Raw genomic sequence first — 57,848 nt, forward strand, 5'->3', positions numbered from 1 at the left:
GAATTCATACTGCAGGGGATGGAGACATGGGGAGGGCCTTCACCCATAGGTAGTTTGTGCTGATTAAGTGCTACTGGTTAAAGATGAGAAAAGGTTCCACTTTCTTTTACAGGCTCATACCTCAAGACCATTCCACAAGCCTCACAGCAAGGAAAACAGGAAGTTCATTATGTTTCTCATTCTTCTCATCTCCACTGAAACTAGAAGTGCAAAAGAGAGAGACAGAGAGAAGGGGGTGAACCAAAATCAGAATTTTGACAACTTGCCCTGCCAGTAGAAACTGGCCTGCTCCATCATGAATCCTGTCATTTGCACTCACCAGCCGAAAGAGGTTAACATGAGGTGATACAGATAGGCTTGATAACGGTTGAGCATTCAGACTCTGATCTTAAGAGTCCTGCCAAGGAAAAGATGAATAGTTTCAGAGCCACATGAAGGCAATGCAGACTGTCTGAAAATCGTTGGGAGATGGTGGGGTTAGCAGCAGAATCCAATGCCATCCTTTGTTGTGCTTTCTAAGAGAGCTTCTTTAAAATTCAGAGAATCTTGGAATGAGTGGCAGCTCCAGGAACATTGCCACATGTCCCTTAGATCAGAGACTGGTTGACACTAAGTCCATGGATCTATTGAGGAAAGATCTTCAGGAGCTAGATGCCCTGATGGCTAGGTATCTGAATTTCAGGCCTTTTGATTCTAACTTAAGAATGAGGCAAGGTGACAAAATCAAATGATGATGGCCACAGTGGGTAGCTCAGAGAGAAAGGCTGCAGAATGCCTCACACAAAGGTGATTTAGTGAGACTGTAGCTTCCTTGAACATGGTCTCCTTTCTGCATATTGACTCATGGTTATACAGAAAATGGATACCTTTCACTTTAGGCTGCAGAGAATTTGAGCAGCCTTGAATTGTTGGCTCGATAATGGAAAGAGTGCTGATTCCAAATACACAGAGGATGGGACTTTAAGATGTCATTCTGCTGGGTCACCAAGGAAGAGTCATTGCTTTGATGTTTGCATTTAGTCTCCTCTGCCAGACTAAAAGCCCAGATTATCTGTCATTTGAGGTGCCCTCTGACAAGTGCAAAATTATTGTTGGAGATGCTGTCTTTCAGACTACACAACACTTCAGCCAACATCATTAAAAACAGATGACCTGGTCATTTATCTCATTATTGTTTGTGGGAGTTTGCTATGCAAATTGGCTGCTACATCTCCTACAATGTGACAGTGACAACATGTCAAAAAATATGTCATTGGTTGTAAAGCACTTTAGGGTGCCCTAAAGTCATAAAAGGTGCTATATAAATGTTAGTATTTCTTATGGGGATCATTTTGACTTTGGGCAATAGTGTGGACTTGCCAGCAGCCTCTCCTTATCCACATATTTTAATTTCCAGGTCTATCGACTTCAATGAGATACATAATGAGTGGCAGAATCAATGTCACTCGTTTTCCACTATCACTCAAGGAGAAAATTACACTGAATATTCTTAAGATGTATGTTGTAACAGTGCAAATGTGTTAGCCAGATGTTAATGAAAGATTACCTGTGAAGTATGCAAGAATCTAACTACGGATGAGAAATCAGAACAGCCCAAAGAGAGATTGAACTGTTTCAATAAAGCAGGAGATAACTTTCCATATTTAGCGCTCCTTGCATGCTGCGTACTGGAGTTTCCACATTGTATGGAATGCTAAAGATAGAAATTTACTCCTGGTTAACCTGCTGTTTGGTCAATGGGTCATATTGTCTTCACAGGGACTGTTTCAGTGGACAGAACATTGTGGGAAGTGGCAGCCCAAATTCCTGGTCTGAAACTCTGTGCTGGAAGTACAAATTCATAAATTCACCCTGCATTTTGCTGGTATTGCAGCTATAGAGATAACACAAGCATACCAATATTACTTTGTAATGACATAGAATTACATAGGATACACAGCACAGAGACAGGCCATTTGGTCCAAGAGTCCATGCCAGTGTTTAGCCTCCACTCCACCAATGTCCCATCTTTTCTCATCTAAATCTACCATCATAACCTTCTATTCCCTTCTCTCTCATTTGCTTGTCAAGCTTCCCCTTAAATGCATCAATACTGGGCTAGACCTTAAGGTCTTCAAAAGTGTTGTGAGTTAAATAGCAAAGTTGTGTTGCACTGAGATTAGCTGCTGGCTGTGACAACTTAGTTAATGGAGTTGGTTTATGTAGGAAAGCTCCCGAGTCACTTTAGGCATCGTAGTACACACTGCTAGTCAGAACCTGTCAATCCTCATCCAACAGCTTTGGAAATCCTTTTTTTTTGCTGTAACTTTCTCTCTCCTGGAGGTGCTGACTTAATAGAAGGTGATTTTAACCTATTCTGCCCATTGGGAAACTGATGGGATTGGGTGCATTGTTGATTATACTCTGCATAGATCTTGTGGAGTTGATGGTACCTGGAGGTTGCACCATATCTGGACGAGACAAGCTGGATGGACCAGTTGGCCTTTTCAACAACAACTTGCTTTTAATAGCGCCTTTATCAGAGCAAAACGTCCAAGATGCTGTATGAAACAAAATTATTAGGGCAGGTGACCAAAAAGCTTAGTCAAAGAGGTAAGTTTTAAGGAAAGTTGTCGTTTTTGGGTATGTTGCAGGTAACATCTAATATTGTCGTCAAAAAGAAACGTCAACCTGGAAAATAGAAAGGGAGTGGGAGCAAGTCAATTACTCCCGGGAACCGTTGTCCAATTATATACATTGAAACTGACAAGGGGCTGGTTCAGATTCCGCGGGAAATTCACACGTGGGCGACGTCAACGTGCAGCCGCTAAGTTTCAATGGCATAAGGGAGGAGGGGGAATAAAATGCCAATAAATATTTAATTGAAAATATAATATTGGATGGAAGAAGTGTTCAGCTGGGTGATTTAAAGTGTGCGGGGCAGGGACTGAGTCGGAGGTACTCGGTGTGTGTGTGTTGGGAGGAGGAAGAGTGAGGAAGTTGGGTGTGTGCTTTTTTTTTTGTTTGATGGAGAGTCGCATCGCCCGGGAGATGAAGGCAGGGCTCCGGCTGGTTTGAAACGCACACACGTCGGGTTTAGACGTGCGCGGGTTGGGGAATGTGGCGAGAAAAGATGAAAGAGGCCGGCGGGCGGCGCCTGGTGCCGGGGAGGAGCGGGATGGAAGAGAGCGGCTCGGGAGAAGCGATCAGCTCCCTCTCCTCTGGATAAGCTGTGGACAATGGGATGCGCTGCTACAATGGCACCGGCGATTTCTTCCGCTGCACCAATTTTACGCCCATTCGAGGAATTTTGCTGCCCCTAGGATTTTTAAACGCATATTTTTAGCAGCGACCAATAATCGACTCTTAATTCTTCTATTTTTTTGTTTTGCATACGATTTAGTGCAAACACCAGATGTAAATGATGTTTAAGTATCACATCCGCATGGTTTTCAATGACCTAAAAGTGCTGGTTTTGATGAGATCTTTCGCGATGCAAAGGAGCGAGCAGGATTTAGAGACGGGCCAGAGGAGGGAGAGAGAGGAAGGAGGAGGAGGAGGGCGGCTGGCCGGATCGGGATGCGGTTGGCCTCCGTTCCCCAATTGCTCGTCCCGGACCGACGAGGATTGTTACGGGGCGGACGGTGCCGGAGCTGGAGACGGACAGGAGGAGAAGGAGAGGAATGTGCCTCTTCAGACCGGAATAGACTCGGTGTCTCTCAGCAGCACTGAGAGCCCTTTGTGCAGGATCTGTTTCCAGGGACCAGACCAGGTACAGTGAGCATAAATGCTGAGATAGTACATTCTGCTCACATATCCCCTATGAAGCACGATTTTCATCATCAGGTTTTGCATCGAAGGTTTAAGAGTTGTTAAAGGAATAATGAAATAACAGGGTTTGTACATTTCTGGGAATACACATTTACTATAGACATGTATTGAAATATTATTATCTCGAGGAAAGAAGATTAAAAAGGGTGATCTAATTGAGGTGTCTAAAATGATGAAAGGATTTGATAGTTTTTCTCCATCTACCCTTTTTCCTCTGGTGGGGGGAACTTCAGAATAAATTAGAGCCAGGCCGTTCAGGGGGGATGTCAGGAAGCACTTACTCACAAAAAGGGTGGGTAGTGGCGATCTGGAACACTGTTCCCCACCCTCCCCAAAGAAAAAAAACAATCTGTTAAGGCTGAGCGAGAGTCAATTGAAAATGCCAAAACTGAGATTGATAGATTTCTGTTGGGTAAGGATATTGAGGGATGTGCAACCAACGTGGGTAAATGGACTGAAGATACAGATCAGTCATAATCTCGATGAATGGTGGAGCAGCTACACAGGGCTGAATGGCCTCCTTTTCCTAGGTTGTCATTTACAAGAAGATAGTTTTCATTGCTTTTCTTGGCTGAGTATATCAAAAGGGCTGTAGCTTGAATTCACTGGTAATAGCAATCGAACATTGGGACTGCTTTGTAATCAGAAGATGCTGCACATGTACAGCAGGTCGATCAGTATCTGAGGGGGAAAGGTTAATGGTGCCTTTATCAGAGCTGACATGGTCAGAGTGGAGAGGTCCCTTTACAGGACTGATCAAAATGAGTTTGGGAGGAGTCGGATGGTGTGGGAGGGGGAAAAGTTGACTGAAGGTTGAAGAGGCCAGCAGGAAAATGGGGCTGAGATAGATGAGGCCTAACGTTGTTGGGAGTTGATGATGTTGGGTGTGCCCAAGAGGAAGGTTAGATCTTGTTCCTGAAATTGAGACCTACTCTGATTCCAAAACGAGTTTTGTCTCTTGGTTCGATGAAATTAGGTAAGATATACTGACTGTTTCTCCCTGGTGATTTTTTTTTAACAACAATTTATATCCTAATAATCCTTCAGTTTGGAAGTGATCACTCATGAGATTCATGCACAGCACCAACACATAAAAGATGAAAAACTGATTTAAACAGCCCCCCAAATTCCATGGTGCTATTAAGGAGAATTGGTGGCTATGTGGCTATATGGAGAATTGACCGATGGTTCTAAACTTTGCTCTCTGTTTACGAGGTTGCGTAACCATTTGAGAAAATCATTGCTTTGTAACATTGTCCATTTATATCCCACAGGGAGAAATGTTAACCTAATTTTCCAAGCAGAAAATCCATAGGATTGGGTGGAATGTGGGTTTCTGACCCTGTCCATTGTGATCTGATTCCGTCAGATTCCTGACAGGTGGATTAGATTAAAATTGCCCTGATTTGACCAAGAATGTGAGCTACTTGCCTCTTGGGTTACGGATATAAACTGAGATGTTCAGTGATGTTCCGTCACTTTAGCTGTGATTGTTACAATGTGCTTAGCGACGCCTGTAACCCGATGACCAGTGGTTTTCTAATGCAAGGGGAACATTTCCTCTTGGTTGCTATGCCTTAGTGACATTGTGAACATGGTGGGCAGATTTCCCATGTGTGCTATTTCTTGTGAAATCGAAAGTGCATTTTAAATGGCCAGGAGAAATCTGCCCCCATCGTGCTGAGCTGCAGTCAGTATTGGAGTGAACGGAACCTTCTTTGATGAATCTCATTTTATGGAGCAGTGCAAATTCAACAATGGCAAATATTAATTTCTGATGCTGTCACTAGGGGATGTAGTGAAGCACCGGTGAGAGTTTTGTGTCTCTTTGTCCTGTATTATGTTGTGTCTCGGACTTGTGGTTGAAGATTGCATTGTAGTGAGATAATGGTTCATGCAAGATGGGGGAGGGTTTAGACCATAATAATCTCTATTCTGCCACATGTGCACATAGGGGTATAATAGAGTGTCATCTGTAGCTCAGTGGTATTATTCTCACCTCTGAGTCCCAAGAAGATTGTGGATTTAAACCCCAGTCTAGAGACTTGATAAAATAATCCAGGCAGACTGACACTCCCAGTACTTGAGGGACTACTGCACTATCAGAGGTGCTGTCTTTCAAATGAGATATTAAACCATGGCCCCCATCTGCCCTGTCAAGTCGTTGGGTAGATGTAAAAGATCTCAATGTGCTATTTGAAAGAAATGCGGGGGAGTTCTCTTTGGTGCCCTAACCAATATTTATCCCTCAACTGATATTTAGAAACCGATTTTCTAGTCACTGTCGCTGGGTCAAAAACCTGGATCTCCCTCTCTAACAACACTGTGGGTGTACCTACACCATATGGACTGCAGTGGTTCAAGAAGGCGGCTCACCACCACCTTCTCAAGGGCAAGTAGGGATGGGCAATAAATGCTGGCCCAGCCAGTGATGCCCGCATCCCCTGAATGAATAAAAAAGATCACATTACTGTTTGTGGGAGCTTGTTGTGCCCAAATTAGCTGCTGTGTTTCCGACATGGCAGGAGTGATTACTCTTTGAAAGTACTTCGTTGGCTGTAAAGTGCCTTGGGATATCCTGAAGTTGTAAAAGGTGCTATAGAAATGCAAGTCTTTTTTTACAGAAGCCAATGGTGGAGCACCAAAATGTATTTTACCCTATATGTTCCACCATTTTATAAGAAGTGGGATGGAGTAACTGAAATCCAAATTAGGACAATATTAGGTTCTTTTCTAATGGATCTGAAATAGACCAGTCTTGGGTTTGTAGGCAAATGCCATATATGTCTAACTTTAGCTATGTTGGATAGCTAGAAAATGAATGCACCTCTTAAGATTAAATTGTCTTGGCTGAGAACAAGATTATATATTATTTTCAGGGTTTAGAGAGGTTTGCTTCTGATTTCTTGCCACTTGTAGTGAACTTCAATAACATTGTGCTTAAAGCACTGTACCTATCAGAATCATACATCACAGGAGGAGGACATTAGGCCCATCTTGCCTGTGCCACTCTTTGAAAGAGCTGTTCAATTTGTTCCAATTGCTTGCTTCTTTCCCCACCATTTGCGCCCGCCAATAGCCCTGAAAATCTTTCCTTTTAAGAGCACAAGTCTGGTGGCAGTTGCAACACTCAATATAGCCACTGGACCCACCCACTTTATATCCTACAGTTGCTCTGTATTGTATAGCATGGTTGTTTGCAACAGTTTTATCTGCACACAACTGATTGCAGATCCTGCTGGTTTTGTGTTCCCCACACCATAAAGCAGTGTTCTCTTTCCTCTTTTGATAATTGAGGGCAGGGCTGTCATTTAAATAAGTTTTGGTGAATTTTTCACTGCCACATTGGGTGTTGTTCGTGTTGGAAACCCTACTGAGCCAGGGCAATAATTCCATGCTTCACACCAGCCATTTTGTGGCCCCTGAGTGAATTTGCCAGTGAGTGTCACATTAATTTTGTGCTTTAAGTCCATGCCCCACAGGAACTGAACACAAACTACACAACAGGCTCTTACATAGGACCTGCAGATAGCAGGCAGAGGGGATTTTCATCTCATCAGTCTGGGCTGGTTTTAAAACACAAATTCCAGAGTGAAAGAGATCTGTGTAAATTGCTTACACCATCTGATCATCATGCAGATACTTCTAAAAGAGTTTACAAAAGGGAATTGGGGTTGATTTTTATAAGTCTGTTGAGGGAAAGCTAGATAAGTGCATGCAGGAGAAAGGAATGGAAGGTTATACTGATGGGGCCAGATGAAGTAGGGTTGGGAAGAAGCTTGTGGAGCATAAACACCAGGACAGGCTAGTTGGCACTCTGTGTCTCCTGAGTCTAGGACTTCAACCTCTTGTAGAATTGGAAAGCCTCTTCTATACAGATTTTTTGTATTTATCCTTCCCTGATTGCCAGTGCTGGCTGATAGAGATGCAATCTGACTCTGAATCCAGCCAAACCAGGACACACGGTGCCTTGTTGAAAGAAAGTAAGAACTTGCATTTATGTAAAAAACAAAAAAACTGCGGATGCTGGAAATCCAAAACAAAAACAGAATTACCTGTAAAAACTCAGCTGCAGGCAGCATCGGCAGAGAAGAAAAGAGTTGATGTTTTGAGTCCTCATGACCCTTCAACTGAACTGAGTAATATTAGGAGAGGGGTGAAATATAAGCTGGTTTAATGTGGGGGTGGGGGGGTGGTGGGGTGTGATTGTAGGGACAAGCAAGCAGTGATAGGAGCAGATAATCAAAAGATGTCACAGACAAAAGAACAAAGAGGTGTTGAAGGCGGTGATATTATCTAAACGAATGTGCTAATTAAGAATGAATGGCAGGACACACAAGGTACAGCTCTAGAGGGGGTGGGGTGGAAAGACTAACAGGGCATAAAAGGTATAGATTTAAAAATAATGGAAATAGGTGGGAAAAGAAAAAAAAATCTATATAAATTATTGGAAAAAACAAAAGGAAGGGGGAAGAAACGGAAAGGGGGTGGGGATGAAGGAGGGAGTTCAAGATCTAAAGTTGTTGAATTCAATATTCAGTCTGGAAGGCTGTAAAGTGCCTAGTCGGAAGATGAGGTGCTGTTCCTCCAGTTTGCGTTGGGCTTCACTGCCATTTTAACACTCCACCCTGCTCTCTTGCCTACATGTCTGTCCTTGGCCTGCTGCATTGTTCCAGTGAAGCTCAATGCAAACTGGACGAACAGCACCTCATCTTCCGACTAGGCACTTTACGGCCTTTCGGACTGAATATTGAATTCAACAACTTTAGATCTTGAACTCCCTCCTCCATCCCCACCCCCTTTCCGTTTCTTCCCTCTTCCTTTTGTTTTTTCCAATAATTTATATAGATTTTTTTTTCTTTTCCCACCTATTTCCATTATTTTTAAATCTATACCTTTTATGCCCTGTTAGTCTTTCCACCCCACCCCCACTAGAGCTGTACCTTGAGTGTCCTGCTATCCATTCTTAATTAGCACATTCGTTTAGATAATATCACCACCTTCAACACCTCTTTGTTCTTTTGTCTGTGACATCTTTTGATTATCTGCTCCTATCACTGCTTGCTTGTCCCTACAACCACCCCCCCCACTTCTCTCCCCCCACCACCCCCCACCTTAAACCAGCTTATATTTCACCCCTCCTAATATTACTCAGTTCTGTTGAAGGGTCATGAGGTCTCGAAACGTCAACTATTTTCTTCTCCGCCGATGCTGCCAGACCTGCTGAGTTTTTCCCGGTAATTCTGTTTTTGTTTTTGACTTGCATTTATGTGGTGCCTTTCATGACCTCAGGACATCCCAAAGCGTGTGACAGCTAAGTATAGTTTTCAAAGTATAGTCACTGTTTTAGTGTAAAAACCACAGCAGCCAATTTGGGTACACAAATAGCAATGAGGTAAATGTTTTAGTTGTGTTGTTTGTGGGGTAAATATTGGCCAGGGTACAAGGGAGAATGTCCATGCTCTTCTTTGAATAGTGCCAAAGGATCTTTTACAACCACCGGACAACAGAAAGGGCCTCGGTTTAATGTCTCACCTGAAAGACAACACATCTGAAGGTGCAGCCCTCCTTCAAGACTGTATTGGAGTGTCAGTCTAAATTTTTGTCTCTGGAGTGGGACTTGTACTCTCAACTTTCTGACTCGAATATGAAAATCGTGTATGTATGTGTTTGTGTTGGGTGCAGACAAAAATCGGGCTTGTCTGTGATGCCATCTACAGTCAAATAGCCCAGGGCATATGTACTTCGATCATTGAAGGTGGCAGGACAGGTGGAGAGAGCAGTTAATAAAGCATAAAATCCTGGGCTTTATTAATAGGGCATAGAGTACAAGAGCAGGGAGGTTACACTGAATTTGTATAAGACCCTCGTTAGACCTCAGCTGGAATATTGTGTACAGTTCTGGGCACCATTTTCTAGGAAGGATTGGAGAGAGTACAGAAGAGGTTTACAAGAATGGTTCCAGGGATGAAAAGCTTCAGCTATGAGGATAGATTGGAGAAGTTGGGACTGTTTTCCTTGGAGAGGAGAAGGCTAAGAGGAGACTTGATAGAAGTTTTCAAAATCATGATGGAGCTGGACAGAGTAGATCAGGAGAAACTATTCCCGCTTGTAAAAGGATCAAGAACGAGAGGGCACAGATTCAAAGTGATTTGCAGAAGAAGCAAATGTGATGTGAGAAAAAACTTTTTCACACAGCGAGTGGCTCCGGTCTGGACTGCACTGCCTGGAAGTGTGGTGGAGGCAGGTTCAATCGAGGCATTCAAGAGGGCATTAGGTGATTATTTGAATAGAAACACTGTGCAGGGACATGGGGGAAAAGGCAGGGCAATGGCACGAGGTCATAATGCTCATTTGGAGAGCTGGTGCAGACACAAGCCAAATGGCCACCTTCTGTGCTGTTAAGATTCTGTGATGTAGGGCAAAGCTTTCAACTTTGGAAGGGGTGGAAAACAGGTGGTAGTGGATTGTCCACCAGTTACCCTCTCCCTGCGACTGATGTTATTTTTGATTGAAACCAATAGACAGAATTGGGTTGTGTTCGTAATGGCCACTTGGTCCACAACCACCCACTTTATGTCCCTGCCCAAGTTGAAAGTTTTTCCCGCTCTCTTGAGGCTCATACAGGCAAAATGGCTACTGGGTGAGGTACCAGAAGGCAATGGTGAAAATATCTCTAACATGCCAATGCTTTTAGCAAGTGGAGGAGAGGGCAGAAAGCGAAATGATGACTGCAATTTGTAGACATAACAGTGTCACTCATTCTGCCGCTTGTCTTTTAACAGAAATGTCAAAAGCTGGAGATTGGTTAGTGACAAAGCTATGAATGACAATGCTATAAATGTTATGTAAACTGTGTAATAGTTGTTGCGCGCACATGTAAATTTGTGAGTTTTATATAATGTAAAGTTGGCTGTGTAACTTGTACCTTCCTTCATGCTTTCTAAATACACTAGTTGGCTTTTTTTTTAACTGTTCTACATCCATCTCTTCTAATCCCTTTTTTCAGCTTTTTTAGTCCCCTTTCGTATTTTCTACCTTTTCCCCTCATTTTCTTTTCCCTGTCGATTCTTCTGGCTCTACTGGCTTTTTCTTATCTCCAGTTAGCGGTGCAGCTGTTCCTAAAACAGACGAGAAAGGAATCGGCTCCAAATGATAAGATGCTTTTGCATTCCTTGTCAAAGTGCGGGGGTGGTGGGTGAGAGTTAAGCTGCCTTGAATGCTGTATTTATGTTACTGAACTGCTTAAAGGAATGGGATTGGAATATTGCCCAAGGGGTTTCTGTGCTGCGGAATTGACTGTTGCATATTGGGTGGGGGGTCAGTTTCACAATGCTGGACAAACTTGACTGCACCCATGCAAAAGCTTTCAAATGCATGTGTTTTTCACAACAACAACTTGCATTCTTGCAGCACCTTTACCAAGGTGCTTCACAGGAGCATTAGCGAACAGAATTTGACAGTCACATGAGGTTTTTTTTATTCATTTAGGGATGTGAGCATCGCTGGCTAGGCCAGCATTTATTGCCCATCCCTAGTTGCCCCTTGAGAAAGTAGTGGTGAGCTGCCTTCTTGAACTGCTGCAATCCACGTGGTGTAGGTACACCCACAGTTCTGTTAGGGAGGGAGTTCCAGGATTTTGACCCAGCGACAGTGAAGGAACAGCCGATATATTTCCAAGTCAGGATGGTGAGTGGCTTGGAGGGTGGTGGTATTCCCATGTGTCTGCTGCCCTTGTCCTACTAGATGGTTGTGGGTTTGGGAGATGCTGTCTAAGGAGCCTTGGTGAGTTCCTGCAGAGTATCTTGTAGATGGTACACACACTGCTGCCACTGTGCGTTGGTGGTGGAGGGAGTGAATGTTTGTGGATGGGCTGCCAATCAAGTGGGCTGCTTTGTCCTGGATGGTGTTGAGCTTCTTGAGCGTTGTTGGAGCTGCACTCATCCAGGCAAGTGGGGAGTATTCCATCACTTTCCTGGCTTGTGCCTTGTAGATGGTGGACTGGCTTTGAGGAGTCAGGAGGTGAGTTACTCGCCACAGGATTCCTAGCCTCTGACCTGCTCTTGTAGCCACAGTATTTATATGGCAGGTCCAGTTCAGTTTCTGGTCAATGTTAACCCCCAGGATGTTGGGATAGGTAATCAAAAGCTTGGTCAAAGAATAAGGTTTTAAGGAACGTCTCAAACATAGAGTTAGAGGTAGAGAGGTTTAGGGAGGAATTCCTGTGCTTGGGGTCACCAATGGTGCGGCGATTAAAATCCAGGATGGCCAAGAGGCTGGAATTGGAGGAACACAGATATTTTAGAGTGCAGTAGAGCTGGAGGAGCTGAGAGAGATAGGGAGGGTGAGTACCATGGAGGGATGAGAATTTTAAAATCAAGACATTGCCAGATTTAAAGTCATGTGTAATGTATCTGGCAGTTAGACCTTCAACAATGGCTTTGATGCGAGCAAGAAACAGGCGTCATGAACCAGAATGGGTGGGTGAAGTCCATGGACTGTCAGAATAGATTATAGCCTGTACTTCAGGCAGCAAGGGTTATATTGCTATGTTTTTAGAATTACATAGAAATTATAGCACAGAAATAGGCTTTTTTTAATTCATTCATGGGATGTGGGTGTCATTGGCTAGGCAGGCATTTATTGCCCATCCCAAATTGCCCTTGTTCAGAGGGCATTTTTAAGAGTCAACCATATTGCTGTGGGTCAGGAGTCACGTGTAGGCCAGACCAGGTAAGGATAGCAGATTTCCTTCCCAAAGGCCATTTGGCCCAGTTTCATCTCTCCCTTACCAGCAGAACCTTTATAATTCAAAACGGGTGCTTGTTGGGTGAGAATGTGGATTGGCTGGTTGGTGGTGGGGGGGGGTGCAAATGAGTGTGTTGATAACTGAATCTTCCACAAAGATTTAAGGAACATAACCTTAAATGGCTTTGGGGTGATGTCAGGAAGTGCTTCTTAACACAAAGAGGAATGGAAACCTGGAACACTTTTCCCCCACCATCCCCACCAAAAAAATCTGGAGATTGGTTGAAAATTTCAAAACTGTGAGCAGTAGATTTTGTTAAGCGAGGATATTAAACCAAAATGGGACTAAAATACATGTCAGCCACAATTTGATGAACATGGTGGAGCAGGCTTGAGGGGCTGAATGGCCTCCTCCTGTTCTTGTGTAACAGGCTCGAGGAGGGGTGCTGAATAGCCTCCTCCTCTTCCTGTGTAACAGGCTTGAGGAGGGGGCTGACTGGCCTCCTCTTGTGTAACAGGCTCGTGGAGGGGCTGAATGCCCTCCTCTTCCTGTATAACAGGCTCAAGGAGGGGCTGAATGGCTTCCTCCTGTTCTTGTGTAATCCATCGTCATCCAGGTTGAGTCTTTTCTTTTCGAACCTGCTTTTGACTAACACAAGCCGAACACACAACTTATCTATATTTCTGCAGTCTTTAAGAATGGTTTAATTGCACCTAACAAATGAATTAATGAAAATACAGTTACGTAGGTGAAAATTTATAAAATGACTGAATTAAGAAAGGATTGAATTTTTCCCAGATACCACCAGTAATAATCAGAAAATCAAAAGGAATTGTCTGTTATCCCTCTTGGTGTATAATTACAGACAATTTACCAGTGATTGCGATTGCTAGCAGTTTGAAATGCGATCAAACATTTGCTGAGGGAAATTCAACTATTGTTTTTTGGATGAGACGTTAAACTGAGGCCTCCATCTGTTCTCTTAGGTGGACAGAAAATATCCAGCGCCACTACTTCAAAGAGGAGCGAGCCATTCTCCTGGTGTCATGGCCAATATTCATCTTTCTGTCAGCATCGATCAAGACCAGATTGGGGTGTAGAACTGATGGCAGACTTCAAGCACGCTCCTGAACCAGGAGATCCAATGCTTGATGAGGGTTGCTGAATGGCCTCCTCCTGTTCCTGTGTAACAGGCTTGAGGAGGGGCTGAATGGCCTCTTCCTCTTCCTGTGTAACAGCCTCAGGACTGATTGTAATAATTTATGTGAGCTGCCCGTGGTTCCAGGGGCAGCTTGTCTGTGTGGTCTGATCCAATATAAGGCCACTTGCCTCATCAGTGGCAGTTTCCTCTCACTTGAGTGTCTTTTTGAGGGCTTGGAGTATCTGGGATCAGAATTGGGCAGGGGTGGGGATTGGGTAGGATCTGACAATTTTACATTGGTTGTTTGCACCACTCTGGTAGGGTTACCAACTGTGATTAAGTGTATTCCTGGAGGTTTCATCACATAACTTGCCCCACACTCCAGCCATTAGTCAGCCAACACACCCATCCATGCCTTCCTATGCCACTTGGAAAGCAAAAAGACATATTACCCAATTGGATGATGTTGCCAAACAGCCCTTTTTTCCCATTTTCAATATTTTTATGTATTTTATGGTAAAGAGAAATGTTCAAAGAAAATGACCAAAAATGCCCAATTTTAAAAAAATGTTCCTTTGTTATTTCTCCAGGATTGCACAGAGCTGTGTCCTGGAGATTGATTTTCAATTCCTGCAGACTCCAGGCCAATCCTGGAGGGTTAGCAACCCTACAGTTTGGGTAAAATTTGGCTTCCCACTGAGTGAAGTGGAGGTTGGTGTGAAAGGCGAGGGGAAAAAAAGGTGCTGAAGGCTGCATTGGTGAGCAGTCAAGAGGTCCAGCTTCAAAGGTCTTTGCTGAGTGTTAGTTGGCCTTGTTACCAGGCCAGGGAGTCTATAAATTGAGCTTCTTGTCTTGTCTATTACCCAATCCAGGAGGCCTCTGTAGGCCCAACTTTCACTAATCCAGAAACCTGGATGGTGGCGACCTGCCAATGCCAGGTCACTTGGCGTCAGAGAGGTGGGAACAGCAGGAAGTCTAGTGTGGGAAGACCATCTTGTCCACCCTGCCTCTTTGTTGTCATGGGCTTTCTAATGGCACAGATGCTCCAGGCCCATGTGGGAATTCACCTAGGCTGCTTCATGGGACAGAGACCTGATGTTTCTGAGTCCAATCTGACTTTTGTCCCCCCGACCCCCTTCAACGTTTTCCGTTGTCTTTTTCTTTATTCTTTCATGGGGTGTAGACGCCGCTGGCAAGGCCAGCATTTGTTGCCCATCATTTATTGACCTTGAACCAAGTGTCTTGCTGGGCCATTTCAGAGGGCAGTTAAGAGTCAACTACATTGCCATGGGTCTGGAGTCATATATAGGACAGGCCAGACTGGGTAAGCCTCAACAAAAACAGAATTACCTGGAAAAGCTCAGCAGGTCTGACAGCATCGGCGGAGAAGAGCACAGTTGATGTTTCGAGTCCTCATGACCCTTCAACAGAACTCAAGTTCTGTTGAAGGGTCATGAGGACTCGAAACAAAAGAGTTGACGATGCTACCAGACCTGCTGAGTTTTTCCAGGTAATTTTGTTTTTGTTTTGGATTTCCAGCATCTGCAGTTTTTTGTTTTTATCTGGGTAAGCCTCAGCTTATTTGCTGATGAAAATCATCCAAGTTTTTGTTCCCTCCACAATTAGTCTATTTCAACACACTCCTGGCTGGCCTCCCACTTTCTACCTTCTGTGAACTTGATCTCATGAAAACTGTGCTGCCTGTATCCAGAGCCCAGGAGAGGGTGTACAAAGGGCGCCAAACATCAGAGCGTGGGCTCATTGCTCTTAATGGAATTTCTTCTTGTCCCCCAGCCTGAGCAGCCAGAGCTGCAGACCTGAAAGACCGACTTTAAAAAAAATAGGATCCATCAGCCTGAGAGTTCCGATTGTTTTAAAATACTAAAGCGGGTCTGTCAGGTCAAGTTTCACTGAGTTGCTGCGCTGCTGCTTCTGACCTTTGGGCAGCTTCGTGGTTCTGGTTTTTAAAAAACGTCTGCCAGAAAGCCATGAAGCTGGCCAAAGATCAGAAGCAGTGCAACAACTGAGAGTGTTCCTGCTTGGAAAAATGGTAAGTGAAATCTCTACTTTAGGGCCATTTGGGTGCTGGTTGGGGGAGATTGAAGGAAAGTTGGGGGAGTGGTTGGAGGGAGGGAGGGGTGGGGGGAGCTTGATGGTGCGGGGAGTTTGAAGGGAGCAGTGGGGGAGAGGTTGGAGGGAAGGGGGTGGGGAGAAGTTGGAGGGAGGGATGAGAGGGTGGTTGGAGGGAGGGGAGGGGTGGGAGCTGGGGAGAGGTTGGGAGGGGCGAGGGTGTGGGGAGAGGTTGAAGGAAGGGGTGTGGAGGTTGAGGGAAGGAGAGGTGTGGGGTTTGGGGGGAGGGTGGGGGACAGGCTGGTGGGAGGGGTGGGGATAGGTTGGGGGAAGGAGGGCTTTGGGGGCGAGGTTGGGAGGAGGGGTGGGGGAGAGATTAGACGGAGAAGTAGGAGGGTGGGGCCGAGGTTGTAAGGAGGGTGGGGGGATAGGTTGGAGGAGGGGGTGGGGGGAGGTTGGAGCAGTTTGGGCAGAGGGGCTGGTTGGAGGGAGGGATGGGGGGGGTTGGTTGGAGGGAGGGGTGGAAGTGGGGAGAGACTGGAGGGAGGGGTGGGACTGGGGAAAGGTTGGAGAGAGGGGGTGTGGGGTGGGGGGAGGCTGGAATAAGGGGTCTGGGGTGGGGGGATGTTGGAAGGAGGGGTGGGATGGTGGGGGCAGATGGAGGGGGGAGGGAGGGGTGGGATGGAGGGGGGAGGGAGGGGCAGGATGGTGGTTGGACAGAATGGCAGTTAGGGGTTGGGGGAGGTTAAAGGGAGTAGCGGTTAGAGGGGTGGGGGGGGTGGTTGGAGGGAGGGACGAGAGGTTGGTTTGAGGGAGGGGTGTGCGGGAGGTTGGAGGGGTGTGGGCTGGAGGATAGTGGGAGGGAGGGGTGGGGGGTGGCTGGAGGGAGGGATGGGTTTGGGGAGAGGTTGGATGGAGGGAGGGGTGTGGGGTGGGGATGGGTTGGAGGGAGGGGTTTGGAGAGGTTGGAAGGAGGGGTGTGCAGCTTGGGGGAAGGAGGGGTGTGGGTTTGGGGGGAGGTTGGAGGGGGAGTGGGAAGGAGGTTGGAGGGAGGGATGGGGCATGTGTTGGAGGGAGGAATGGGGCAGGGACAGAGGTAGAAGGAGGGAGGGGTGGGGGGAGGTAGAAGGAGGGAGGGGTGGGGGGGAGGTAGAAGGAGGGAGGGGTGTGGGCGAGGTAGAAGGAGGGAGGGGTGTGGGGGAGGTAGTAGGAGGTGGGGTGGGGGTTGTTTGGAGGAATGTGTGGAAATGGTTGGAGGGAGGTTTGGGGGTGGGGTGGTTGGAGGGAGGGGTGGGAGGGTTGAGGCTGGTGGGCGGGGTGGGGATAGGGTGGGGGAGAGAGAGGGGTGGGGGAGAAGTGGGAGGGGTGGGTGGGGTGAGGCTGGTGGGTGGTTGGGAGGAGGGGTGGGGGAGAGATTAGACGGCGAAGTAGGAGGGTGGGAGGGAGGTTGTAGGGAGGGCGGGGAGATAGTTTGGAGGGGTCTGGGCTGAGGGGGTGGGTGGAGGGAGAGATGGGAGGAGGTTGAAGGGAGGGGTGAGGATTGTGGAGAGGTCGGAGGGAGCGGGTGTGGGGCGGGGGGAGGTCGGAGGGAGCGGGTGTGGGGCGGGGGGAGGTCGGAGGGAGCGGGTGTGGGGCGGGGGGAGGTCGGAGGGAGCGGGTGTGGGGCGGGGGGAGGTCGGAGGGAGCGGGTGTGGGGCGGGGGGAGGTCGGAGGGAGCGGGTGTGGGGCGGGGGGAGGTCGGAGGGAGGGAGGGAGGGGGCCAGGGGGAGGTCGGAAGGAGGGGCGGGATGGCAGTCGGACGGAGGGGTGGGATGGCGGAGGGAGGGGTGTGGGGGAGGTTGGAGGGGTGGGGCAGGTTGGAGCGTGGGGTGTGGGGAGGTTGGAGCGTGGGGTGTGGGGAGGTTGGAAGGAGGGGTGTGGGAGGTTGGAGGGAGGGAGGTGGGGGAGGTTGGAGGGAGGGGTGGGGAATGGTTAGAGGAAGGAGTGGGGCAGGGATGGAGGGAGGGAGGGGTGTGGGAAGGTTGGAGGGTGGAGTGTGGGCTGGGGTAGTAGGAGGGAGGGGTGTGGGGAGGTTGGAGGGTGGGGTATGGGCTGGGGTAGTAGGAGGGAGGGGTGTGGGGAGGTTGGAGGGTGAGATGTGGGCTGGTGTAGTAGGAGGGAGGGGTGTGGGGAGGTTGGAGGGTGGGGTATGGGCTGGGGTAGTAGGAGGGAGGGGTGTGGGGAGGTTGGAGGGTGGGGTATGGGCTGGGGTAGTAGGAGGGAGGGGTGTGGGGAGGTTGGAGGGTGGGGTATGGGCTGGGGTAGTAGGAGGGAGGGGTGTGGGGAGGTTGGAGGGTGAGATGTGGGCTGGGGTAGTAGGAGGGAGGGGTGTGGGGAGGTTGGAGGGTGAGATGTGGGCTGGGGTAGTAGGAGGGAGGGGTGTGGGGAGGTTGGAGGGTGGGGTATGGGCTGGGGTAGTAGGAGGGAGGGGTGTGGGGAGGTTGGAGGGTGAGATGTGGGCTGGGGTAGTAGGAGGGAGGGGTGTGGGGAGGTTGGAGGGTGAGATGTGGGCTGGGGTAGTAGGAGGGAGGGGTGTGGGGAGTTTGGAGGGTGGGATGTGGGCTGGGGTAGTAGGAGGGAGGGGTGTGGGGAGTTTGGAGGGTGGGATGTGGGCTGGGGTAGTAGGAGGGAGGGGTGTGGGGAGTTTGGAGGGTGGGATGTGGGCTGGGGTAGTAGGAGGGAGGGGTGTGGGGAGTTTGGAGGGTGGGATGTGGGCTGGGGTAGTAGGAGGGAGGGGTGTGGGGAGTTTGGAGGGTGGGATGTGGGCTGGGGTAGTAGGAGGGAGGGGTGTGGGGAGTTTGGAGGGTGGGATGTGGGCTGGGGTAGTAGGATGGAGGAGTGGAGGTTGGTGGGAGGGATGGGGGGTGGCTGGAGGGAGGGTGGTTGGGGGGTGGGGTTGTTGGAGGTTAGGGAGAGTTTGGAGGGAGGGATGGGGAGAGGTTGGCGGAGGTGTGGGGGGGTGGGGAGGGGTTGGAGGGAGAGGTGTGGAGGTTGCGAGAAGGAGGGGTGTGGTGTTTGGGGGGAAGTTGGAGGGAGGGGTGGGGGAAAGGTTGGAGGGAGGGGGGTGGGTTGGGGAGGAGGTTGGAGGGAGGTGTGGGGGATAGGTTGGAGGGAGGAGTGGGGGCGTTTGGAGGGGTGTGGTTGGAGGGAGGGTTGATGGGGAGGTGGGAGGGAGGGGTGGGAGTGGGGATAGGTTGGAGGGAGGGATTTTGGGTGGGGGAGGTTGGAAGAAGGGGTGTGGGTTGGGGGGAGATTGGAAGGAGGGGTGTGGGGTGGGGGAGAGTTTGGAGGCAGGGGTGGGGGAGAAGTGGGACAGAGGAGTAGGAGGATGGGGCAGAGGTTGGAACGAGGGGTGGGGGAGAAGTGGGACGGAGGAGTAGGAGGATGGGGCAGAGGTTGGAACGAGGGTTGGGGGAGAAGTGGGACGGAGGAGTAGGAGGATGGGGCAGAGGTTGGAACGAGGGGTGGGGGAGAAGTGGGACGGAGGAGTAGGAGGATGGGGCAGAGGTTGGTGGGAGGGGTGGGGGAGAAGTGGGACGGAGGAGTAGGAGGATGGGGCAGAGGTTGAAACGAGGGGTGGGGGAGAAGTGGGACGGAGGAGTAGGAGGATGGGGCAGAGGTTGGAACGAGGGGTGGGGGAGAAGTGGGACGGAGGAGTAGGAGGATGGGGCAGAGGTTGGTGGGAGGGGTGGGGGAGAAGTGGGACGGAGGAGTAGGAGGATGGGGCAGAGGTTGGTGGGAGGGGTGGGGGAGAAGTGGGACGGAGGAGTAGGAGGAGGGGGCAGAGGTTGAAACGAGGGGTGGGGGAGAAGTGGGACGGAGGAGTAGGAGGATGGGGCAGAGGTTGGAACGAGGGGTGGGGGAGAAGTGGGACGGAGGAGTAGGAGGATGGGGCAGAGGTTGGTGGGAGGGGTGGGGGAGAAGTGGGACGGAGGAGTAGGAGGATGGGGCAGAGGTTGGAACGAGGGGTGGGGGAGAAGTGGGACGGAGGAGTAGGAGGATGGGGCAGAGGTTGGTGGGAGGGGTGGGGGAGAAGTGGGACGGAGGAGTAGGAGGATGGGGCAGAGGTTGGTGGGAGGGGTGGGGGAGAAGTGGGACAGAGGAGTAGGAGGATGGGGCAGAGGTTGGAACGAGGGGTGGGGGAGAAGTGGGACGGAGGAGTAGGAGGATGGGGCAGAGGTTGGAGGGACGGGTGGGGGCTGGACTGGAGGTTGGAGGATGGGTTGGGGAGGAGGTTGGAGGGAGGGATGGGATGGGGTATCACTTTTTTGTTGTTAGTGTTTCTTATGAATTAATTACATTTTTCCATTTCAGGCTATAAATTCGTTGTACAAACCAATTTGTATGACAGCTTCCGGGGGAACTGGATATCCAGTTGTTGAGTTAAGGCCACACTGAATTTATGTACTCAGTATCATTCTTCTCCAAATTGTTGATCTGAATTTTTCAATCGACATTTTCCTAAGCTGCTAATAATGTCTGATTGACAAATCCTGGGGATAGTGTCATTGGCGTAAAAGGGGCAGATGCCATTTATGGTATATTGTGGGTTGGTGCCAGAGAAGTCAGAATGGTAAAATTGTACTAGCTACAGAGTTGGATTGTTTTGTAAATGTAGTGATTTTATTTGGAACCACTTTCCTAACATCAGTTGATTTCTCTGTGATTAATTATCCTTAGAGAATCAGCATTCGGCCTCCAATTTCACCATTGCTACTGTCACTCAGCCTACTGTATGCAAATGTAATGAAAGAAAGACAATACCTACATTTATACAGCAACTTTCACAATATCTTATAACAGTCTACAGTGAAATAAAAACTTTTGAGTTGTAGTCACTGATATAATGTAGCAAATGGCAGAACAGGCTCAAGGGGCTGAATGGCTTACTCCAGCTATGTATGTTCATATTTCATTCTGAATGGATGAGATGAGCTGTGCTAGATGATCTTTGTCATCCATAATTATCTTGTGATCAGAGGATGGAATCATTGCTGTAGTCCTATTTATTTTGTTGCTAATGAAAGTTTACCGTGAGCAGGCTTTGTAGGATGAAATTGCCAGGACAGGAGTGTAATGTACTTATAGTGAATTAGTAGCCTGTTTTATCCTCAACATGATTCTCAAGAGTCTTTTCCATTGACTTCAGTCTTGTCCTTTTGTCTACTTACCTTTTATCCCACTCTATCTTGGTGCTTTTTATGAGTTTTTTTGAAGAATGAAATATTGTGATAAAGTTGTATTGCATTGGAGATATTGAAATTATATTGTAGTGGGAAGCAGCAATCAGCAGAGGCTTCAGGCTTGTTGATCACGAAAACACAGATACAATTCAGTCTTTGTCTCCTGGCTCTTAAAAGTTGTGTTGCACAGAGACACCTGAGGACTCCAATGCTTCTCACTGATTGAATGTTGTTCAATCATTCCACTTTGTTGCTCAGGAGTCATTTGATCTTATATAAAATAATTATATTGAATAGTACCATGCACTAAGGTAGGAGAAAATCCCCTATCACCCCTGTGCTTGCTGGCCCACATTGACTTCGGGTTAAGCAACAACTCGATTTTTTTTTTAAGTTTTCATCCTTGTTTTCAAATCCCACCATGGCCCTTGCCCCTCCCTATCTCCACAACCTCTTCCAGCCCTACAACCTTCCTAGATATCTGCACTCCTCCAATTCTGGCCTCTTGAGCATATTCAATTTTATTTGCTCTACCATTAGCGGCTATGCCTTCTGCCTGGGCCCTAAGCTCTGGAATTCCCTCTCTAGACCACTCCGCCTTTCTGCCTGCTCATTTTAAGTTGGGTCTTTAAAACCAACCTCTTTGACCAAGCTTTTGTGTCACCTGCACTAAAATTTCCTTATGTTTGGTACCTTTCCTCTGAAGCACTTTGGACATTTTACTACATTAAAAGATGCTATATAAATGCAAGTTGTTGCCTAGCAACATCCAGCTCTCCAGTACCCTAAGTGGCCATTTTTCAATTGCAACGCTGGACTGTGAGCACCAGCGGGCTAATTTAACAACAGGCAAAGTGTTTTGTTTTATCATATTTGTAAAATATTGCAACGCGCTGATGGAAACGGCATGCAAGTGATGTCATCATTGCCACAAAAATGTGGGGTCCTTCAATTCTCCTCCCCTTGGCTGCGGAAACAGCAGCTCTTTAAATAGCGGTGTTGATTGATCCCTTTTGAGTGCCACATTTCTTCTCTTGTCATCCACCTAGAAGATGCTGTCTGTCGCCAAACAGTTGTCTAGATGATTTTCTGATAGGCAGCAGCTCAGTGCTTCATCTGTAGCTGCGTTTTTTTCCAAGGGATTCCAGTTTTGTTAGTTTTGCTTTCATTGATTCTTGGTGAGCTGGAAAGGCAGCACTGCAGAATTAAATATAGATTTTTTTCCACTGCTCACGAAGCACTTTGTTCAAACCTCCTGCATACTGGGCTAAGCTGGCCAAGTGTCTTGTAACCAGGACCTGATGCTCTCTGACGTGTGGTGTTTTCTGGGTTTGTGTCCACCCTCCACTGTGTAGGGTGTGATAGAATCACGACAAAGGCTTGAATGAAACTTGCTTCCTTCAGTCCAGGCCAGAGTGGATATGATTTCATGTCACATGACATGCCTCCAATTTATCCAGTTTACAGCATCAATAGTCTGGAAAAATGGATGTACAATGGAGAGGAACGTTTCACTGGATCAGTTCAGCGGGTGGGCCATATTTCACTGGACATCCATGCAGAAGCACTTTCTCGCTGGATGCCGATCAGTAGCGAACCCTGGAAGATTTCCCTGCCAACCCAGACAAACTGTAGCACTTCCCCACTCCCTCCCCATCACCACACCAACTCAAATATCAATGCACTGCTCTTCTCTCCAACAGGATTTCCACTTGTCTCACCTCATTTCTATTTCTCCCTAGTTCTGATGAAGTGTCATACGGACTCAAAACATTAACTCTGTGTTCCTCTCCACAGATGCTGTCAGACCTGCTGAGTTTTTCCAGCTATTTTTGTTTTTGTTTCAACGACTTAAACACAGACTGGGGACTGAACTTGGGATCTTCTGACTGTGTGCTACTTCTGACTTAACTACTCACTGGCTGCTGAATTTACTCACTGAACAGGGGTAGGGAGAGAGCATGGCAGCTTTAACACGGCCTCTGGCAGCAGACAACAGGGATCCTCTTTCCATTTTTAATGTCACTGCTTCAGAAAGCTGACAGCCAGAGAGAAATATTCATGGTGCACTGCACACTGTAAGGGAATGACAGCAATAATATTTCAAGTGCACGAAGGTCAGCTCCAGACTCGGACGGAAATCTAGTGGTGGTGAAAACCTCCGACTGGGAGGATAAGAGACAGTGGCCCAGAGTGCAACACCAAGAAGGTGTGTTTTTATAGCGCCTTTAGTAAAATGTTCCAAGGCGCTTCACGAGAATGTTATCAAACAAAATTTGACACCAAGCCACCTGAGGAGATATTAGTGCAGATGACCAAAAGCTTAGTCAAAGAAGTAGGTTATAAGGAGAGAGGGAGGAGATTCTAGAGCTTGAGGCCTAGGTAGCTAAAGGCATGGCTGCCAATGGTGGAGCGATATAAAACCAGGGATGCTCAAAAGATCAGGATTACATATATCTCAGAGGGTTGAATGGGCTGGAGAAGCTTACAGGGATAGGGAGGCGTGAGGACATGAAGGGATTTGTAGATGAGGATGAAAATTTCAAAATTTGAAGTGTTGCTGGACTGGGAGCCATTGTAGGTCAGTGAGCACAGGGGGTGATGGTTGAACGAGATTTAGTGCAAGTTGCGTTACAAGCAGCAGAGCTTTAGATGACCTTAAGTTTATGGAGAGTGGAAGATGGGAGGCCATTTAGAAAAGCATTTGAATAGTAGAATCTGGAGGTGACAAAGGCAATGTGCAAGTGAAACAGGTTAAAACCCAGCTCAGCGCTGAATAACAGCTGTATTTGATTTTTGCTCATTGCTTTACCTCTATTTTCCAGCTTCTTGTCCTTCTTCTCTCAATTACAATGTCTCATGCTGGAACAATAACGCTGCAGCCAATTTGGGAGCTTGCTGTGCACACAAAAAGCAGTGTGATCATGACCAGATAATTAATTTTTTAATGATATTGGTTGAGGGATAAATATTGGCCCAGGGAGAACTCCTATTCAAAACTGTGCCATGGGATCTTTTACGCCCACCTGAGGGGGCAGATGGGGGGCCTTGGTTTAACGTCTCATCCAAAAGACAGCACCTCTGATAGTGCAGCAGTCCCTCAGCACTGTGCTGGAGTATCAATCTGGATTTATGTGCTCTAGTTTTTGGCATGGTGCTTGAATTTGCAGCCTTCTGACTCAGGTGAACGTGCTACCCACTGAGCCACAGCTGACTTGATGAAAGCTCCCAGTGTCATGTGGCTGTGGAAACCCAACAGTCCAATTCTAGAGAACAAAAGATGAGGCAGACATAATTTGTGGTGAGACATTTGGTTCTAATCAGGGTGGGGGGTAAGGTTCACCACCAGAACAAGTGCAGGTCATGCGACGCTTAATGCACATTTGACCTCATCTGCTCAGGCAGCTTGCAGCTGCACTCAGTGCAAGAGAACACAGACTATACAAACATACGAAATAAGAGCAGAAGTGGGCCATTCGGCCCTGCGAGTCTGCTCCAGCATTCATTAAGGTCATGGCTGACCTGTTCGTTTCAAATTCCACATTCCCATCTACCCCCAATAACCTCTGATTCCCTTGCCTAACAAGAATCTACCTCTGCCTTAAAAATATTCAATTACTCCACTTCCACCACCTTCTGAGGCAGAGTTCCAAAGTAGCACGACCCTCTGAGAGAAAAAAATTCTCCTCATCTCTGTCCAAAAAGGGTAACCCCTAATTTTAAAAGTGCCCTATAGTTCTGGACTCACCACAAGAGGGAACATCCTTTCCACATCCACCTTGTCAAGACCATTCAGGATCTTATATACTTCAATCAAGTCACCCCTCATTCTTCTAAAATCCAGTGGAAACAAGCCCAACCTGTCTAACCTATCCTCATAAGACAACTTGCTTATTCCAGGTATCAATCAAGTAAAGCTCCTCTGAATCTCCTCCAACGCATTTACATCCTAAAATAAGGAGATCAAAACTGCACACAGCCTCCAAGATGTGGTCTCACCAATGCCCTGTATAACTGAAGCATAACATCCTTATTTTTATGTTCAATTCCTCTCATGATAAAGGATAGCATTATATTAACCTTCTTGATTACGTGCTGCACCTGCATACTAACTTTTTGTGACTCATGCACTGGAACACCAAGATCCCTCTGCACCTCAAACTTTTGCAGCCGTTCTCCATTTAAGTAATACTCTGCTTTTTTTGTTCTTCCTGCCAAAGTGAACAACTTCACATTTTCCCACATTATACTCCATTTCCCAGATTTTTGCCCACTCATTCATCCTATCTATATCTATCTGCAAACTCCTCATGTCTCCTTCACAACATACTTTCCTACCTATCTCTGTGTCAACTGCAAATTTAGCTACCATGCCTTCACTCCCCTCCTCTAAGTCATTGATGTAAATTATAAAAAGTTGAGGACCCAGCACAGACCCCCGCAGGACACCACTCATCCCATCCTGCCAATCAGACAAAGAGCCATATATGCATACTCTCTGTTTCCTGCCAGCCAGCCAATCTTCTTTCCATGGTAATGTTACACCATGAGCTTTTATTTTTCGCAATAACCTTTGATGTGGCGCCTTATCAAATGCCTTCTGGAAATCCAAGTACAGCACGTCTACAGGCTCCCCTTTATCCACAGTGCATGTTACTCCTTCAAAGAACTCTAATAAATTGGTTGAACATGATTTCCCGTTCATAAAATCATGCTGACTCTTCCTGATTACCTTGAGTTTTTCTAAGTGCCCAGCTATAACCTCCTTAATGATGGATTCTGACACCTTCCCCACAACAGACGTCAAGCTAACCGGCCTATAGTTTCCTGTTTTCTGCCTCCCTCCCTCCCTTCTTGAATAGAGGGGTTATATTTGCTACTTTCCAGTCTGATGGAACCTTTCCAGAATCTAGCGAATTTTGGAAAATTAACACCAACACCAATTAACATCTACTACCTCATTAGCCACCTCTTTTAAGATCCTAGGATGAAGCCCATCAGGACCCAGAGACTTGTCAGCCCACAGCTCCATCAGTTTGTGCAGTACTACTTCCCTAGTGATTGTAATTTTACCAAGTTCCTCTCTCCCTTCCACCTCCTGATTTACAGCTGTTACTGGAATGTTTTTTTGTATCCTCTATAGTGAAGATAGAAGCAAAATATTTGTTAATTTCATCCACCATTTTCTTATTATTTTCTATTAACTCCTCATTCTCAGCATCTAGAGGACCAACACTCATTTCACTTACTCTTTTCCTTTTTAAATACCTGTAGAAATTCTTGCTATCGGTTTTTATATTTCTAGCTAGCTTCCTCTATTACTCTAATTTGTTTTTCCTGATTAACCTTTTAGTCATTCTCTGCCGTTTTTTTATATTCTGACCAATCAGCTGACCTGCCACTCATCTTTGTGCAGTTACATGTTAAGTTTGATGCTTTCCCTAACTTCTTTAGGCAACCACGGATGGTGGGTCCTCCCTTTAGAATTTTTCTTTATAGTAGGAATATACTTATTCTGAGTATTCTGAAACATCCCCTTAAATGTCTGCCACTGCTTCTCTATAGATCTATCCCCTAGCCTAGTATCCCAGTTCACTTCAGCTAGCTCAGCTTTCATGACTACATGGTTGCTCTTATTTAAGTTTAAAAAACTAGTCTTAGACCCACTCTTCTCCCTTTCAAACTGGATGTAAAATTCAATTGTATTGTGGTTGCGGCTACTTAGGGGTGCCTTTACTCTGAGGCCATTAATTAATCCTGACACACTACACAATACCAAGTCTAATATAACCTGCTGTCTGGTTGGTTCCAGAATGTACTGCTCAAAGAAATTATCTTGAAAGCATTCTATGAATTCTTCATCCAGACTACTACTGCCAATCTGATCTTTCCAGTTTCTATGTAGATTAAAGTCATCCATGATTATTGCCATCCCTTTATCACAAGCACCCAATATTTCTCCTTGTATACTTTGTTCTACACTGTGGTTAGTTAGGGGGCCTGTATACTACTCCGACTAGTGGCTTCTTTCCCTTTCTATTACTATTCCTCATCTCCACCCAAACCAATTCTACATCCTGATCTCCTTAACCAAAGACATCTCTAATTATTGCACAAATGCCATCCTTGATTAACAGTGCTACCCCTTCACCTTTTATCTAGCTTCCTATTCTTCTTTAATATCATATACCCCTCAATATTCAGGACCCAATCTTTGTCATCCTGCAGCCACATCTTTGTAACGGCTATCAGAGCATATTTATTTACTTCAATGTGCGCTATCAATTCGTTTACTTTGATATGAATGTTACGCGCATCCAGATACAGTCTTTAGTTTCGTATTTTTGTTATCCTTGTAAAATCTAGCCTTGATTGATTGTGCATTCTTAGGTTTTTTTCTCTCTGTCCCTTCTTGCCATTCTCTGACTCTCATTTCCAATGTTACTATTTTCCTCTCATACCTTGTCTCTACTGTTTAATATACCAGATTTGATCCCTTACCTCCACTATTTAGTTTAAAACCCTTTCTACTTCCCTAGTTATGCGGTTCACAAGAACACTGGTCCCAGCATGGTTCAGGTGTAGACTGTCCCAATAGTACAGCCCCCACTTTCCCCAGTACTGGTGCCAGTGCCCCACAAACTGGAACCCACTTAGAACCATAGAAAAATTACAGTGCAGAAAGAGGCCATTCAGCCCATCGTGTCTGCACCGACCAAAAAGAGAATAAAGAAACTAGCTGCTTATTTTAATTCCACTTTCCAGCACCTGGTCTATAGCCTTGCAGGTTACAGCACTTCAGATACAGATCCAGGTACCTTTTAAATGAGTTGAGTGTTTCAGCCTCAATCACCAACTTAGGCAGTGAATTCCAGACACCCACCACCCTCTGGGTGAAAACGTTTTTCTTCATGTTCCCTCTAATCCTTCTACTGATCACCTTAAATCTATGCCCACTGGTAATTGACCCCTCAGCTAGGGGAAACAAGTCTTTCCTGTTTACCTAATCTAGGGCCTTCACTTCTCCCACTCCAGTCTTTGAGTCACATATTAATTTCTCTAATTTTATGCACCCTATGCCAATTGGCACAAGGCTCAGGTAATCCAGAGGTTATAACTTTTGAGGCTCTGCTTTTTAATTTAGCGCCTAGCTCCTCATACTCTATGCAGAACCCCTTTCCTAGTTCTACCTATGTCATTGGTACCTACATGGACCATGACAACTGGATCCTCCCCCTCCTACTGCAAGTTCCTCTCTAGCACTGAGCATATGTCCCAAACCCTGGCACCGGGCAGGCATCACAGCCATCTGGACTCTCACTCTTTGCTGCAGAGAACAGTGTCTATCCCCCTCACTATAATGTCCCCTACTAACACTACATTCCTGTTTGCTCCCCCGACTTGAATGGCTTCCTGTACCAAGGTGCTACGGTCAGTCAGCTTGTCCACCTTGCAACCCCCACTCTAATCCAAACAAGCTGAGAGAACCTCAAGCCTATTGGACAATTGCAGCAGTTGACACTCCTGCCCTCTGGGTCCCCTTACCTGTCTCACTCGCAGTCACACCCTCCTGTCCCTGACCACTGACCAAATCAAAAGATCCTATCCTAAGTGGTGTGACTGCCTCCTGGTACAAAGCATCCAGGTAACTTTCCCCCTCCCTGATGTGTCGCAGAGTCTGCGGTTCAGCCTCCAACTCAAGGACTCTGAGTAGAAATTCTCTGAGCCACAAACACTTACTGCAGACGTGTTTGCCCTGGATCACAGTGAATCACAGGAGCTCCCACATGCTGTAGTCTTGACACATCATCTGTCTTACCATCCTTAATGTGTTTTAATTAATTACTTAATTATATTATTCACATATTTATGTTGCTTTTTTACACATTTTAACTTTACCACCAATTTGTATACTATTTTAAATCTTAGAATAGACCTTAGCCATTTACCAGATACTCACCAAACAGCTAGCTCCTTTCCCTGTAGTAAAGAACCACTCCCTACAGGGTGAGAAAGATAGAAATGCAAAAGGAAACGGACACCTCCTTCCCCCATCCTTCACCAAACTTCCCCATCTACTCATTGCGTGGCTCTGCTCTTTATAGAGTGTGAAATGGCCTTGGATGGTGTCTTTCTATTTCCTACTGGATTGGAATAAGGTAGATTTCAGTTAAAGTCCTATTTTGTTCCCTTGGCCTGCTTTTGGTTTTAGTTCAAACACCAACTGCAATATCTCCTCAATTGATTCATTTTGAACTGGTAAGTTTTGACAGTTTGTTTTAATTAAATAAAGTGCTGATTGGCATAAGAGAGGATGGCACAAGTGGCATGAGCCTGAACTGCCTCAGTTGGTAAATGCACAGCTAGGTGTGATAGTGAGCTAGAAAGACCCCAGGTGTTCTATCGGTGGGCTGTGTCGAGTTGCCAAGTTAACTGACCTTGGCCTGGGTGATGGCAGATGGGTTAGATGCTCCATGTGTGCCTCTTGTTTCAAGGGAAAAGAAGGAAAATCAGCCAGGATCCCTGTTCGTGATCACAATCCAGTGATCCTGGATACAATGATGCTGGAAAGGGACAGGATGAAGCATAGGAACAAGAAGAAGCCATTTAACCCATCGAGCCTGTTCTGCCATTCAATTCGATCACAACTGTTCTGTACCTTAAATCCATCTGCCTGTCTTTGCTCTGTAACATTAATCTGTTGTTTGATCACAGCAGGAAGGGGCTGGGGGTGGCCTAAGGTTCAGCTTTTGTCAACTTGGATAAGTGGAATCTGTGACTCCAGAGATAAAGTGTGTGCTCCAAGTGGGCAAGTGGGACTCCTGCCTGTATAGATTTCTCAGTCACCTGAGTCAGAGATGATGGATTTCCTGCCTTATTGACACCAAAGAAGGTTCATGATTGTTGCACACTAATCAATTGATCATAGTTTCACTGGAATAATTTTACTGAGGGCAGAAGTCAGAAGGAGAGTACTCAGTGTGTTTTTATTAGGGTTAGTGGCATGATCTGTGAACACTACACTCCTGGGCTGTTTCATCCACCTGTACATTTCAGTGCACAGAACATAAAAGTGTGTTCACCTATAACTTGCTGATATTAACAATTTCAAACACTGTTTCGCCTCCCGCACAGACCTTTTCTGCATATTTCTGTGTTTGCTACCTGATTTTCCTGTACCTACAAGCCCTCAGGTGTGTCATTGCATGTGTCTGTATGTATCTTTATATGCATATGGTGCTTGTGTGTGTTTATGACAGTGATTCACAAGCTTTTTTGTTTGAAGGACCCCTTTTCAAATGGACCAATAATCACAGACACCGCTCCACCACCCCCCATATGGTACTGTATAATACTCGTAAGGGGGCCAGTTAACTAAGATAAAAGCAAAAAACTGTGGATGCTGGAAATCCAAAACAAAAACAAAAATACCTGGAAAAACTCAGCAGGTCTGGCAGCATCTGCGGAGAGGAATACAGTTAACATTTCGAGTCAGAATGACCCTTCAACAGAACTAAGTAAAAATGGAATAGAGGTGAAATATAAGCTAGTTTAAGGGGTGGGGGGGGGGGTGGTGGGACAAGTAGAGCTGGATAGAGGGCCAGCGATAGGTGGAGATAACCAAAAGATGTCACAGACAAAAGAACAAAGAGGTGTTGAAGGTGGTGATATTGTCTGAGGAATGTGCTAATTAAAGGTAGAAAGTAAGACAAGCAAGGTACAGATAGCCCTAGTGGGGGTGGGGTGGGGTGAAGGAATCAAAAAAGGCTAAAAGGTAGAGATAAAACAATGGATGGAAATACATTTAAAAATAATGGAAGTAGGTGGGAAAAGAAAAATCTATATAAATTATTGGGAAAAAAGGCGGGGAGGGGGAATCGGAAAGGGGGTGGGGATGGAGGAGAGAGTTCATGAACTAAAATTGTTGAACTCAATATTCAGTCCGGAAGGCTGTAAAGTGCCTAGTCGGAAGATGAGGTGCTATTCCTCCAGTTTGCGTTGGGCTTCACTGGAACAATGCAGCAAGCCAAGGATGGACGTGTGGGCAAGAGAGCAGGGTGGAGTGTTGAAATGGCAAGCGACAGGGAGGTCTGGGTAATGCTTGCGGACAGACGGAAGGTGTTCTGCAAAGCGGGCACCCAGTCTGCATTTGGTCTCTCCAATGTAGAGGAAACCGCATTGGGAGCAACGAATGCAGTAGACTAAATTGAGGGAAGTGCAAGTGAAATGCTGCTTCACTTGAAAGGAGTGTTTGGGCCCTTGGACGGTGAGGAGAGGGGAAGTAAAGGGGCAGGTGTTGCACATGGGAAGGTGCCGTGGGAGGGGTTTGAGGTGTAAGGGGTGATGGAGGTGTGGACCAGGGTGTCCCGGAGGGAACGATCCCTGCGGAATGCCGCCGGGGGGGTGAAGGGAAGATGTGTTTGGTGGTGGCATCATGCTGGAGTAGGTGGAAATGGTGGAAGATGATCCTTTGAATGCGGAGGCTGGTGGGGTGATAAGTGAGGACAAAGGAGACCCTAACATGTTTCTGGGAGGGAGGAGAAGGCGTGAGGGCGGATGTGCAGGAGATGGGCCGGACACAGTTAAGGCCCTTGTCAACCTCCGTGGGTGGAAAACCTTGGTTAAGGAAGAAGGAAGACATGTCAGAGGAACTGTTTTTGAAAGTGGCATCATCAGAAGAGATGCGACGGAGGCGAAGGAACTGAGAGAATGGGTTGGAGTCCTTACAGGAAGCGGGGTGTGAGGAGCTGTAGTCGAGGTAGCTGTGGGAGTTGGTAGGTTTGTAATGGATATTGGTGGACAGTCTATCACCAGAAATTGAGACAGAGTGGTCAAGGAAGGGAAGGGAAGTATCAGAGGTGGACCATGTGAAAATGATGGAGGGGTGGAAATTGGAAGCAAAATTAATACATTTTTCCAGGTCCCGACGAGAGCATGAAGCAGCACCGAAGCAATCATCGATATACCGGAGAAAGAGTTGTGGGAGGGGGCCGGAGTAGGACTGGAACAAGGAATATTCTACATTCCCCATAAAAAGACAGGCATAACTGGGGCCCATGTGGGTACCCATAGCCACACCTTTTATTTGGATGAAGTGAGAGGAGTTTAAGGAGAAATTGTTCAGTGTGAGAACAAGTTCAGCCAGACGGAGGAGAGTAGTGGTGGATGGGGATTGTTTGGGCCTCTGTTCGAGGAAGAAGCAGAGAGCCCGCAGACCATCCTGGTGGGAGATGGAGATGTAGAGGGATTGGATGTCCATGGTGAAGAGGAGGTGGTTGGGTCCAGGGAACTGGAAATGTTGATATGATGTAGGGTGTCAGAGGAATCACAGATGAAGGTGGGAAGGAACTGGACAAGGGGAGAGAGAATGGAGTCAAGATAGCAAGAAATGAGTTCCGTGGGGCAGGAACTGGCTGACATGATCGGTCTACCGGGACAGTCCTGTTTGTGGATTTTGGGTAGGAGGTAGAAGCAGGCCGTCCGAGGTTGGGAGACTATCTCTCCCTCCAGCAGCACCACCGCACCCTTTTTCAAAGCTGCACATGCCCCCAGTTTCATTTTATTCTTCATCTCATCCGACGCCTCAACAAGAAACTTTGTCTCTTTCTTTTAGGTGCAAAGGAACGTAAGCTCCAACAATTCATCGACACCAACACCCATCCAGGACCCTCCACCCCTGCCTGTCCCTCCATCCCCACCCCATCTTCCAATCCCAGCCCTGGCCGTGTATTCACTATACCCCCTGACCTTCCCCTCTCCAACACTGAACGTTCAGTGCTCAGCAAAGGACTTAGTTTCATACCCTTACGCCCTCATCTCAATAAATTTCCGGCACAGCACGATGCTGAACTCTTCTTCGGCCGTCTTCGTCTCCGTGCTCACTTCTTTGGGTGGGAGTCCTCTCCCTGTTCAATGGACCCTTTTACCCACCTCCAATATTCTCCCTCCACCTGGACCCCTCCCTCTGGATTCTTACCTTCTCTTGATCTTTTCATTGACAACTGTCGGCATGACATTAGTCGTCTCAATTTCTCTGCTCCTCTCACCCATTCTAACCTGTCCCTCTCTGAACTTACTGCACTCCGTTCTCTCAGGTCCAACCCTGACATTGTCATCAAACCCGCTGACAAGGATGGTGCTGTTGTTGTCTGGTGCACTGACCTCTACCTCGCAGAGTCTGAGCATCAACTCGCAGACACTTCCTCCTACCTCCCCCGGACCATGACCTCACTACTGAACATCAAGCCATTGTTTCCAGGACAGTTACTGACCTCATCTGCTCTGGAGATCTTCCTTCTACAGCTTCCAACCTGATAGTCTCCCAACCTCGGATGGCCCGCTTCTACCTCCTACCCAAAATCCACAAACAGAACTGTCCCGGCAGACTGATCGTCTCAGCCTGTTCCTGCCCCACGGAACTCATTTCTTGCTATCTTGATTCCATTCTCTCTCCCCTTGTCCAGTCCCTTCCCACCTACATCTGTGATTCCTCTGACACCCTACATCATATCAACTATTTCCAGTTCCCTGGCCCCAACCGCCTCCTCTTCACCATGGACGTCCAATCCCTCTACACCTCCATCCCCCACCGGGATGGTCTGGTGGCTCTCTGCTTCTTCCTCGAACAGAGGCCCGAACAATCCCCATCCACCACTACTCTCCTCCGTCTGGCTAAACTTGTTTTCACACTGAACAAATTCTCCTTAAACTCCTCTCACTTCCTCCAAATAAAAGGTGTGGCTATGGGTAGCCGCATGGGCCCCAGCTATGCCTGTCTCTTTATGGGGTATGTGGAACATTCCTTGTTCCAGTTCTACTCCGGCCCCCTCCCACAACTCTTTCTCTGGTACATCGATGATTGCTTCGGTGCTGCTTCATGCTCTTGTCTGGACCTGGAAAAATTTATTAATTTTGCTTCCAATTTCCACCCCTCCATCATTTTCATATGGTCCATCTCTGACACTTCCCTTCCCTTCCTTGACCTCACTGTCTCAATTTCTGGTGATAGACTGTCCACCAATATCCATTACAAGCCTACCGACTCCCACAGCTACCTCGACTACAGCTCCTCACACCCCGCTTCCTGTAAGGACTCCATCCCATTCTCTCAGTTCCTTCACCTCCATCGCATCTGTTCTGATGATGCCACTTTCAAAAACAGTTCCTCTGACATGTCCTCTTCCTTCCTTAACCAAGGTTTTCCACCCATGGTGGTTGACAGGGCCCTCAACCGTGTCCGGCCCATCTCCCGCGCATCCACCCTTACGCCTTCTTCTCCCTCTCAGAAACATGATAGGATCCCCCTTGCCCTCACTTATCACCCCACCAGCCTCTGCATTCAAAGGATCATCCTCCGCCATTTCCGCCAACTCCAGCATGATGCCACCACCAAACACATCTTCCCTTCACCCCCCCCCCCGGTGGCATTCCGCAGGGATCGTTCCCTCCAGGACACCCCGGTCCACTCCTCCATCACCCCCTACACCTCAAACCCCTCCCACGGCACCTTCCCGTGCAACCGCAGAAGGTGCAATGCCCACCCCTTTACTTCCCCTCTCTTCACCGTCCAAGGGCCCAAACACTCCTTTCAAGTGAAGCAGCATTTCACTTGCACTTCTCTCAATTTAGTCTACTGTATTCGTTGCTCCCAATGCGGTTTCCTCTACATTGGAGAGACCAAACGCAGACTGGGTGACCACTTTGCAGAACACCTTCGGTCTGTCTGTAAGCATGACCCAGACCTCCCTGTCGCTTGCCATTTCAACACTCCACCCTGCTCTCCTGCCCACATGTCTGTCCTTGGCTTGCTGCATTGTTCCAGTGAAGCTCAACGCAAACTGGAGGAACAGCACCTCATCTTCCGACTAGACACTTTACAGCCTTCCAGACTGAATATTGAGTTCAACGATTTTAGATCATGAACTCTCTCCTCCATCCCCACCCACTTTCCGATTCCTCCCCCCCCCCCCAATTTTTTCCTAATAGTTTATATAGATTTTTCTTTTCCCACCTACTTCCATTATTTTTAAATGTATTTCCATCCATTGTTTTATCTCTAACTTTTAGCCTTTTTTGATTCCTTCACCCCACTCCAACCCCACTAGGGCTATCTGTACCTTGCTTGTCTTGCTTTCTACCCTTGATTAGCACATTCCTTAGATAATATCACCACCTCTTTGTCCTTTTGTCTGTGACATCTTTTGGTTATCTCCACCTATCACTGGCCATCTATCCAGCTCTACTTGTCCCAACGCCCCTTAAACCAGTTTATATTTCACCTCTCTTCTATTTTTACTTAGTTCTGTTGAAGGGTCATTCGGACTTGACACGTTACATGCGTTCCTCTCCGTAGATGCTGCCAGACCCGCTGAGTTTTTCCAGATATTTTTGTTTTTGTTTTAGCCAGTTAACTAAGTTAGCTAGATGGCTAGTGTGTGGTTCAGGATAATGCCAACAGCACAGGTTTGATTCCCATTCCAGCTGAGATGAACTTGGGATCTGCCTCCTTGCTTTGCTCCTGAGAGAGGAAGGCAATGGTAAACCACCACTGACAAAAACTGCTAAGGAAATGGCTCAGGATGAAGCATCAGCAAACAATGAGCCAAGGACCTGCCTTAGGCAGAGCACACATGAATGAATGAATAATACTCCTAAAACAAAAGTGCTGCATGTCAAGAATGTTTTAAGAAAACAGGTATTTACTGACACATATCAGTGAGTTGGGTGTGCCTGCTTCTCACTGCACTGGGAAAGCACAGCGCAGAGAGGGCACTGGGGTGGGGTGGGGAGGTGAAGCAGGAGAAAGTCTTCGGATGCAGCTCACTCGCTTACTCTTGCCTATGGCATAGTGGGTGGTCCTCCTGAGCTGTGGATCTCCTGGAATATTTCTGCGGACCCCAATTTGAGAATATACACATATGTATATGTGTACACAGTGGTGTAGGAGCAATTTTTGAAGTGGCTTATTATATAGAGGACTGCTAGAGACAGACACCCCCAGAAAATGTTCACATGACACTTCTTCATTCAATGTACTTTACCTCATTTGAAATTAATGTTCTCTCCCAGAGTATGGAAGGGCCAGAGGAAGCTGATTAGCTTTGCAAACTTTAAATGACAGATAAGAATAAAAATAAAGTTCTTTTTGAGAATATGGTAAACCTAATTACAAACCTTTTACGAAAGGTTTAGAAGAAAGAGGAGACTTGGTCACCATCTTGTTAATGCTCTTCCCTCCATTGCTGGACTGACATAGGCTCCAGGGATAAATTTCAACTAGGCAACTTTCACTAAATTTTTTCCTATTTGAAATGCTATCAGCATAAAACTTAATCTTGTTGACATGATCATTTACTTTGTTATTTTCATAAGAATGTGATTGATTAGGGCATTTAAAAGCAATATATGTTGTTTCTGTTGGCAGCTTCACTTAATAACTGAAGAAGTGGAATTAGAAAATGTCTATCATTCTTGACTATAAATCTCTTTTAACATTAAAGAGTGAATTTGATGGAGTTCACCAAGTCCAATGTAACAACTGTTTAAATGTGTTACAAGAGAACTGCTGCACTGATTGATTCTGCTATCTTGTACCAGACACATTTTGACGGCAGATTGTACACTGGGCAATGCAGGCATTAGTACAAAGGGTTTCATGCTAGACCGTCGGGTACCACATAGGCCTCCTCAGTTACATGTCAACTGTGGCTCTCTTGTCTCTGAATCAGAAGATTTGTGGGTTCAAGCCCTGTTCATAATCTGGGTCGACAGTCCCCATGCAGTGCTGAGGAAGCGCTGCACTGTTGCAGGAGTGGTGCTGAGGGAGCACTGTGCTGTCAGAGGGGCAATTCTGAAGTAGCGTGGCGTTGTTGGAAGTTTGGATAAGAATTTAAACTGAGGCTGAGTATGTCTTCTAGGGTGGATGCCACAGATCCCATGGCATTATTGCAAGAAGAGCAGGGGCATTCTCCCTGGTGTCCTGCCTAATATCAATCAATCAACATCAAAAAATAGATTGTCGGATCATTATCACATTGCTGTTTGTGGGAGTTTGCTGTGTGCAAATTGGCTGCTGCATTTCCCTACATCACAATAGTGACTGCACTTCAAAGTACTTCATTGGTTGTAAAGCACTTTGGGACATCCTGAGGTTGTGGAAGTTGCCAAATAAACACAATTTCAATACACCACGTTTGCAAGTGATGTAATAATAGGGTTCAATATTATTAAGTGATCGTATTGATCGTTTATAATGAAATGAGCTAAGGTTTGGCAGTGACTTACTCTTGATGGTACTGCCCCTTTCAATAGAAGTGTAGTTTGAAAGGGAGAAATAGGAGAAATTCATAGTCAAAAGATAGGCAATGGAAATAACCAGAGAGCGAGATCAATAACTAATTGAGATCACTGGGCCACAGAGAAAAGCACTGGGCTTCCTCATAGCCTGAGAACGTATTTAATAAAGCTTTACATGGACATGCCTGCAGGTGTTTAAGTGCTACAGTCAACCATAGTTTTTGGTCCTGATTGTTACCCAGTGATCTCTCACCCCTGATCAAACATTCGACTGCGTATCTAGATATTGGATGATCTTGGCATCTGACTGGGCTGTAATGCATGTCATGGTTGAATAGCCTGGCAAACCTCACTGGGCTCACACATGAGGCATGCCAGTTTTGGATACAGTTCTTGGAGGGCTGTTGTATCCCAGTAGGAGTCACAAGGGATGGTGGGCAATGGGGAAACATAAATCTCATCAAAAACGATTACATCAAGGAAAGCGTGTTGCTCGTCAAGAGCTCTTAAGACCTTTCTTTAAAATATAGTGTGAAAATAACAGGACTGTAGTGATTCAGGATCCCTGTGGGGATGTCATCTGTAATTGTGCCATCTAGAATGGATAATAATAGACCTCATGTACAGGAGGGCTGTGTTATCACAGTAGATGTGGATCTGTGTTCACTGAGACATGCTGGAGATGACAGGAGCAATGTGGTTCATCTCCACTTCAAAAAGCCAAAGAGAAATTCTTATCTGTTGAATAGATCAGCATGTGTCAGCCATAACTCTGAGGGTAACTCTCTTGCTTCCCACTCCAGACACCTGAACCCAAAATCCAGGCAGACACTCCCAGTGCAGTACAGAGGGACTGCTGCACTGTCAGAGGTGCCGTCTCTCAAATGAGGCTTTAAACTGAAGCCCTGTCTGCACTCTTGGCCAAGTGTAAATAATCCCATGGTACTATTGGAAGAATAGCAGAGGAATTCTCCCTGGTGTCCTAGGCAATATTTATCCTTCAATAAACATTTTACTTTTTAAAAAAAAGTTAATAACATTGTTGTTTGTGAGATCTTGCTGTGTGCAAATTGGCTGCCACGTTTCTGACAGTGCAACAGTGACTACACTTCAAAAGTACAAGTTTGCTCTTTAAACGCTTGTGACTTGCTGTGTGCAGCACTTATGGGGAGGCTGTCCATTTTTTTCCCCCATCTCCCTGAGTATGTGTGATTAATGTGCTGTATATTGTCTATTTTTACAGGGCGATTTACTGAGCCCCTGTCGGTGTGATGGTTCTGTGCGCTGCACCCACCAGCCGTGCCTAATCCGCTGGATCAGTGAACGAGGCTCATGGAGCTGTGAGCTGTGTTACTTTAAATACCAGGTCCTGGCAATCAGCACCAAGAACCCCCTGCAGGTCAGTTGCAGACATCCACTGGCATGTTGGGAAGCAGGGAGAGAGAAATTTTCCTTGAATGTGTTTAATCTTGTTGCAGTTGTAGTCTCTTGCTTGGCCTCTCCATGACAGATCACCCAACCCATGCTTTGAGTGGGTATACATGTTAGCCCCTGCCAATGCTTCAAGGCTATCAAATGGTGTCTGAGTTGCCTTGTAATGTTCCAGTGCTTTCTCCCTTGGGGTTTGGGTTGGTGAGTCACACCACAGGAGGCCCTACTGCCTTCTGGCTATTTACTCAGTCTTGGCAAGCTATTAGATCCAGGTGTGATGAAGAAGGCAGGGTAATTATTGAAAAGCCCCATAAAGATCCAAATAGTTGCCATGTATTGGAGCATATTGTGTCACCCAGTCACAAACCCCTTGGTGCCGTGCACAGTGCACATGCCATGCAGGTGGCATCTATCCATTTACCACAGGAAAGGCAATATCAACAGGATAGAAAAAAAAAGCCCCCTGCCCCAATTTCTCTCCACCCCTTTACTATCAAATGCTGCTGTAGGATATTAATTCAACCTCAGCAACACTTTCCTATCAAATTACTCTTTCCACAATGAAAGATGTTAGTGCTTTCAGGAAAATAGCAGGCAGAGGAAGCTGATAGGAAGGTGCTGGTGATTATACAGCACCGTTTCAAACCCACTGGAGAAAGAATTTATTCAGCAAAAGTCAAAATGATGACAGGCTTTTAATTTAAAAAAGAGCCCACCTCCTAACTGCTGGGAATGTGTCCTCGCTTCCTACACTTTCCAGTCCTGAGACTAGAGACAGTGAGGCCTCCTCTGCACTTTAAGCCTAAGGACAGCTTTTGCTGCATGCTGACACTGAGGTGTGGTGTGAACCCAGATCAGCTTTGGCACAGACTCAGCAGCAAAGCAGAGAAAGACGTCCTCCCTCCGAGCAGTCTGGTAACACACTCTCTCTCGACCTGACTCCAGATTGACGTCAATATGTTTGTGTCAGCGAGCAGTGAACCCGCTTTGCACTGATATCACAGTTGTTCTGTGAATGGTGGCCAAGGTGGACACACTTTCTAATTTACAAACAGTAACGCGCATAGAAACAGAGAGACGGGAGAGATTCAGAAACTGTTGTGTATGTGGAATTTCCCAGGAGTCTGCAGGAAAATTGCAGTCATTTCACCTCCTCTTAGTTTTTGAACCTCTTTCCCCCCTCCAACCGACTCCTTTGAATTGGGCACAAAGTTTCGCAGGCACCAGCTGCCCTCAGGTACCTCACCCACTTGCCTGTTTGTTACGTTATGAGCCTGGACATTAAAGGTCAGTGGGGAATTCAACCCTGGGTGGCATTATAGCCAAACCTGAGTCTGTCACCATTCCAGTATCTGCACACGTGCACTTTCCAGTAAAGGAGTGGTTGAGGAGGGGTAGTGTGGTTGGCGCTGCGATGGAGGAATGTTGATGAATTTGAAAAAATATCCAGGGCAGCACCCTTGGCTGACTCTTACTCTCCCTAACCCACATCGCTGGGGATCATTACAGCACCTCAGCTTCTGCGCTGGCCGATTTCAGCTAACTCAGGACCAACTGAGGACCAAATCCTGACCGGGTCCATATGGTTCAGTACTGCACTGGGTCACGCAGTTAATGGCCTGATCCATAAATTATCAACAAAAGGCATTAGTCTTCTGGGGATGTTGTTTAAAAGACACCACAAAGCCCACTGTAAACTGACTGCCCCTTCAGCTCTTTGTTTGGTTCCTACAGTTGTGCCAGTTTTTTTGAACCCAGGCGCCAGGTCTTGCATGAGTTGCAAAACACAACTGGTATAATGGGGGCGGGTTGAAGTTGATAAACTTATTCTTAAAGGCGCAGTGTTTGCATGAAAAAGTGCTTGGCAAGTGTTTCTCATCTGCTAACAAAAACCGCAATGCCATAGTTACCTTGAACATGACATCAGTGTGATGCAAAATGAGTCTCTGGATGCAGCTCTCTTCACAAGCAAACATGAAACTATGCACCCCCCATTCCACCCTTCCCAGCACTTTTTCCTGAAGACAGTGCCCCCTTTAAACATTGAAGCAAGTGGTTTTATTAATGAGTGATACATCTAATGTTGTGCACAGGGGAAATTGAAATATGAACTGGGGGGTGGGGGGTGGGAAGAGGAGGGGCGGGAAGAGGAGGGGCTGGTCTAAACTGTGTCGCCTGTGAGTTTATTAGTTTGGCTTACTGGTGAAAGTGTTCCTCAACATTCACACTCCTCCAGATGGTTGCCTTCAATTAGAAAATACTGGAACATCAAATTAATTGATGTACTCCCTGCAGCTAGTCTAAGCCAGCTACCAGGAACAAACCACCCAGAGTGTGTACATTTATCTCTCGGTCACCTCTCTTCAAATCCCAGTGCGTGTTGTCACATATCCAAGTGAAGGACTGAGGATCAGCTATAAGACGCATTGTCCTACCATTGTGACATGCTAGGCCACTGATGACGGACACCCAAATACCTCAAGGTGAGTTACATAACAGTAATCCAATCAGAGGATGAAAAGATGTAAGCATGTGAGTCGCTGATTAACGCTATCAGCTCTGATCAACGCCTATGCTTCACTTTGAGATTCTGCGATGGAAATGTAGCACATTTTTAAATGTGTAGATTGTCTTCCCTTTGGCTTTTGATGTGGAGCTATTATTGTTAATGGATGTTAGCCATGGCTCGGGAGTAGACCTCTTGCCTCTGAGTCACAAGGTCATGGGTTCAAGTCCCACTCCAGGGACTTGAGCTCACAATCCAGGCTGATACTCCATGTGTGGTACTGAGAGAGTGCTGCACTGTTGGAAGTGCCATCTTTCAGAAGGAATGTTAAACTGCCCTCTCAGGGAGATGGAAAAAAATTGTGGCCATTACTTGAAGGAGAGCAGGGAAGTTATCCCTGGTGTCCTGAGTCCAATATTTATCCCTTAACCAACATCTAAAAACAGATGATCTGATCATTTATTGCATTGCAGTTTGTGGGACCTTGCTGTGCGCAAATTGGCTGTGGCGTTTCCCTACAGTTCAAAAGTACTTTGGCTGTAGAGTTCTTTGGGATGTCCTGAGGTTATGAAACGCGCTATCTAAATGCAAGTCTTTCTTTGTTTCCAAGTTAAGCCTGGAAGTCCTTGGCATTACAGTGAACATCTGCGCTATTTGTGTGTTAGAGGGCAGGAATATCAAGAAAGCCAATCAGATGAAGGAGATCACAGATGCATTATAGAACACTTTCACTTGTGACCACCAATGCCACAATGTGGCAATGGTATTCTACACAATTTCTGAAAGCACGTAGGGATCATTGCCTGCGCCTATGTTTCTTTTCAGGCCCTTGTACACAATTCTGCCCTTTACGAACTCGAAAGGATTTTTGATCTTTGGTGCCTAGCTGTTACGTGGCCGTCAACTCTGCTGAATGCCTCCTTCTCTGTGAGCTCTTGACGATGCCTTCATGTTAAGGCAATCCTTCTTGTCTGAAGGGGAAGGAAAAGTGGAGGGAAGACCAACACCAGATTCTAGGGCTGTGACTCATGACACCATTTTGGTGGAAACAGAGTACAGGTACTGTAAGGCTCATTCTATATACAAAATGATTGCACATCCCAATGGCATGTTCCCAATGGGAAGCACCTTCCATTACAAACCCCTTCAAGGAGCTCGCAAATTATCCTCATCTGCTGCATGTCGCATAATTTCACCTTGCAAAGAGGTCATGCCACAACAGTCGAAGAGCAGGGTGGAGGAGCCACACCAAAGGAATTAGCTGCTGATCTACCCATGCACCAAGAAAGTTTGGCAGACCAAGCACTGATTGAAGATGGCTTCCATGTATCTGGCCCGTTTCTTCCTGCTGCAATCTACATTCTCCAGATGAACTATTCTCTAGATCACCAGCTCTGACAACTTCTTGGGCAGTTCCTCAAATCTTACCTTTTACTGGCCACTTGCTTTTAATGTTGATGCATGACTGTCATCATTTTGCGATGGTGGCCAGATTACGTGTGATGTTGAACATCCAATGTACTGCTTTTCCAAAGGGATTCCTTTATGGAAGGAGTAAGTGTGCTGGTTGCCTTCTGGAATTCTGGTGCTCTATATCATCCTGTGCTGTGTATGGCAATGATTCTACACTTGCATTGGCTACCCTCTTTGTGAAATTCTAGCTCATGAATTTCTTTCCCAGAAATTTGCAGAGGACACAAGTGACTGATGTGGATGATCTTCCTCAGACAGAAATCTCCACTTGTTAGTTAGTCCAGTGAGATCTGAATCCCTAGATGTTGGAGCAGAGGCGAGAACCATTGTAGACTTCCTGCAGTAGGTGTGTGGCCTTGAGCAGACAAAGATCACTTGCTCCTTCTGACCTGTGCAGTGTAACTTACTCCCAAGATTTATCCTTCAACCAACATCACTGAAACAAATTACTTGGTCAGTATCAAGTTGCTGTTTGTGGGAGCTTGCTGTGCGCAAATTGGCTGCCATGTTTCCTACATGACCAGTTACTGCACTTCAAAAAATAGTTCTACATTGGCTGTAACGCACTTTGGGATGTCTTGAGGTTTTGAGAATGCAAGCTTTTCTTACTTTCCTCCTCAACCTTGTTGCCTGGATCCTCCTATGTGCTGTAGAGATGGTGATTATCACTGATGGTGCTGTGAGGGATTGGTTTTCTTTGGAACACTGACCATCCCTTCATTGAGTTCTTCCATTCCTGAGAAGACAAGGGAAATAAAACTGTTAACCTCCTGCCTCAGTTAACCACCCTCAAGCATTTCCTTCAGTGGATCAGATACTTTGAAAAAACAGTGTCATTCAGTAGATGATTGCATGACTGGATCATCATGATACCAGCCAAAACCTTTGGGGACAGTGAGCAGGAGACACCCCCATTTCCTTGCTGCCCTCCCACCCATTTATATCAGGGATGGCCTTCTTGAAGGGAACAGGGTCTTGAGTGCTTTGGATAGCCAGCATCGTAGTCTCCTTCTGCCGATTTATATATCACCTTCTGTAGTGCTGAGATACTGCAGGAGCATTGGTATTGTCTACATAGCTTCAAGGCTATACAATGAATAAGTACTGACCTGCTTGGCTAAAAGGCAAGTACTTCCCTTCAAGATTTGTTGCTGTGTACATAATGTTGACATTTAGACTGACTCATCGGGGATTCTTCTGTGTGGGAAGGTTCATTCATGCAAAGCCTCCATTGCCCTGGTCCTCCCACTCCCGTTATATTGATTAACATCTGCTTGCTAAAATATGGCATGTTGTGGCTTTCTTTCATGCCCAACAGTACTTTTGGTTTTACCGTCATAGATTTTTTTCAGCTCTGATAGCTGCTTTCTGTTGGGACACCGAATACTATGCTACATCAGGGTTTTCTGGGTCACTTTTAAATTTGGTCTTTGGGCTTATTACTTGATGACGTGACCGCTAAATGAACACTCGGAGACCCAGATTGAGTGTGCTGGCTGTGGCTCAGTGGGTAGCACTCTTGCCTCTTGAATCCAAATGTTGCAGGTTCAAGTTCCACTTCAGCACATAATCCAGGTTGACACTCCCAGTGCAGTACTGCACTGCCAGAGTCTTTCAGATAAGATATTAAACCAAAGCCCCCTTCTGCCCTCTCAGTTGGACAAAAAAGATCCCACAGCAATTATTTGAAGAAGAGCGGGTGGAATTCACCCCACTGTCCTGAGCCCAATTATTATCCCTCAGCCAACATCACAAAAACTGATGATCTGGTAATATCACATTGCTATTTATGGGATCTTTCTGTGTCCAAATTGACTGCCATGTTTCCTACGTTACAACAGTACTTCATTGGCTATACTGTATAAATGTTAGTCTTATTTCAGATGTTCATGATATATAGTCTTCTGACCTTCCCAGCTAATCTGGGTTTATAATTTCTCATCTCCCTTCAGCTCCATCAAGGGCACAGTGCTGGTCGGTTCTGCTATTTACTCTCTCTACTGGTGCATCAGGTGCTTCTGAGAAGAGTAATTCTGCCAATAACTTGCTATTCTTTCCCTTCCCTTGAGAATCCCTGGAGAAATGCCTCCAGCGCCTGACCACCTGACTGACTGCTTCCATTGCCCATGGAAATCTCAACACAAACAGCTGTCCTGCTCTCCTCTATTCCAGGGATTCAGCATTTTTAAGAGGAGTCGGCTCTTCTTATTGATCTGGGTGCTCTGTTGAAATCTTGCCATGTAGATGCTATAAGCATGCAATTTATTGCAGGTCTTGGAAAGAGTAAAACTCTGGGTCACATAGCACGCCTGTTGACGCTGAATAAAGTGTAAGTAATGCGCACAATCCCTCATCTATTAATCATATGGTAATTTCTAGTTTATGGCATGATAATACATTATGCTGCTCCATGGCTCAGTTGGTAACGACACTGTCTGCTGTGTTACTGAGTCAGTCCGAATTAGGCAAGGTTAATTCCCGCTATGTGTTAAGTAGCTGATCTCAGCCAGGTTGGACACTATAGATGAGAGATGCAGGGTGAGTAGTCCGGGTTCCTGCTTGTCCTGGTCGCTTTCCACTGGGCCCATAGCTTGGAAAATGCACGTGTGTGTGGCTGTCAGGTAACAGCAATATCAAGCTTGGGTTGTGATTCCACCAACGCCCACCCCCCACTAGCTGCATAGCCTGCAGACACTGTGTAGACTCATGTGAAGAATGGTGACCTGAGTGAGATATCAGGGGGATGCTGGCACCGATGGAACTGTACCACAGCATGACTTGCCATCATGTGGGGAAGGAATTAGAGTTGTTCAAAGGGTATTACTGATTTTACGATTATAGGACCGGACCAAACACATGCCCCACATGTTCTGCATTGCCCTGTTTTAATATTTTCAACACGCAATCTGTGTTGTAGAATACAACCTCTACACCTCTGACTTATGCTACCCATAACTGCCCAGCACTATGAGTTTAGCCTCGTATCGCACAAACCCCTTAAGCCCTTTCTGATTTTAGAAACTCATTTTTAAGCTCTGAAAGCCCAGTCATATCAGGCAACAATCTCCTGCACCTCCTGATAGCTGCCTCTAAAAACCAGTGGCCTATGAACTTAATACTTCAACCTCACCGAGGGAGATGAAGAAGGGCATGGGAGTGTCAGGAGACAGAAAATAAATTAGCACAACAAAAAGACAAGGGCTAACAGTTTGAGTTAAATGGTGACCAAGGACTGGGTTGGTGAAGTAGGAGAGAATGCTGACCTTTCAGCCTGGGTCAAAATTTGACCCAGCATGACAGAAATTCTCTGCTGAGTGAAAGGGCCCTACGTGAAGTGAGTTGAGAAAATAACAATCCAATCACTAATTCACAACATGTAACTGCTAATGATCCATCCCATTCTTAACAGAAGCCTTAAGGATGACTGATATACAAAATCAAAATGCTGCATTGCTTCTCAGCCCTGCCATACTGACGCTCGAGTTAAGGCATCTTGCTGGGACAGAGTAAGGGGAACTTTACTCTGTATCTAACTTGTGCTTTATCTGACCTGGAGCTGCTTCATGCTGTCACAGCTAACCTCAACGCTACTTGATCTGTCATGTCAGAGTGCCCTTGTTGTGGCCAGTGCTCAGGATTGTTCGTTTTGACTGTAAGGTAGATCAAGACTGGCCTTAACATCTCTAACCACCATGGCAACTTCAGCCAGCCCATGAGCCAGATCTTTAGGTGACTTCCTGTCTGCCAATCAGAGTCCAATGCTGTCATAATTTCACGCGCTATAGCAATCAAGTCATGTGATACTGGCATAAGGTTCTTGGCTTTAACGTTATTCTCTTTCCCTCTTATGTCTCCAACCCTGGCCCACTCATTCTCTTGTGCCACAATCTTCCTTTTAATTTCTCTTTCTCTCCCTCTAATTGTTCATTCCCTGCTTCATTTGTGTCTCTCCAATTCTTCTTTTCTTTTTTCCTGTCTTTACTCGTCATACTCTTGTCTCCTTCTATTTTTCTCTCTCTCTCACCTCTTTATCTTTCCACGTTCTTCTATTCCATATTCTGCGCCCTTCTCTCTCCCATTTCAGTGGCAGGCAATCTCCCTCACAGTGATTGAAAAGGTCCAGATAGCCGCCATCATCCTTGGCTCCCTCTTCCTAATTGCTAGCATCTCCTGGTTAATTTGGTCCTCCCTCAGTCCGTCGGCTAAGTGGCAGAGACAGGACCTGCTCTTCCAGATCTGTTACGGCATGTATGGCTTCATGGACATCGTCTGTATAGGTAAGCATCTCTGTGTCAAACATTAGAACTGTACATCATACTATGGTCAGTGTCCTCTGAACTTTCCTTTGACTTCTAAGGTTCAAATATGCCAGTTTGCTCCTCTTCCTCCCATAGTGTGTTGAAATCAGGACCATAGTCTCCTAGTTTAACTTTTCTAGGACCTGAAGGTGGAACCTTTCTGCCTCCTTTCCTCCAACTATCTCCAAGCTTTTAGAACACAGGGTTAGTGTCACCCAATTTATCTTGCCTTCTCTAGTTGTCAGTTTGGCTCAGTTGGTAGCACTTTTGCCTCTGAGTCAGAAGGTTGTGGGTTCAAGCCCCACTCTAGGACTTGAGCACATTATCTACACTGTCACTCCAATCTGATGGACTGCTGCACTGTTAGAAGTTCTGTCCTTTAGATAAGATATTAAATCAGTGGCCCAACATATCAAAGATCCTATAGGATACTCTTTGAAGAAGTGCAGGAAAATTTTCTGGTTCCTGGCCAACATTTCTCTCTGAACCGACTCTGGCAAAAACCAATGAGCTGGACATTCATCTTATTGCTGTTTGTTTGATCTTGCTGTGCGCAAATTGCCTGCCGCATTTGGCTATATAATGGTGACTACTTTCCAAGCAATTCATTCAGTGAGATGTTTCTGAGAGATCTGATAAAGCGCTATAAAATTGCAAGGCTTCTGTTTCTTTTATGCTGTTTTTCAATCTTCGTGGTCTGGCACTATTGGTTTTCACCTGAGCATTCTCAAGTTTAAAAAAAATCACGAATTATCTGGTTGTGCTTCCTCACTTTTACTGAGCATGTGCAGAAAAGGCTCAAGGCATCATGGGAGTGGAACTCCCCTCCCCTATTTAATTGTTGCCAAGGAGGAAGGCAAAGCTGCCATGAAGCACTTCACCAGCTGAGCCAATTTAGTGACCTCATTTTGTAATCCTATTGACAGATTAGGAACATGAAACAGATTGTCTATTTTTTTGTTACCCTCACTTCCAGTTGAAATCTGTCTGAAAATATTTGTACTGTCATTTTATTTTTATGCCCAAAGTGGTTTATATGCCAATCTTTTACAAAAGTAATGATTGTGAGCTGTACAATACAAATTGCTGCAGGTCATAACGAGAGATTACTTGGGTTTTCAACCAGGAGACCCCGAGTTCAAATCTCCAAACGCTCCCAAGCTCTCCTCGGGTGAGTTTGACCACATCAGCCTGTGTTGGCTGACTGAGGAAGGGGCAAGTGGCTGGAGAAGGTTTCCTTCCCTCCCCACTCTATCACTGCACTGTGCCAGTTGTCAGGTCAATTGGTATTGTGTCCACATGGAACAGGTAGTGATTCAGTTACAATGCTGTGGTGGCCTGCTGATAATCATGTGGCTGGATACGCCAACAGCAGTTCTGATCAAGGTTCTTGGCTCATTTGACCAGAAGGCCCAGTGAGTCGGTGCCTTGCTTGTGATGTTGGGGAATGACGTTGCCACTAAATAAACAAATCGCCTGTGGCATTGTTCATAGTAAGTTGGAGAAGACATTGTGTCATAATGACAGATGTATCCTACCATGAAATGTGTCCTAATAACAAAGACAGTGTCACATTGTGATAGATGTTTCCTCATAGGGATAAAGGAACAAATCTTGAAAGATTTTCTGTTGGTTAGGTGATGCCCTTTAAGGCTAGTCAAACCTAGCAATGGAATATTGTAGCTCTGCTCGGCAGGATCAGTGCAGTCCAAACCAGGCAGATCAATAAACTGGATGAGGATGGCCCATCCTCTGCTGGGCTGTCAGTTTTCTATGAGATTCTGCCTGGAGCAATATGAGAATTATTAATCTCCATGAGGACATTAGAGACTAGAGGTTCTGTATCAGTCCGCACATAACAACAACAGCTTGCATTTACACAGCACTTTTAATGTAGCAAAACATCCCAAGGCATGTGACAGGAATGTTACCTGACAAAAATTGACATCAAGTCCACATATTAGGACAGGTAACCAAAGTTTTGGTCAATGGGATAGGTTTTAAGGAGTGTCTTAAAGGAAGAGAGAGGGGGGCGGAGAGATTTAGAAAGGGATTTCCAGAGCAGTGGGGAAGCTCCACGCACCATTCTTCCTGCCTGTGGAACACTCACCTAGATGGTGTCAATATCTGAAATGCTGCACCTCAGTTTGCATAGGGACAAGGTCAAGACTTACCTATCGCAAGATTGCTGAGACCCTGCAAATGGTGCCCAGTCTAATCGTTCAAGTATTCCCATGCTCCCAACAGGGTTGAACCTGTCTTTGTTAGAGATTACTTTGGACCGCAGCTTGTCATCCCAACCAATACAGGCGAGACTTCTTGTGTCCACTACACACAGATCTGGGATTTTAGATAACTTAGTGACTGGGAAACAGAGCATTGGGAGCATGTGCACAAATCAATTATGTGGAATTGTCTGTAAAATTTTCCCAATGGGATCTATTTTAATGCTTTTAAATTTGCAACAACCCTTGTGTCTCATCATGAAAGATGACCTTTAATTTAAATAGTCTTAAGTTAATGCACCATATCAGCCTGACCTTCTACATGCGACCTCCACTGGGACTTGTCTTCTTGTACACAGTACTTTAGCTTTGCCTTGAGGCTAATCAGAATATTCTGAATGCAGCAGCAGGTGACTTTTCAGATACTAGTGGAAGCAACAAAGAACATCTGAAAAAAAGGGAGTCAAGGATGTAAAAAGGCCATTCAGCCCATTGAAGCTCAGCCCTTTTGGACCCAAGCTCCCCCAGCCTAGCATCAAACTGCATTTTGAATGCCTTCTGATGTTTCAGCCTCTATGCTTATTAAAGGGCTCAAATTTCTCTTTGAAAGAGAAACAGGAGACTGTAATTTAAAACAAAATCTTTGTGAGGGCATCACTGTCAAGGCTGGCATTTATTGCCCATCCCTATTTACCCTGAGAAAGTTTGCCACATACTAGACTACTTCAGAGGGTAGTTCAGAGTCAACCATGTTCGTGTGGGACAGGAGTCACATATAGGCCTAGACCAGGTAAGAACAGCAGGGCCATGATATGATTTGAACACTCATTCTCTGGATTACTAACCCAGTGACATAACCACCACACTACTGTACCTCCTACATTTCATTAGCAGATTATTAGTTATGGAGAAAATAGGCCATAACCATTTTGTTTTGTAAATACCTTTATAAAATTCCTCCTAGTATTTGTTCTGAAGTTAATTCTTGAAGTTAAATTTGAATAGAAATGTTTTTATCTCACACATGCCATGGTTTTGGTTGCCTGGAACACTCTTGGGGTTTGCATGTTTTATTGTTTATATCACCATCCTGACTACAGGTTAACCCTCTCAAGTCTCTTGTTTTGAAGCTTGTTGACAATAGTGAAGCAAATTCAATAGTAAATCCTCATCTAACAGTATAAGCTTCTAATATACGGGCAGCAAATACGTCCATTGGCATTCAAAATGCAAGGCATAATATATTCACCCCCTCTACCCCCATACTATCTGACCACCAATCCTGGGCAAGGAGACAAATGGAGAGAATAGAGGGGAAAACAGAGCGAAGGAACAGCTATTAAAATTGCCGTGTGGAAATGGTGACTGAAGGATGCAGTGGGTCGTTTCAACAGAAGACCACATCTCGCAAAGTACTGAATGGAATTTATCTTACTCCATTGAAGTAAGAGGAGACTGTACATTTTATAAGAGTATCAGATGTTATTAATGGCACTAGTGGAGGTCATACTTGCATTTTCCTCAAATTTTTATATATAAAACAAAAAAACATCTGCTACAGGGAATTAGGCCACAGATTTTACTACCTGTTCATTTTACAGGACCGGGCAAAATTTTTCAGGAAGTGATAATTTACCTCTATTTAAAAGAACTATGGTTGCCAACTCTGGCTGGGTCTATTCCTCGAAGTTTTATCACATGACCTCCCACTGCCACACTCCCACAATTAGTCAATTTTCCAAATGTAACACTTTCCACAACCAACTGGAAAGCGGTACCCAATTGAATTTAACTTGACTGTTGGTGAGATGTGTCTTTCTTTCCCCATCTCTAATATTTTGATAACTAATAACTGAAAATGCTCAAAGAAGGAAAAGAAGTTAACCCACAATTTTGTTTAATAGACTTATGATTTTCCCCATGGGTTTTGCTCATAGCAGTGTCCTGTAAGTTTAATCTTTCATTCCTGGAGACTCCAGAGCCATCCTGGAGGGTTGGCAAACCATTACAGGACACTAAATTCTAAACTGTACCTTTTTAGGGAAGATTTAGTGAGTAACAGTGCTCTTACACTTAGCTTTGTTTTTTGTTCTAATTGGACAGGGAGTGATTTTTCAGTGATTTGCCCCCTCCTCAATTTACCAATTAGTTGTCAGTCTCTGGAAGCCTTTCTGAACTCTGCTGTGCGAAACAAACGCTCCATTTATGGTAAAGTCACCTTGACACTGGCTCTCCCTCATTTAACCTTGAGTCCACAAGGCCTTCAAATCCCTGCAGGGCTTTTTGTCCAAAGTGTAGCTGAGAGCGGGAGGACTTAAAGTTGTCACCTGCACTCCCCTAAAATGCAACGATGCCTTCCGGGTAAATCAGCATCCCATCTTGAGCCTATGTTTTCTTTCCTCCCGTTTATCCATCTTACTAAATCAATAAAGGGAAGGATCTAGTGGCCTAATTGAGAATTTGTCAAACCACTAAGCTGAGTGGAATTCTGAATGATTGTGCAGGTCAAACTGTGAGCAGCTGAATGGGATTCAAACTGCACTGTTTGCTAGGGATACATAGACTGAAGAGGCATTTAAAAATGTTTGTGAATTGTCAGGCGTCTTGGCAGCTCTGAAATATTAATTACTGCTAAATGATGATAACATAATGCATGACATTGAAGGTTTTGAGTTTAAAAATTTGAACACTCTTTTCCAGGCCTCATCATTCACGAGGGATCGTCTGTATACCGAATCTTTAAGCGCTGGCAGGCTGTTAATCAGCAATGGAAGGTACTGAACTATGAAAAATCCAAGGACCTTGGGGAAGCCATTAGTGGGACAAGCAAGATTGGGGGAAGGAATTCACGGACGAACCACTCGTCAAACAATGACAGGAGTTCCACTCAGCGCACTGGAACCATTTTGAATCATCACTGTGGATATACCATCCTGCACATTCTCAGCTATCTGAGGCCTAATAACCATCAAAATGGTAACAGCTCAAATAGAGAGCTGGTCATGCGAGTTACAACTGTCTGAAACAAAATCAAAAGGACTGCTTACTGTTCATCACTTAAAAAGTGCAAACTTTAGAGACTGTCCAATAAAAAAGTACCACCAAGATTGTGAAAGGACGTTAATTGGAGGCTCAGAATAACAACAGTACGCTCAGTGTGATGGACTGAAATAGACCTGGTCACAGGTCCTAACCTCTACTCCTGGAATTCACCATCTTCATTGTTTTCTAAACATTTTTTAAAAAGTCTCACTTGAAGCAAAGCTCAGAAGTTCCAGACCCAGTATTTTACAAATGAATGAAACAAAAAACTAAATCTAAGAAAAATGGAACGCAAGATAGTTTGTTTAAAAACTGCCCCCAAAAAACGTGCAATAACGAATATCAGTTCCAAGATGTTGTGGGATCTCGGCAATAAGTTCTGTGTACTTCACCTTTTAATTTAATGCATGTCACTGTTTTCTTCTCCTCCCATCTCAAAATGGGAGAAAATTAATTTATATGCAAATGGTGGTCTGCAAATAAATTTGTTTTTTTTTAGGAGGGTGGCCTAGAGTTTTCAGCGAGCTTTAGATGTAGGCTTGTGAGGAATATCAGGATATAATTTAAACATAAAACCCAATCTTGGTGCCACAGAAGTGTAAACATATTCTAACAATTTAGAATGGCCTATCTTAGTGCCACAGAGTGTACAAATATTCTAATAACTTAAGAGTAGCCTATCATGGTGTAACAAAGTGTATGCTTAATATACAAGAGGGTGACACAGAGTGCATTCTAATATGTACAGGGCACTTTTTTATATATTCAAATACAATCCAGGATGAAGTTCTTGTATATGTTGTTATAACAAAGGCTTCACTCGCAAAAAAGGAATTTCATACAGACCTGTTAACATGTCTGTTACTAATTTCACACAAACATCATTCAGTCCCTTCAGTTCATTTGGTTAAATTTTCTTCCTAGTTTCATTTTCTCTATTTGGGTTAGACAAATATTTTCCCTGGCGATGGTGCTGGTCAGAGGAGTTGAAAGTGTAACACAGCATGAATCCAGTCTTGTTGTGCAGAATGAGATCTTACGAGACTCGGTAAATATTGATGAGCAGCCAGGTTTGGTTTCATGACTTGTTGATCATCAGTGACGAGCCTCTTATTCTGCTTTTCTGATCTGTGGAGCTGGAGGGTGAGGCTTCATGCAGTTGGGAATCCTGAAACTCTCCACCAGGTTGGAGATCTGTACAGATGGAGAAGTGAGGGCTTTGCTCTTTTTGCCCACATTTTGCCCATTATATTGGCAATGAAGGGTGCCAACGAGCAGCCTGCAATTCCACTTTTACCTTGATTGAAAGAGGATTAACAGGTGGGCATGATACAGGGTGACATGGTGTCCAGGTTGTGTGGGAGATAGACGAAGGTCAGGAGCATACATGCAGTGCAAGGCTGCACAGGCTGGAAAGGTTTGGCCTTCAAACTAAAAGGATGCGGTCCTTAATGGAAATTGTGATGCTACTCACATTGATTTAAGAAGTTAATCAAGTGAAAATGTATTGAAACGAATTTGCCAAGAGAGAAGTAAGTAAAATGTGTTAATAACTGATCAATCCAGCTACAAACTGATGCAAATTAGTGAAAGATCATTGATTATCAGCCTCTGCGTCTTCTGGTGTACCTGATCACCCCATTTTGATGCAGTTCTTTGATTGAATTACTCACTTCCAACTATGAACTGTTGACTGTGACACAGTGTTAGTGCTCTCATCTCTGTCAGAAGATCAGAGGTTCAAGTCCGAGATTTAAACACATAATCCAGGCTGACATTCCAGTGCAGTACTGATGGAGTGTTGCACTGTGGGAGGAACCATTTTTTTTGCCTGAGACATAAAGCCGAGGCCCCATTGTAAGCATGTAAAAAATCTCACGACATTGTTCTGAGGAAGAGCAGGAGAATTCTCCTTGCCCAATATTTATCCCTCAATCATTATAATTAAAACAGATGATCTGATCAGAATAAAGTTGCTGCTTGTGGAGTTTGCTGTGCACAAATTGGCTTCTGAGTTTCTACGTCACAACAGTGACTACACTTCAAAAAAATACTTAATTGTGCTTTGGGACATCCTAAGCTCATGAAAGTTCTTTTTTTCTTTCACTTTGACAGGTATGACCTGTAATTCACTAATCATCTCCCACCATCCCTAATCCAGGTGAGAAAGTCCCAGTCTTATAAGATGGCCTCCCATATGTACAGGACTCCTCTTTGGTTAAATATATAGTTCCAAGTTGTTTCTAGAGTTATAGAAACATCGGACTTAAAGGGCCATTTGGCCCTTTAAGCCTGCTCCAGCATTCAATAAGATCATGCCAATCTGTTTGTGGTCTCAGCTCCACTTTCCTGTTTGCCTTCCATAATCCTTGACTCCCTTGTCTTTCAAAAATCTGTCTAACTCAGCCTTGAATGAATTGAACGACCCAGCCTTCACTGCTCTCTGGGGAAGAGAATTCCACAGACTAATGATCCTCTGAGAAAAAAAATTCTCCTCATTTCAATCTTAAAAGACAGACCTCTTATTTGTAAACCATGTCCCCTAGTTCTAGTCTCTCCCACAAGTGGAAACATCCTTCCAGTATCTACCCTGTCAGGTCCCCTCAGGATCTTATAATAAGATCAACTCCCATTCTTCTAAACTCCAATGGGTATAGGCTCAACTTGTTCAACCGTTCTTCATAGGATAAGCCCTTCATCCCAGGAATGAGTCAAGTGAACCTTCTCTGAACTGCTTCTAATGTAATTATATTTTTTCTCAAATAAGGAGACAAAATTGTACACAGTACTCCAGATGTGGTCTTACCAAGGCCCTGTGCAGCTGCAGTAAAATTTCCCTATTTTTATATTCCATTCCTCTTGCAATAAACACCAACATTCCATTTGCCTTCCTAATCACTTGCTGTAGCTGCATAATAATATTTTGTGATTCATGTACCAGGATACCCAGATCCCTCCGTACCACCAAGTTCTGCAATCTTTCTCCATTTAAATAATATACTGCTTTTCCAATCTTCCTGCCAAAATGGACAAGTTCACATTTTTCCACATTATATTCCATGTGCTAAATTTTTGTCTACTCACTTAACCTGTCTATATGCTCTTGCAGACTCTACCTCCTCTTGATAACTTACTTTCCTACCTATCTTGGTGTCATCAGCAAATTTAAGTACCATATATTTGGTCCCTTCATCCAAATCATCGATGTAGATTGTAAATAGTTGAGGCCCCAGCACTGATCCTTGTAGCACTCCACTAGTTACAGCTTGCCAACCTGAAAAAGACCCATTTAGCCCTACTCTCTACTTTCTGTTAGCTAACCAATCCCTTATCAATGCTAATATGTTACTTCTTACACAATGTTCTCTTATGTTGTGTAGTAACCTTTGATATGGTGCCTTATCAAATGCCTTTTAGAAATCCAAGTATACCACATCTACAGTTTCCTCTTGATCCACCTTGCTTGTTTCCTCAAAAAACTCTAATAAATTAGTTAAGCACGATTTCCCTTTCACAAAGCCATGTAACAACAGCAGTAATTTAGATTCAATTGCCTATCAGCAATTACTTGAACCTGACAGATGAGGCAATAGTTTTTTTTCAATCAGCAGTTAACAGGAATCCAGACACGAGCAATATGCCTCAAAAGGCCAGCTCACATTGCTAGGCCCTTTTTATAACAAGCTGAAACTCCAAACCATCCTCTAGTGCCAACGGGTTTTCCATTCATCTGAGTGAAACATTTCACTGTCTGATTGTTGGGATGATTTTCTGTTTTTCTTCTGTCCTGCACACCCCCAGCCTATCCTGAAAAGCACTGATTTCTGGTTTGATTTCATTCACTGGCAGTTCTCTGCTACCTTGACCAAGTGGCCTTTCTTCATGTGCAAGTCTGAACAGCAAGTTTTAGCAGGCTGTTTGACCGGGTGGGGGGGGGGAGCATAACAGAAAAGCCCTGACCAGGCTTGGTTCACACATTCTCCGACCCATCGGGACAGCTCCTGGGGTAGGTTTGCCTGATGTTTGTGTCTATCAGTTCAGATGGCACCATGTTGGCAAAAATGCCTTCCCATCAATGTGGGGGGGAAACGGAGGTTATGAGGGGAGAGCAGTTACCAGCTTACTCCAGAATTTTGTCTGCTCTGGAAGCTGTTCTCCTTACATATCGCTGCAGTTGAGCAGTACACTAGTCAAGAGGCTACCACTGCCTCCTTCAAGTACCATGTACTTCCATTTGATTGGTCCATGATTATGCTTGGAAAAGTACTGCAGTGATTTGCTGTTGCCTTCTGCAGTATGGCTGACCAGGAGACTCTCCTGCTCTTATTGCCTGCCATCAGGCATATTGGAAGGATTGACCAGCTGATCAACCTACTTGGTCATGTTATGAACACCCCTTCTGTGGCCATCAAATGGGACTTGAACCTGGAGCTTCTGGCCCAGAGATAGGGACACTGTGACACATGACCTCCCCTCAAGAGGCTACAATGGGGGCAATCACTAGGCCAATGTCTAAGTCAAACTCTGGAGCCTCTTTGTGCTGGAAGTCAAAATTTATATGGGAAGCGCCTGGAGCCAGAATGCATCAGGGAAATCTGTTCCTGCTTCCATCATTATCATTCCCAATACTACAGATTCAGCACCAGTACCTCAGCTATGCAGCATTGTCTTATCTCATTACTTCTGTGTTGTGTCTTGTTTGCAAATGAATTCCTTTCAACATGTGTGCACAGCTCATTTAATGACCTGTCAACTGCACAGTAAACGTTTGACTCTCCTGTGTCTAATAATGACCATACTTGAATAGAAGCTGGGTGACACAGAGTATTAGAGACACTGCCCTACCATCTCTGGCTACTGCATTTGAATCCAGGTCCTTGCTGATAGGACAGAATTCTCCTCTCAGAAAGTTATATGAGACCTAGAATGAGCTGGGGACAGTCTTAGTGTAGCTTCTATGACTTGTGAAGGCATAATCACTGCAAACAAATCAATTCAGCATTTGAATTCTCCAGTTTTATTTCAAGACCCGATAAGAACGTTTCATGAGTGATTAAAAAATAAGGTGCATTACGGACTTTAATTTGCGTTTGGAAAAGAAAGAACGACTTGCATTTATACAGCGCCTTTCACAATCTCAGGTCCTTAAAGTGCTTTACAGCTAATTAAGTACTTTTGAAGTGTAGCCACTGTTGTAATGTTGAAGCATTAACGTTACAGTCAAGGAATATTGTTGAAGTAGTGAATGGGGGTTTTCATTTTGCATCAGATCCATGTAAAACCTGACTGAGGAATGTTTGATATTGATGCATCAAGAAAAAGTGTTCCACACAACTGCCCGCCTGCGGGGGCAACACTGACATTCTTCTGACATTCCTCAGCTTGATGTACAGAAGGTTCTGCCATCCTCCACAACCATCCCAAAAATAGAAATTGATGAATCCCAATAGAAAAGCAATAGGGTTTCACTACTTTCACCCAAGGATTGGCGGACTTTCTGTGGCATTGCTTATAGTAAGTCAAATGCTGTGTTGATTTATAAAGGCAGCAGCATTAGACAATGTGACACACAATGTACTATTCTG

General features: G+C 45.4%; 1 protein-coding gene across 1 annotated transcript; it reads left to right on the top strand.

The window, feature by feature from the left end:
- Nucleotides 1–3,382: 3,382 nt before the first annotated feature.
- LOC121273318 (E3 ubiquitin-protein ligase MARCHF9-like) lies at nt 3,383–52,667 on the top strand. Its single transcript, XM_041180453.1, has 4 exons — nt 3,383–3,751; nt 38,532–38,687; nt 46,783–46,975; nt 51,922–52,667. The coding sequence occupies exons 1-4, from the start codon at nt 3,401–3,403 to the stop codon at nt 52,242–52,244; spliced, it is 1,023 nt and encodes a 340-aa protein (XP_041036387.1). The 5' UTR covers nt 3,383–3,400; the 3' UTR covers nt 52,245–52,667.
- The last annotated feature ends 5,181 nt before the right edge of the window (nt 52,668–57,848 follow it).

The sequence above is a fragment of the Carcharodon carcharias genome, chromosome X (assembly GCF_017639515.1).
Source record: "Carcharodon carcharias isolate sCarCar2 chromosome X, sCarCar2.pri, whole genome shotgun sequence".
NCBI classification, from domain to species: Eukaryota; Metazoa; Chordata; class Chondrichthyes; order Lamniformes; family Lamnidae; genus Carcharodon; species Carcharodon carcharias.

What these genes read in the sequence shown, in the direction of transcription:
- LOC121273318 (XM_041180453.1), top strand. Translation starts at nt 3,401, where the DNA reads ATGATGTTTAAGTATCACATCCGCATGGTTTTCAATGACCTAAAAGTG. An exon ending in GCACCAAGAACCCCCTGCAG is followed by an intron (nt 38,688 to 46,782) that starts GTCAGTTGCAGA and finishes CTCCCATTTCAG; the next exon opens with TGGCAGGCAATCTCCCTCAC. An exon ending in CATGGACATCGTCTGTATAG is followed by an intron (nt 46,976 to 51,921) that starts GTAAGCATCTCT and finishes ACTCTTTTCCAG; the next exon opens with GCCTCATCATTCACGAGGGA.